This window comes from Carya illinoinensis, chromosome 14, assembly GCF_018687715.1.
Source record: "Carya illinoinensis cultivar Pawnee chromosome 14, C.illinoinensisPawnee_v1, whole genome shotgun sequence".
NCBI classification, from domain to species: domain Eukaryota; kingdom Viridiplantae; phylum Streptophyta; class Magnoliopsida; order Fagales; family Juglandaceae; genus Carya; species Carya illinoinensis.
The window spans coordinates 33,177,082-33,236,131 of record NC_056765.1 but is presented as its reverse complement, the minus strand read 5'-3'; the positions used below and the strand labels follow the sequence as shown (position 1 = coordinate 33,236,131).

General features: G+C 34.9%; 2 protein-coding genes and 1 pseudogene across 3 annotated transcripts; 1 reads left to right on the top strand and 2 right to left on the bottom strand.

Annotated features, from left to right (window-relative positions):
• Positions 1–12,332: 12,332 nt before the first annotated feature.
• Positions 12,333–14,999, top strand: LOC122293870 (annotated as a pseudogene).
• A 7,211-nt stretch (positions 15,000–22,210) lies between these two features.
• On the bottom strand, positions 22,211–24,474 carry LOC122294560 (non-specific lipid transfer protein GPI-anchored 6-like). 2 transcript variants are annotated; one of them, XM_043103406.1, is made up of 4 exons: positions 24,143–24,474; positions 22,732–23,066; positions 22,550–22,645; positions 22,211–22,455 (listed from the first exon to the last, which is right to left on the bottom strand). In XM_043103406.1, exons 2-4 carry the CDS (start codon positions 23,063–23,065, stop codon positions 22,286–22,288), a joined length of 600 nt encoding a protein of 199 aa, XP_042959340.1. In that variant the 5' UTR covers position 23,066; positions 24,143–24,474; the 3' UTR covers positions 22,211–22,285. The 2 variants fall into 2 exon arrangements, with proteins under 2 accessions (XP_042959340.1, XP_042959339.1); XM_043103405.1 differs by having other exon boundaries at positions 22,732–23,247; positions 24,143–24,473.
• A 934-nt stretch (positions 24,475–25,408) lies between these two features.
• On the bottom strand, positions 25,409–26,809 carry LOC122294774 (transmembrane protein 45A-like). Its single transcript, XM_043103714.1, has one exon. It carries the CDS (start codon positions 26,587–26,589, stop codon positions 25,657–25,659), a length of 933 nt encoding a protein of 310 aa, XP_042959648.1. The 5' UTR covers positions 26,590–26,809; the 3' UTR covers positions 25,409–25,656.
• Between the last annotated feature and the right edge of the window lie 32,241 nt (positions 26,810–59,050).

Sequence of the window (59,050 nt, the reverse complement as noted above, 5' to 3'; positions counted from 1 at the left end):
TTATCCTAAAAATAAATTTATTTGCCAAGTGTTAACGTTAAATTCTCAATGCTCGATGTTAATTAATTATTTATAAAAAAATAATATTTACATTAGTGGATTGCATAAGTATCGTGATATTTTAAAAAATGAGGAAATATAAAATTCATATAGAAAAAAATAATTTTTTAATAGTGAATTCTACTCTTTTTAAAAATGATTAAGCACTTTTGTACATTCCATAACTATACGTAGCATGATGCTTATTTATACAACTTTTAAATAGTTAATTTTTTTGTGTGCTATTTTTTTATATAAAATATTGGCTCTATAATGAAAAGGTGTAAAAAGAATCTATTCTTTATTAGTGAAGATCTACTTTTTTTACAAAGAATTTGTGTGAGATTTGTATTGTAATTGGTATTACTCTATTATAGTGTTCCATATCTATTCTCTACATACAAAAAGGAGAGTAGTTGCCATTTTTTTGGGATTTGAATGGACATAATTGTCCTCCAATGTGTTGTCTAAGCGAGGCTAATTTGATGACTCTTTTGGTAATTCTGCCCCTGAAATAGGAGAGATTGCCCTCCAGGTGGTGCCTAAGTGCAGCTTATTTGGTGTCTGTTTTGGTAAATCTACACTTGATGAATTTTATTTCCCCTATGTGGTTTAGATCATTTGAATTTTATTTCCCCTATGTGGTTTTTGCATAATTTCACCGAAGCTAAATTCCTCTATGTGGTTTCTGCAAGACTTCACCAAATTCTAGCCCTCTTATCAACTAAACTCGCTTATCAACTCCATTGTCCTACTATTTATCAATGGTATTCGAATTGGCTCGATTCTTCATGCTTTCAACTTGCCTACTATCCAATAGTTTTTCTAAGGGACCAGTTGATGGCTGGGACCGTGGGATGGATGTCTCTTTCCAAGCGGCCAGTCAATGGATGTCGATCTTCATAGGACTCCTTACCTTGTTCTGCTTTCTTGATTTGATCAAACAAAGGCACTACCCACCATGTATTTGGCAGATTGATGAGTTGGGTTTACAACCCTAAAACACAACACTACATCTCTAGGTTCAGCCCAAGGGATGACCCTCCTTTCCTATTCTTCCCGTCATATATTTATCATTGTCGTGTTTTTTGGCTCAAGCATGAGTCTTGCGAATTATCTCTCATGATGCTCGGTTGTTCAAAGGCGTAGTGTCAATTTACATTTGCGTGGGTTGCAGGGTTCATGGCTCTACTTTTGTTTTTCTGTGTACTTCATTTGAGCTTTATTTTTGTTTGTGCTTCCAGCTTTGGACATTTACGGCTGGTGGATCCTGTTCTAGTCTGATTCTGCTCTCGATGGTTCAAGCTTTTGTAGTTCTCTCTTGGGTAGCCCTAAACCCAACTTCTCTATTAGCCATAGGTTTACTTGTCAGATATTGTTTGAATGTGCAAGAGAGGGCAAAGGCTAACTGTTTTGTTGCTTGGGTGTAAAATTCTTTTGTTCTTTAACAAATGGTGCTATGCTTTTGAGGAGTTCCTTTTTGTAAGCATTTAGAATGTTTTGTGATAATGCATCTTCATTTAGTGATAATGCAGAGAAATTTCTATGCTACACAACCACAAAAACTCATGGAATATACCAAATTTACGTGTTTGTTTATGATGTAGCAAGAGCTCTTGCCCCCAGGCAAGCATCGGGGAGAGCACCCCTGTGAGCATCACTGAAAGATAAAGTTCTCGCCCTCAGGCGAGCATTGTGGAAAGCAAAAGCACTTCCCATCTTAGAGAGCATTGTGAAAAAATGATAGCTTGTGAAAAAAAAAAATGAAAAGAAAAAAATGCTCCCCTTCTTGGCAACAAACAAAGTGTTGATTTTCATGAAAATGCATATGCTTATCTATCATGGAAAATGAGAGTGCTCCCCTTATTTTCAGTTAACTTCCTTTGTTCAATTTGGTTTTATTTTGCTCGATTGTTTTTATTTTTTAAGAAAAGAGAATATTAGTCTACCTATTTAAAGCAAAGTGCTTACCACTCAGGCGAGCATCTCGAGAACAAAAGATGGTGCAGCTCAACCCCAAGCAAGCATCATTGAAAGGAACAATGCTCATGTGAGCATCACAAAGAGGAAGAGTGCTCGCCTCTATGGCAAGCATTGTGGACAAACAAAAGTGCTTGTGCCCATGTGAGCATGGTAGAGACCAAGAGTTCTTGCTCTGAGATGAGAATCAGGGATAGCAAAGTGCTCGCACTCAGCAAACATTTCCAAGAGCAAGAATGCTTGTCTAGGTGAGCATCTTGGAAAGCAAAAGCAATCGTTGTCATCTTCATAACAACACTGCTAGAACCCAGGCAAGCATCACAGAAAAGACAAAAGATCATCGCCCCAAGTGAGCAACACTGAAAGAAAAAGCTCTCACTCTTAGGTGAGTACTACGTCGAAGGCAAAAGTGCTCACTCCCTTAGTTAGTATCGTGCAAAGGCAAAGTGCTCGTCATCTATCAATAAATGAGCATTCTAAGTGCATTAATGGGGGAATGAAGCACGCGTGCATGATTTTATATTATTTATTCGTTGATTTGGACTGAAGTTTTACCTTCTCATTTGACATTATTAATGAAAACAGGGAACCAAGCACATGCCTTGCACGTGCACGCTTTACTAGTATATAAAAATAAGGAGTGATGTTTTAATTATTTTATTGCTAAAAAAGTTTTACTAAAGGTGATGCGTTGATATACTAAACTTACAAATAATTTTCTTTTAAAAAACTGTAAAACTCTTTTATAGTTTATATTAGAATCTACTAAAGCAAGTATGTCACGTCACCTCTGTAAAATTAAATTTTAATTTTAATTTATTGTAAGATTATAAAATAATTATAAGAGAGTCATGGGTTAATTATTTTTCTTTTAAAAGACACGTCCATGATTATAAAAAAGAAGCATTTGGGTGTTTGAAATTGATGGTGAATAAACATCAAGGGCGTTTGATGGCATTAGAATTGAATTTGTTTTGGACTAATGGAGTTTTAAAGCATTGTTTATGAAAATTTTTCTTATGTTATTTCTTATCTTTTTGTTAGTTTTTGCTCCTTATTTTAGCTTTTGTTTCCTTCTTTTTGGAGGGTTAGGGTTTGTAAAAGGATGGGGCAACTCTGCCGCCCAATCCTTACTGCTAGGCATGATTACCCAGTGTTAAGTTTTTTTTTTTAATTTTTTTTTACATTTTTTTAATCACTTTCTTAATTATTAAGTTAAAAAAATACACTAATACATTTAAAATCATTTTCTTAATCACTAAGTAACAAAAAATAAAAAATTTACCTGAGCGGTACACTTGGACAGTACCGCTCAGGCGACATGGGAGCATTTCCTTTTGTAAAATGAATGGTTCTGCTTATCATCTTTACACATTAGACAGTACCACACTTATTTTAACAACTAACATATTGAACAAAGATAATTTATGTAACAACTATCATATTTGTTTATCTAGATATTGAACAAAAAGTGACAAAACCATAATATTATTAAAAAAAAATTTACCATTTACAAGCCTGACCTATACCACATTTATTATATTTATATGATTAATTATATTCTTAAAATGTGTCAAATTATTATTACTTTTTTATATAATTTGATGTGACATACTTCTACGTTAGTAGTATGATTGGTGCGTCAATAAAAGAGTTTACAAATAAATTTCTTTATTATAAAGTTCTTTTAAAAAATTTTCCAAGAAGGAGAAGATACCATTTCAAAGCCTCAACAATAGATTCCAGTTTGAGTTGAAATGAACATGCTTATGAGACAAACAAGATGTAGAATTATTCATCTTTTTATATGACTACTTTGAGACATGAGAGTATTATAATATATACACTGTTCACTTATCATGAAATGAACCATCGTGGCCGTAATGTAGCATGCATGTGGGTCTCATGTGTGATGCAGATTCAAATATCTCTCAAAGTTAGCCTAAACTGTAATTCATCCATCTTCACTTTCTATCTTACTACTTTCTTCGTAATCTAATTGTTGGAATACTCTTATATCCAAAAGGTAAAGTGAAAAACTCAAACCCTTGGTGCCCAATGATTACCACAACTTCTTTAGTCCCTCGGCGGTCCACTTTTTTTAATTTTGCCTCTTGCACAAAAATAACATGTATTTCTTTAGAAGAGTATGGAGTTTTGCAACAACATATACTGCGACTGAGTTAGGAGTTTTTATTTGATTTTTTTATTATAAGAGTTGTCTTACTTTGTCATAGGATCTCGAAGAAAAGGAAGTGGATCTCCTCAGCTATCATTTCAGAAAAAAATACAGTCACATCAACCACTATGACCTTTGGCCATAGGTTTACAATTCATTTGTCAGATTGTATAAAAATTGCCAATTTTTGCAGCTCTCCCTTGACAAGGAAGTATATGGCTTCTTGTGTTTTACAATTGGTTGGCTCAAGCACACGCAATTGGACATTTCATGAGTCGTTGATAAAGTAGCACATTCTAATATTCAATTATGCAATTAGGATTTCGGCAAAAGATGTTTTTTGTTATAAATAGTGTCATCTCTAATTATACTTGTTGCTTGATATTTTTAAATATATACTATTTAAACAAATTGCATATAAAATCATTTAAAATATTCCATATCGATAAAAATGCAAAAGGAAAAGTAGTATTATTGTTTTTCTAAACCATATGGTGGATGGCCCTAATAGAATGATAATTCCCTTGAACTTCATGCCTATGTTATGTTGCCTTTAACATTCTTCTACATGGTTATTCAAATATCCTATAATCAAAGGCAGATTTTCATGATTGATTGATGATGCCAACTTGTGAAATTAGAGACATAATCCTCAATGATATTAAAAAGGATATAATAAATTTGTCACATCCATACTAAAAGAAAAGAGACAAAACTTGGTCTAAAATCCAATAACATATTTAACTCGTCTATGTGACGAACAAGGCAAAATACAAAGGGATCTCAAATCACTAAAATAATAATAATAATAATAATAATAATAATAATAATAATAATAATAATAATAATAATAATAATAAATAAATCCTAATTAATAGCTATACACCTTATTTTTTATCATCGGATAATCAAACAATTGATGGGGGAGTGAAGTTGGTGAGGTGATATTGAAAAAAAAGAAAGATATAAACAATTTGAAAATGTCATAGTCATGCTAAAAGAAAGGTTTTAAAAAAAAATTGGTCATGAAATCCTATATCATATTTAATTCATCAATGTGAGGACAAGGACATAACAATTGATCTAGTAGTTGCAAATAAACGTTGATGGTGATTTGAAGGGTCATTTCTTTCCTTGAAGGGTATTGTGGAAGTCTTTGCCGTTAAGCAAAGATATTGTCTCTTAGACTATGTTAGAGAATTTTTTTGTCATCACCATGGCAGAAGAGCTCTCACTTCTATGGGAAAACCTAAAACTTACCGAAGAGGAGAAAGTAGAGATTTTCGAGGAAGCTATGAAAACTCCAATCTTAAGAGGCAGATAGTGCCTTATTGCCCTAATTTTAATGGAAAAAAATAAGTAAACAACGAAACCTACAAGAACACTATGTCCAAAATTTGGAGCCCAGAAAGATGGATAATATTTAAAGAAGTAGGGGATAATATTCTCTTATTAGAATTTTAGCAGGAGACAGACAAGGAAAAATTATTACTTGGAAGACCTTGGACTTTTGATAGGTCCTTGATTTGAATTCAGGAGTTTGAAGACTCCCAAACAACATCTGCTTCATAAATGAACATTTTTTGGTGCAAATTCACCATATGCCATCGGCAGCTATGACAAAAGAAACTGGAGAAATAATAGGCTCTATAATTGATGAAGTACTCCGTGTAGATGTTGATAAGGATAGAATTGGTAGGGAAAATTCTTAAGGATAAGAGTTAATATTGATATTACAAAACCACTGGCAAAAGGGAGATTGTTGAACATGGGAGGAAAGCAACTACGACTTTAGTTTAAGTATGAAAGGTTGGCTGTAATCTATTTTCATTATGGTGTCCTAAAGCATAAAGGGAATGTGTGTTCCATAGAAAAGCGCAAGAACTATCCAACTAACACAAAGAGTCCACAGTATGGTCAATGGCTAAGAGCATCTTCAGCCAACTTGAGTACATAGGGAAGCAAAAAATTTGGGGGTTGCAATGAGCAAACACGATCAAGTTATCCTTATAAAAGCAATATTGAGAAGGGTGAGAGTAGGAAAGTAATAGAAGAGAAGGAGGACCAACCTCACTGAGTGGGAAATGAGGTAATAACTGGAGACTCTGTAGTTCACATAAAGAAAGATTAGGATACTAACACTCCAGTTATAAAACAAGAGATATTCTCCTTGTGTGGATCTTATAAATCCTTGATATAATACTAATATAGTTAGCCATCCAAATCTAGCTACTAGAGTAAAGGAGCAACCACATGGATTTGGGGATAAGGAGACTCTTGCCAATAAGACTCCTAAAATGGTTAAATATCAGATTCCAACCTCTCCTCCAAAGCAAGCTAGCTTGAACACTGATCTAGTAAGTCATATTGACATTTCTTTAATGGAATTCTTTGTTAATGCAGCTAAGGTTCCTAAGGAAATTGGGTGGAAAGGGAGAGCAAGGGAGGTTCATTCTTTAAATAGAATAGAGATTGATTGTAAGAACCCGCCAAGTGGGGAAACAATAGTGAACAAGAGGAGGAGTGAAGTCTGGTCCTTTGTTAGCCCAAAAAAGTCACCAAAAATATAAAAAAACAAAGTTCAGTCTTGAAAGGAGCATAAATCAGGAAATAATCGTGGAGCTTGCTGGTCAATCCTACCAACAACAATGAATTGCTTAAGTTGGAACCGTCGAAAGTTTAGAAACCCTCGAACAATCAGAGAACTTCACTATCTAGTAAAATCAAAATGTCCCAACATAGTATTTCTCATGGAAACAAAAAACGGTAGGGGGAAAAATGGAAAACGTTATAAATCAGATTGGTTTTAACAAAAGTTTCGTGGTTGATAATGATGGATGGAGTGGTGGTTTAGCAATGTTTTGGAAATCTAACATGAAGATTGATTTGGACTCTTTTACCAAAAGGCATAACTCTATAAAAGTTAAGCAAGAAGACAAGGGGGTTGGGGGGGGGGGGGGGAGTAAGGGAGTAGCTACTCACACGTTTCTATGGAAACCCTCAGCTTAAATGACTTGGCTATATATAGGGAATTTTAATGAGATTCTTCATATACATGAGAAGTGTGGAGCCTCGATTAGACCTTATGCTCAGATGGAATCCTTCAAAGAAGTTATGGAGGACAATGACTTAATTGATTTGGGCTACAAGGGGGACAAATTTACTTGGAGCAACAATAGAGAAGGGAATAATTTCACTAAAAAAAGACTTGACAGAGCATTGGATAATTCTGATATGATCAACTTGTTTTCTACCATTAGTGTTGGCAACCTAACAGTCCCTAGCTCAGATCATAACTCAATCTTTATCTCTCTAACTAAAGGAAAAGAACCTTTTTCTAGAAAGATAAGAGACCTTTTAGATATGAAGTAAGCTGAGATAAGAGAGGAGAATGTAGTGATCTAATTAAGGAGCTTGGTTTTGTTATGCATGTTTCAATAGATCTCTAAAAGCAGCCACTGAAGATTTGACAAGATGTAAAGCTAGATTGATGACATGGATCAAGGAGAGATATAGAGAGCATAAAGGAACCATTGAGACCAAATTAGCACACATAAAATCTCTCCAAGAAATTAACCTTGGATATCACACTGAGGAAGTCAAGCAACTACAGAAGGAAGTAGACCTTATGTTGGAAGTGGATGATTTAAAATGGAAACAAAGAACCAAATAGAAATGTCTAAAGGAGGGTGACAAAAATACAAAATTCTTTCACAAGTATTCATCTTAGAAAAGGCAGATAAATACAGTTAAAAGCATCATTGATGGGCATGGGGTAACAACTACCTCCTTATAGGAGATAAGTAAGATGTTCCTGATTATTTCCAAGACCTTTTTACTAAATCAAATCCTAAAAAAATTGAAGATTGCCTACAACCTATGAAGATTATAGTTACTGAGGAAATGAATGAAATGTTGCTAAGAGCGTTTACTACGACAAAGATAAAAAAAGTTGTTTTTCAATGAATCCTCTAGGCTCTCCTGGACTAGATGGCATTCCTATAATCTTTTTCTAAGATCATTGGAATATAATTGGACAAGACGTTACCATGTAATCCTGGCAACCTTAAATTTAAATAGATGGACAAATGATATTAATGAGACATTCATAGTACTGATTCCTAAGATTAAAACCCTTACAAAAGTCATTGAGTACAAGTCAATCAGTCTATGCAATGTAGTGTGCATGGTCATTGCAAAAGTCTTGGCTAATAGAATGAAAAATATACTGCCAGTGATCATTTCTCCCACTCGTGTTTGTTCCTATGAGATTAATATAAGATGGTATGATGGTTGCATATGAATTGATGCACATAGTGCAAAGTAGAATGAAGGGAAATACTGGGTACATGATACTAAAGTTAGACATGAATAAAACATACAATTGAATTGAGTGGAAGTTCCTTAAGTAGAGCCCACCGTTGAAGTGTGGGTTTTTTCATGTGGGTCCTAGATTTGCTTTTTTTAAGGAGTGTGTGGAGCTTGCAATCTAGCATTACTCTTTGTGGTAAAGTTGTTACGGCACCAATCTTTAATGATTATAAATGGACTATAGGATTAGTCCAGGTTGTAGTTTGGCCGGTTTCTTGTTTTTACATTCATTCCAGTTAAAATTTATTAGGAGATAGGCAGAGAGGGTAGTTCATGAAAGCATCAAATAATTAGGAGTCTCCAACTCAATATTTGATTTTTTGTATGAAATTATGTATTTCAAATAAATGGTGCCATGATTATCGATCGTTTAGGTGTTAAAAGTTTTGCTTTGAAATTCCTTGATTATCTGAATTTATTTATTTATTTTGATAGATAATAAGTAAGTTTTATTCATATGAATGAAATCGGCTCTCCCTTGACTCCTCCGAGGTTTTTAATTCAATGACAACAACGTTCATTATCTTCCCAACCAAATAAACTCAAAGAATAAAAACAATCACGAACACCATCGAGAAGAAAATTCGTGAGAAAAAGTTATATCTTAATCATTATCTCAATATATGGGTGGATGTTACTGTATTCAGTTATAAGTTTCCCCAATTTATTTCCTTTTTCCTTTTAGAAGTATCCAGAGTCAAATTTTTTTTTTTCCTGGGTATCTATCTAATTACGAAATTCTTTTCATCCATTGCATAGATGGTCCTCCTTTTGCAAGGCTTCCAAGAAATTTTGTTGTTTTCTTTGTTAGTTTTATTATCAATAATTGCAAAAAGTTTGAATCATTGTGAAATTTTCATTATTACAATCCTAATGAGTAAGGTTTAACTTAATTAGTATCTAGCTTCCAGTAGTTCTAGGGCTTTTGAATCAATGGTCTAACACTTGGTCATGGAGAAATTGCCGTGTTATGGGTGCAAGTTATGGCTGGTGATCTATAGGCTGTATTAAAATGTCTTCATATATGGGCATAGTATTAAAAGTACTTGATATTGATAGATGACTTGTATAAAAAAAAATTAGTATTGATAGGCGAGTGGAGCCACCACAAGAGAAAGGCTACCTTTGGGTCAATGTTGATCGAGTGGGCCACAATGAACGTTGATTCAAAAGCATGGTGTAATCAATATTAGGCCATGTTATGGCTTTGAATCAAAAGCTTGACATTTAAGTACCTTAGGAAAGTAGTAGCCAACCTAACAAAAAGAAATTCCTAGCCGCATCTACTGTATCCTTCAAAATGACTAGTCATAGTTACTATTGGAGCTTCTTGGAATTATCATAAAGCCTAGTTCCATCTAGTACTGAATCATTGTGGGATTTGTCACCTTTAAGATCGTAACATTCCATCACACTTCCAAATTCAACATTGAAGGCGGCCCACTCTATCGACATTGATTAAATGTAACATTTTATCTTTTGGCAACTCTGCTCACTTATCAGTACTTAATCATTTTTAATAGTATGTCCATACATAATACCGAGGCATTTCAATCTAGTCGGGTCACTGCCCCAATGATTTGAATTCAAGATGTGGTGCCAGCTGTGATACCTAATCTTAAAAACTCAAGAAAAGTATTAGTCAGATCTTTGCTTATACTTCAACAAGACTAGTCAAAGTTACTATTAGAGTTCATTGGAATCATTATAAAACCATTTTCATCTAGTAAGGAGACAATATGGGACTCGGTACCTTTAGGATCATAACATTAGCAATTACTACAAGCCGAACTTTCTTTATTTCAAAAAACATATGACTGCTAGCTAGTGACTAGTTAAACCATAAATCCCTAGGATCATGACATTCATGTTGTCTTTATTTTTTCTTGATTCACTTTTTTCTGTGTGTGTCACTATTTTCAACTAATTGCCTATGTATCTGTCTGTTGATATACTTTGAAGATGACCAATTCCCTCATCTGTGTCTATAATTATTTCTTCAATATCATGGTTGGGCACAGTCCAAGTAGTTTGCTTCCTAGCTTTAGGAAATAATGTTTGGGTGGGGTTCACCTTTGTTGTAGGTGTTTAGTATTTTGTTGGTAAGGCTTAGTGGTTTATAGTTTTTTTTATTAGGTTTTCTTCTGCCATAACTGAGGGCTGTTTTTAATAAAGTTTTGGAGGTGCCGTCCTCCTTTAAAAAAAAAAAAAAAGCTAGTCTGCTTCATAGGCATGTTTAGTGCACATCCTGACTGAGGATGGCTAATGACTTAAGATTTCTTTCTTTTTTACACCACTTAAGAATAACTTATAAATGGCTGAGGAAGACCATATATTTCCAAAGTGTGGCTTTTGCTATCTTTTGGATAAATTATTTATGAGGAGGAATGAACATGGGGTATGCCTATCATTATTCATCAATAAAATTCATCGTTACTTATTAAAAACAAAAAGAACAAGATGCACGTCTTGACCTAGGATACAGCTTCTAGCACTCTGACTTAATAAAGAAGATAAGAAACTTTGACTGCAAGAGGAGCATCCAAAGCCTCAATACCTTTTTGGTTCATTGTCATGCACTCGTCGATCAAATCTCCTGAAGCCTCTGCCCCCTTCTAAATAGACCCAACTTTGAAACTCCAAGTTCCGATCAATTGTCCTGGGGATAGTTTTCTAATGGGCCTGGGTGATTGGCTATTCCTGACTCGTGATTTGCTTTAGAAAATGAAAAGGAAAAGAAACGCTGCTACATGTATCAAATTCTCTTATTTAATTTCTTAAAATGTGGTTGGCAGTGGTTATGATGCCTTTTGGGTTGCCTCATGAGATTTCATGATGCTTATTGATTTCCAGATGCTTAATTGCCCATCCTTTTCTGCAGATACTATGTATTGGCACATCATTGTATTTCCTTGTTTAACAGGCATAAAGTAATATCAGATGTGCCATCATCTGAGTGCCATCATCTGAGTGTCCGCTGCTCCCTGTTTTTCTAAGCTTCACTTGTTTCTACTCTTGTTTTTTGGCACATCAGTATATTGCCTTGTTTAACAGATATAAAGTAATATCAGACGTGCTATCATTTGAGTGCCTGGCACTCCATAATTTTCCAAGCTTAATCTGTGTATACTCTTGTTTGTTTGAATTATTGTATTTTCCTGCAAACATGCTCATAGAAGTAAGGTTGTGATCCAAATCGTTGCAAAAGGTGGTTATACTCAAAAGCATCTTTAACATGGCCTTTTTGTATTCAAGCTTGAAAACTGTTGCCAGTGCAAGAAAATTTGTTCCGGGGTCAAAGATTTGCATTCAGCCTGATATCAATCCTAAAGCACACAAGAGAAAAAACTTGCGATGTGAAAGAACATGAGTGCAGCTACCTCTCCTGCCTGGCCTTCGTGATGATCTCGCCATTGCTTGTTTGATCCGAGTCCCTTGTGTTGAACATAGAAAGCTCCGCCTAGTTTGCAAGAGATGGTATTGTCTTCTCGCCGGAAACTTCTTTTATTCTCTTAGGAAAAGTCTTGGAATGGCATAAGAGTGGGTTTATGTCATCAAAAGAGACCTTGATGGAAGGATTTCTTGGCATGCTTTTGACCCCACCTTTTTTTATTTTTTTATTTTTTATAGGTAAACGATAGTATTAATACGAATAGGCATAGCCCAAGTAAAACAAGAAGTTATACAAGAGATAAAACTAATCTAAGTTGCTAAAGAGGACATAAGGAAATCGTGCATATTTTGGCCATTAAAATTTACAGCAATGGCCCAAAGGACTAGAGAGGTGAACAAAAGAGAGCGAAGCTCCACTAGTGTGCGCTCCTTGTCTTTGAAAGTACGCTCATTATGCTCTTGCCATATGCACAACATAACACAGATTAGAACCATTTTCTACACGGCTTTGATCCGTGGTAGTCCACCTGGCATGCCCCAACTGGCCAATAACTCAGTCACCGTAGCAGGCATCACCCAGTTTAACCCGATTCTGTTGAACACTTCGCACCACAAGGCTCTAGCTGTCTCACAATGTAACAGCAAATGATCAACGGTCTCTCCAACTTTCTTACACATATAACACCAGTCTGCAATAATTACCCGACGCTTTTGTAGATTATCTGTCGTCAGAATCTTACCCAAGGCCGCTGACCAGACAAAAAAGAGTGCTTTAGGAGGTGCCTTATTCCTCCACGATCTTTTCCAAGGGAACTGACTATTTGGTGTGGTTACAAGAGATTTATAGAAAGAGTGAACCGAAAAGTTCCTTTTACCCCTAGGTGTCCACCACAACTTATCTTCTCACAAGCCGTTTAGCTTCGTGGAGTACACTAAGCTGAAAAAGCCTTAAAACTGTCTACTTCCCAATCTTGAGTTGCTTTACTAAAAGTGACATTCCATTGGACTTGATCCCCTGAACGAACCAAAAAATCTGCCACCGAAGCTTCTGGCTCACATGCCACACGGAACAAGGTAGGAGACACATCTTTCAATGCCTTCTCCCCACACCAGATGTCCCTCCAGAATTTTATACCGGTCCCCTCCCCCACCAAGAATCTAGTGCGGTTAGCAAACACTCCCCATCCTCGTTTGATGTGTTTCCAAATCCCCACCCCGTAAGGGGCATTCCCCTCTCTAGTACACCAACCCCCCATGTGCTCCCATATCTGTAGTCAACGACTAGTTTTGATAATGCTTCTGGTTCCATATTTTTTCTCTAAAGCCATTTACCAAGAAGTGCTTGGTTAAACATCTTCAAGTTCTTTATCCCCAATCCACCTGATGAGAGTGGTCTGCATACCTTGTCCCACTTGACTAAGTGGAACTTAAATTCATTCCCCATCCCGCTCCATAAGAAATCCCGATAAAGTTTTTCAATGTATAAAGCCACAGATGTTGGGATTGGAAATAAGGACAATAAATAAGTTGGTAAATTAGATAGAGTACTTTTGATAAGAGTCACACGACCTCCTTTTGACAAGTACAATCTCTTCCACCCTGCCAGTCTTTTTTCCACTTTCTCAATAACTGAGTCCCAGATTGGTAATGATCGGGAAGTAGTCCCCAACGGTAGCCCCAAGTAAGTCATAGGGAGAGAACCAACCTTACAACCCAAAATGCTAGCCAGTTGCTGAATAGTACTGATTTATCGAAGTTTACCCTCAAGCCCGACGCTGCTTCAAAACATAGGAGAAGGGCATTCAATGCCCTAAGTTGTTATTTGTCTGCTTCATACAAAATTAGTGTGTCGTATGCAAAAAGCAAGTGAGAGATAGAAATTAGTGTGCTTTTGATCCCACCTACCAACTATGGCAGCCACTTTCCCCCGTCCCTGGGAATATTCTGAAGCACTGGGTTTTGGATGTGCTGTTCTTAATGGTTGCCACCTGTACTTATTTGGAGGAAAAGATCCACTCAAGGGATCCATGCGATGGGTCATTTTCTATAGCCCCCAGACAAATAATAGGCATAGGGCACCAGATATGCTGTGGAGACGTTATTATTTTGGTTCATGTGTCATAAATAACTACCTTTATGTGGTCGGTGGGGAATGTGAAGGGCTCCAAAGGACTCCTTGTTCTGCTGAAGTTTATGATCCTAACAAGAATCGGTGGAGCTTTATCTCAGATACGAGAATGGCTATGGTGCCATGTAATGGAGTTGTGTACAATGGAATATGGTTTCTAAAAGGTGTTGGGTCTGACCTTGAGATCAGGAGCTATGCGTATTCTCCTGAAACAAATGCCTGGACCTCTATTAGTAGTGGCATGGCATCAGGTTTGTAGAGCCGTAGTACCTCGTTAAATGGTAAACTCTATGCCTTGGATTGCCCAGATGGATGCAGGCTTAGATTTTATGATACAACAACAGATTCGTGGAACCAATTTATAGATAGCAAGCTCCATCTAGGGAGCTCTAGTGCTCTTTTCATTGCTGCTCTTGTTTCCCTCAATGGGAAGCTTTGCATAATCCGTAACAACATGAGCATCAGCCTTGTTGATGTTTCAAGTTCGGATAAGCAGGTGCAGAGCAACCCTCACCTTTGGGAAAATATTCCTGGGAAAGACCAGTTCAGTACTCCTATCACAAATTTGGGGTCAAGTATAGCTGGTCAAAGTGGTTTGAAGAGTCACATTGTGCACTGTCAGGTGCTTCAAGCATGATGATCGCAGTCCATATCTCCAGCTTTGCTTAGGGAAAAGACTTCCATGGGACTGAAGAATAAGATTTTTTTTTCTCTATTGAAAAGTCTAGAGTAGAAAACATTGAGCAAGTGGAGTCTCCATGCGCATTCTTGTGAGAGATTCAAAATTAGACATGCCTGCCCAAGTTTTTCATGTAGTTACTTGGCAAGTAGCAGAGGAGATTCTTATTGGTTTCGGCAATAGAATCGAGGTCATTTCTTTGAGAGAATGCTTGTAAATTTTGTTATTTGGGTTAAGGTTGTCGTGTCTTTTGTCATGGGATCTTATATAGATGGCATGCAATCTTGAAGATGCTATGTGAGTATATATATATAGCTTATGTGGTTTTTTTTTTTTTAAATGTTAAACCGTGCTGTGTTTAGACTCATTTCGAAATCAATTTTCCAAATCCCTGGCGTACGTTGTCCCACCGTTCTCACCCCCCCTCCCCCCAGTTCAACATTTAGCGTCGTTCTTCCCCCATCGTGCACCTCATCGTCACAGTAGGCCCAGCTGGTTGCTCTTGCTGCCGATACCCACCGCTCATTTGTTTTGTTTTTCTGCCCAGCATCGCCTATACCCACCGAGTAATACATTAAAATATCACTTTGACACAAAAAAATGGCAAAAAATTCAATATACAACAGGAGCTAATATGAAGATCTTCAAGGCTCCATGAGTCTCCATGAGTAGATTGCCTTCTGGAAAAATAGAAAATGCACGGACCAAATGAAAATACTTCAAACATTAAACAGTTGAAGTCCACAAATCTTTTTCACTTGCATTTACTTGTGAGGAGTTTCTGTAAATGCAAGTCACTCTAATCTAGTCAGTCACAGAGAAATCTATCCATGAATTCATTGTCAAGGTAACATTTTTACCTCAGTTCATTTACAAAACCCATCACCTTCTTGGTCTTTTCTCCCTCTCCAACATGATCTTTCTCTGAAAATTACTTTGTGGGAATTGGGCAGGACGCGAAGGGTAAGGATGTTGAACTCAGCATATACAAAGGGAAGGTTCTTCTTGTGGTTAGCGTTGAATCCAAATGTGGGTTTACAGATTCAAATTACACCCAGTTGACTGAGCTTTACAGCAGATAGAAGGACAAAGGTTTGGAGATCTTGGCATTTCCATGTTGAAAATCACCCTAAGTGTGTGTGAAACCAGTCCACTTGCTAACCACCATCTCACACAGCACTGTTTTCTCTTTTGTTGTATTAGGCGCCACCCAAATCTCTGCAGCAAATTACTACACCGAATTCCTTTAGTCCGAAATCGTAGGTGCTCTCTCCTATAAAAGGGAGAGCTCAGTTGTGTAAAGAGTGGGGAAAAAATAGAGAGAAAGAGAGGACGTGAGAGAGAATTTGTAGAGTTTTGTAATCTCGTACAAATTCAGTAAAAGAGGCTCTAGTGGACATAGGCAATTTGCTGAACAACTTAAATATCGTCTTGTGTGATTTTAGATAGGCCAGAGGCACAACAATTGGTATCAGAGCTTTAGTTCGCGCTGTCCAGAAATCAAGTTGATCGAAATCAACTTTTGATAACTCCAGGTTGTTTCTCGTGTCGAGACGAATTTGTTGCCACAAACGGAATCGAAAACGGAGGTCGGACGAGCCTGCATGCACCGGTAGAAGATCGGAGCGTGCATCCACACGCATTTAGAGGTTGAAGTTGACTGAACCTCATGCTCCACGCGCCCCCATGTGCAGACATACACCTAGAGGTTGAAGACGCGTGACTCACACACACATCACGCTCCCCCACATGCCTTAGAGGCCTTTTAGCGCGTGTAACTCACTCTCCCACGCGCCTACGCGCCTACCAGCAGTAGCGCGTGTACTCCAAGCGCCAACGCGCCCAACAGACGCTACTGTAGTGCGTGCATCTCACGCTCTAGGCAATCAGGACCGTTCGTTTTCCAGATCTATTTTGAGCTTGATCTAAGTCATTTGGAGTACGATTTCAACAATCAAATAGTGCTTTCCAACTATTTGGATCATTCCGGACTCATCCGTACGGTTAGAATTTTAAAGTTTTGTCTAAATTTTCTAAATTCAAATAGAAAGATCTGGAAGAGGTAGGAGCTCTGAAAATGCCAGTAGCTCCGGGCGTCAGACCATAGAAGTTCGGTACGTTTCGAATTTGCGGAAGAATCGCATCTCACTAGGATCTCTAGATTCCAAGGGATTCAGAATTACCATTGAAGACGGAACTCTCAAAGTACTAATGGGAGTTCAGGTGGCAATGAAGGGTTTGAGACGAGGAAACTTGTACTTCTTACAAGGAAGTACTGTTGATGGAAGAGCTTCCACATGCTGTGAGAAGCTAGATGAGACTGATGTCGACACCATTAGTCTTTGGCATATGCGTATGGGACACGTAGGAGAAAAAGTTTTGCAAACACTGCTGAAGTAAGGCTTACTCAAAGGTGCCAAGACTGGTAAATTGTCTTTCTATGAGCACTGTGTATTGAGGAAGCAGAGGTGGATCAAGTTTGAAATCGCTGTACATAATACACAGGGGATACTTGACTATGTACACTCCGATATTTGGGGACCTACCCAAAATGCATATTTGGGAGGTAAGTATTGGTTTGTAACTTTTGTGGATGATTATTCTCGTCGTGTGTGGGTATATACGATGAAGAATAAAGATGAAGTGCTGAAAATCTTCCTTGATTGGAAGAAAATGATTGAGACTCAGATCGGCAGAAAGATCAAGTGGCTTAAATCTGATAATGGAGGTAAGTACACTTTAGACCCCTTCATAGAAGTATGCCAGAGAGAGGGAATTGTCAGACACTTCACGGTACGAGGTACACCGCAGCAGAACGGTGTGGCAGAATGGATGAACCGTACTTTACTAGAGAAAGTGCGATGTATGTTACTGGATGCTGGTTTCAGTAAACAATTTTGGACTGAAGCTGTGATATATGCCTGCTACCTCATCAACCGACTACCAGCAGCTGCCAATGCCGGGAAGACACCCACTGAAATGTGGAGAGGTACACATGCTACTGATTATGACTCTTTACATGTTTTCGGATGTCCTGTTTACTATCATGTTAAAGAAAGTAAGTTTGATCCTAGAGCCAAGAAAGTAAAATTCTTAGGCTTTAGTATTGGTGTAAAAGGGTATAGACTCTGGTGCATAGAATCTAAAAAGGTAATCATCAGTAGAGATGTTACATTCAACGAATCTAATATGCTTAAGTCACATAAGTATAAAGATTCCAATGAAGGCAACAATGATGGCGAAACATCAGATGATTTGCAAAATGTGAAGTATTACTTCAAAGAATTCGGGAAAGCATGGACAAGATAAGGTTGATAGTCCAGTCACAGTACCTCCATGTCAACCCGAATTAATAGCAACCAACAGACCAAGACGAGAGAAACGTGTACTGACACGTCTTGCAGACTATGTGACACATGCATTATTAGTTGAAGGGGGTGAGATCCCAACCACTTACAGAGAAGCCAAACAGTCTAGTGAACAAGTTGAATGGACAAAGACGATGAATGAAGAGATGCAGTCTCTTCACCAGAACTAGACTTGGGAGTTTGTGCCGCTTCCAAAAGGAAAGAAGACAATTGGATGTAAGTGGATCTTCAATCAAAAAGATGATCACGCTGCTAAAAATGGAGTGCGATACAAAGCTAGGCTGGTAGCCAAGGGCTACGCTCAGACAGAGGGAATTGACTACAGTGAAGTATTCTTTCCTGTTGTGAAGCATTCATCCATTCAGATATTGCTAGCTTTGGTTGCACAATATGATTTTGAGTTAGCACAGTTTGATGTGAAGACAGCTTTCTTACATGGTGATCTGGAAGATGAGATTTATCTATCTCAACCAAAATGTTTTAAAGAAGCTGGAAAAGAAAATTGGGTATGCAGTCTGAAGAAGTCACTATATGGCTTGAAGCAGTCACATCGGCAATGGTATAAGCAGTTTGACTGCTTTTATGATGGATCTGAAATACACTCATTGCCAATACGATCACTGTGTGTATTTCAAAAAACTTACAAATGGATCTTTCATTTATTTGCTTTTATATATAGATGATATGTTAATTGCATGTAAAAGCAAGGGGGGGATAAATTGTTTAAAAACTCAGTTAAGTCATGAGTTTGAAATGAAAGATCTGGGAGGAGCACAAAGAATATTGAGGATGGAGATTAGCAGAGATAGGGTGAAAGGTACAGTTCACCTTACTCAGAAGCAGTATCTGAAAAGAATACTGCAACGCTTCAACATCGACTCGAAGACGAAGCCGGTGAGTACTCCTATGGCCAAATATTTCGAACTCAGTGCATTGCAGTCTCCTAAAGATAATGAAGAGCGGGACTACATGAGAAATGTCCCATATCCAAGTATTGTTGGAAGCTTAATGTATGCCATGGTGTCGACCTGATATCTCCTAGGCCGTTAGCTTAGTTAGTCGCTATATGCATAATCCTGGAAAGGTTCATTGGCATGTGGCTAAGTGGATTATACGGTATATTTTAGAGATCGTAGATATTGGTTTGAAGTTCGAGAAGAATGAAGATAGTCTAGTAACTGGATATGTTGACTCAGACTATGCAGGTGATCTTGACAAACGTTGATCGACAACTGGATATGTGTTCACTATGGCTGGAGGACCAATTAGTTGGCGATCAACTTTGTAGTCGACAATTGTACTATTATCCACTGAGGCTGAATACATGGCTGTAATAGAAGCAGTGAAAGAAGCTATTTGGTTACAGGGATTGGTAACAGATTTGGATTTTAAGCAGCAAGAGGTTACCATTTACTGTTACAGTCAAAATGCAATTCATTTGGCCAAGAATCAAGTATATCACTCTCGAACAAAACACATAGATGTTTGATTTCACTTTGTACGTGAAATATTAGAAGAAGAGGACATCAAACTTCAGAAGATTGACATTGAAGATAATCCAGCAGATATGTTGACGAAAGTCGTCACAGGGATCAAGTTCCAACACTGTTTGGACTTGATTAGTATTGTACACTGCTGAACACCCTCGGGTGCATTGGAGCGCATTCGATAGCGGAAGTCTCTCATGTCAAAGAATGAGGTGCATTCATTTAAAGAATGAATCAGTTTGTAAGCAGCCTGATATGGTACACTTGGGTGGAGGGGGTGATTGTTGAAAACCACCCTAAGTGTGTGTGAAACCAGTCCACTTGCTAAGCACCATCTCACACAACACCGTTTTCTCTTTTGTTGTATTAGGTGCCACCCAAATCTCTGCAGCAAATTGCTGCACCGAATTCCTTTAGTCTGAAATCGTAGGTGCTCTCTCCTATAAAAGGGAGAGCTCAGTTGTGTAAAGAGTGGGGAAAAAACAGAGAGAAAGAGAGGACGTGAGAGAGAATTTGTAGAGTTTTGTAATCTCGTACAAATTCAGTAAAAGAGGCTCCAGTAGACATAGATAATTTGCTGAATCACTTAAATATCGTCTTGTGTGATTTTGGACAGGCCAAAGGCACAACATTCCATGCAATCAGTATTTAAAACAAGAGCCTGGGACAAGTGAGGAGATGGAACAATTTGCAAAAACAAGATACAAAGCTGAATATCCAATATTTCAAAAGGTTCGTTGCAATGGGCCAAATACAGTGCCTCTATAGGTTCCTCAAAGCAAGTAAAACTGGATTCATGGGGTCTATGATAAAGTGGAATTTCACCAAGTTCTTGGTGGATTACGAAGAGAGAGGTTCTGAACCGATGGGTTGAAGCTGTGAGGGATCTGTGAGATGGGTTGGAACTCAAACACAACAGGCTCAATGCGAAGAAGAAGAGGATGGGTTATGAACAGAGAGGTTCTGAACAGTGACGTGGGGTCACAATCGGATTTGCGGTGTGTGGTGTGCGATATTAGACCGGTAGTTGAGTAGAGTTTTTCTATATACCCATACATATGTTCTCTACAAAAAAAATAAATCAAACATACAACAATTAGTTTTCATGACCATGAATCAGATTTTTGTTATCTGCTTGACTTGACATGTTTCCTTAAAAATGATTTGCTTTTGAACAAGATAATACATAGTGCTTTTATTAACTAGAGGTGAAAAAGGAAAATCATTGTGTTGAGCTTTGGGCTTTACATCTTAGGAACAGAGAGTAATCTGGTTATATGGCTTCGTGGAGGTTGTTGTCATGTAAAGGCCGAACCCGGGCAGTACCTAGAAAGTTTATCCATGAACATCACTGCAGTGACCCCACAAGGTGTTCTTGCAGACATGCAAGTAATTGCGTGGTCCAGAAATTGCGCACAAGTTCGTTGCTTTAATTAAACACATCGGGTGTCTCCTGATTACCAAAAGAAAAAGGGCAACATACATATTGAGCATGGTATTGGAGTCAATATTTTGGAACGGCATTTTTCATCAGTAAACATTAGACTTGGTGTTGGTGAACCCAAACGAGATCTGAAAACTGACTGCTGAGGAAGCAAGAAAAGTTTGGAGTTTTGACGCATTTAAGTAATCTGTGTTACCAGAAAGACACGCATAGAAGAACACATGATGCTACTTTATGATACTTTTAGGGGAATACAGACGAACTGGGGTACCTTCTACAGCCCGTCTGAATGATGGGAATTAATGTGGGTGGGTATACATACATATATGTTGCTTTGATTACCTTACGATACTAGGCATACATACTGCCAGTGAAGACACATGTTGAACCGTTATTGTTACATAACTTACATGTGTGAAATCTTTAAGGGGACTCTTGTTTTATACATGAGGAACTCTTGTTTTCAACCTCTATTGGGTGGTATCTTGCTTATTTTCCAACGTTTATATTATTTTTCTTTTTATTTATCCATTAATACATTATCCTCATCCCTTTTGCGATTTACTATTGCCCGCTCGCCCACAATCACCATGCACCTCTCTTCTGGTTTGGCCAAGCGGCTAATCCTTCATTGATCTCCACTTGTGTATTAATATTTATATGCGTGTGGGTGATAACATGCCTTCCTCTCTACCAGCTGCTCAACGTTTTCTTTCACATTTGAGGAACAAATGTCCAAGGGTTCCTCCTTTGAGGGACAGTTTATCTATTCTCTCTTTTGCTCAAAGAATCGTCCTTATTTTTTTAAAAACTCCTTCCAAGTACAGTGCATTATTACTTACTGAAAAATTATATTCATTATCAATACATCACACATTATATATAATTTTTATTTTTTCCTTTAGCAAATATGTGATATAGAGATGATGAGTAGAAGAACTCAATTAATTTAACAAGAATAAAAATAAAAATAATTGTGGTGTATGGAATGATGAGTAGCAAAGTTTCCCTTAAAGGAATATAGGCTCTGATCATTTTTTTTTTATTTTAAAATTTCTTCCCTTGTTTTCTAATTATATTAAGTGATAAAGAGTATTTTATCACTGATACTCTTTTATCATCCAACAATATTTCGACCCTAATTTGATATGAATGGGTCTGCGCATACAATTATTTCTGTTTTTCTGAAAAACTACAAGCAATAACAACAATGACCATTACGGAGGGCCGTAAAATATTACAAAATATGAGAAAGTAGGTAAGATGTGAAATGCTATAGTAAAATCCCACGAAACATCTTTGCTCCATCCCAACCTCCACTTTCCCAATCCACCACCAATTTTTTCATCAGCACTACTCGATGCATTGCTGGGGGAGTACCCTTTAACTATCAATATCCAAAAAACAAAACAAAACAAAACAGATCAATCAAAAAGAAAACAAAAAGAATCAAAATTATAGACAAGAACTCAATTGATTACCGCTGCCAACCGTTGTTGTAGTGCTCCCTTCGGTGCTGTTCAAGTGTCCCTCAAATATTTTAGCCTCCGTTGAATTAGGTGCCAAATGCAGAAGAGCTGAGTTACGTCGACAAAATTGTAACCAACTTGGAGGTTTGAGAAAATATGCACATGTACGTGTGTGTGTGTCTATGAATACTTACTAACACACTCAGATATGTTAGCGGGTGCATGACAGGCAGTTGGGAGGGCTAGTGCAAGTGTTGCATTTATCTTGAGGCCAAGATTGGGATCATCTCTGTCCTTGATTAGGATACACAGGCATTTCTTGCTCTTCTCAATGACTTGCTTTAGGCCAGTGCAACAGTCTAGGGTCGGAGCTTTGGCATCACCACCGACAAAAGGTAGACACGTGGCGAGTCCGACTAGCTGATCTGCACATGCTGCCTTGTCTTGGTCCAAGTCTGAGCTTGCAAAGCCAACAAGCAGCAACACCAAGGTGTATGAGATTGCCAAATTTGAGTTTTTGGAGCCCATACTGATGTGAAGAAAGAGGTGGAGACAAGAAGATCAAAGATATGGCTTTTGTGCTTTGGGTGTAGCTTTATTGAATATGGCGATGAAAGCAAGAGTTGGAATGAAAAGTAGTGGGTGGTGCTAATTATTACAGTCCCACTAAGGTGATGACTTGTCCACAAACTTCCATGCCTTGTCTTTATCTGAAATTTTTAAGTTGGGATAACTATAAAAGATGAAGTGGGTCTTATAATATTTATTAAATATTTAATGCAGTTTAAAATTTACAGAGATAAATATACATATTGTAAAATCGAACATCTAGGAAATAGTGGCTCCAAATATCTTTCCTACACTAAAGGCAAAATCTGTGTACTTGGTAGTAGAATAATCAGTATTATTAAATTGCAATCATCCTGTATATGGCACATTGCAATATACATAATAGGCTTATATCATTAATGCCTGAGTTTCTTGTTGGATCTCAGATTGAGCTAGCGTTACTTTGATACTGATTGAGTTGATGGGACAAAATAAACTTACTCACAATAGGGATGCGTGTAGACTCATGATTTGGCATACTAATACCACCTATGAATTCTTCCCTAGTGATTAAAGGAGAATCTATAACATCACAAACTTGACACGAAATCTTTTAATTAATTGAGTTCATATGTATGGAATTTTTTTTTTTTTGGTTTACGTATGTCCATGAAGAACTGCTAAACATGGAGGTGTTTTTTTTCCCCTGTTCATTACTCCTTAGCTCTTCACAATACTCCACTTTGGTCATGTAGATCCAAAATTACGCTGGATATATGGTTAGAATCATGTCTACTTCTTCAAAGGTGGAGTTGTGGGCCAGTCTAATATTACAATGAAATTATTGGACACATCTAAAACTATCCACATACGATGCATCTTCCGTTCATTTTGGGGTAAGGAGAGCTGTCAGGCAACTCCTAGAGACGTGGTCACAGGGAAACCAGATATTAAAGAGGGCGTAGAATAAATGAAAAGAACATCATATCAAAGAACCAAGATGGAAACCAAAATAAACAAATCCCATCACTGTAGCAACAGATCTAAGAAGTCGACCTGAGGCAAACGGAGATGGAGCCGAAGCTAGCCAGGTATTCAAGAGGGCGTAGAATATGCAAAAGCACACCAGCCCGTAAAACAGGAGCCTCAGGCAAAGAAGCAGGTAGAGCAGCAGCAACAGCAGCAGCGAGTGTGGAGTACTTGTGGCATCTGTTGTGTGGTGTGATCTATCTTTTGCTCGGAGAAAATAATGTTCTGAGGGCTCTGGTGGGATCGGTTAATTTTGGAAATCAGGACACAGGGGTGGTCTTGGGCAGCAATATGGACACGGGTTTTGATTGCAAGGGTGATGATGCCAAGTTGGTGCCTCACTTATTTTGAACTTGTTTATAAGATGAGAAATAATAGATGTAGTCGTGAGTGTGTAAATGCTATGTAATTATTTTAGAAAAGATGAATAAATATGGAATTTACATAAAAATAAATTAATTTTTAATAAAAAATCAGACTCTTTTTCAAAACTACATGTCATTTATATACTTTACGATTATATATAATAATCAATATTACTCTTATACGAGTAATTTCCTATTTCTCCAAACTTTGAAATTAATTATTTAATACTTTATTATAAATAAAAATCTCAAATAATAGTCTCTCCAGTCCCTAATTGAGTTATTTATTTTTAAAAATTATTTCCTATAGTTTTAAAATACTCTTAACCCTTCAAAATCTTGCAAAAATCCAAAAATCTCTTCCCTATCCCCAAAAAGGGTTCTATTTTTTTTTTTTTTTTGCTTAAGGCCTGTTTGGAAGTTGGACTAACTCTAATTTTAAGCTGAGTTTAATATTTAAATACTTAACTCTCAAATCACTAAACTCAAAACCTTTTTATACGTGGGATCTACAGTATTTTTAAGCTCAACACTTCTTTACATGCAGGACCTACAATATTTTTCAACTTCTTATAAATACATCTAAATTCATCTTAACATTCAAATATATCTAAACTTATCTTAGGTGGATCTCATAAAACTTACTCTACCATCTCAATTCATTACTATTAATAAAGAATTCAATTTATCTCAACTCAATTCAACATCTAAACTAGGCTTAAGAGTTTAATGGAGTTCAAAACAATCTCCTAGCCCTAATAAGTTAGGGTTCAGGGCCTGCATGAAGTTATTATTGGGCTAAGTTATTGGGTTTGATTTTTGGGCTTAGTTTGTTCAACAAAATGTTGAGCTCAAAGACAGGCCCGCTCGTTGACCAGTGCAGATTGCTTTTATCAATTAGATGGTTATTAAAGAATATAACTAAGGATACATAAAAGCAGAGTCGAGTTAGCATTATTATTATTATTTAAATTGCTTCAAAGTCTAGTAAATTTCACTTGAGAAAGTACAGAAGCCATGAAATACATCGCACCTAGTTTCTATATACAAGGGTGGTAATCCCACGTGGTGTACGGATCTTATCTCTTACAAAAGAAACTGCATGCTAAATCCTAATTTATCATAGCAAATTAATATCATAGCTTCCTTCGGCGCAACAATTAATCCCTTTCCATGTCATAGGGTGAAAAGGGTTCTTTCCATTTGTATAAAGCTCTTTGAATAGTCAAGTTTGCCTTTCTTTTGGGATTCAAGTTCAACATCGTCAGAATCTTCTCCATGCTCTTCTTCCCTTTTCAACGAACCATACGCCACCTTCTCGCCGTAAGCTTTAACCAAAAACAAATAGAAGCTCACTATAAAAATGGTGATTGCAATCAAGAGCCAGCTAAATAGGATGTTAACCAATGACTTAGCGCGATGACGAGCCTCATCCCCAGAGCACCTGACCACTTTGCGACCGTCTTCGAGGTGGATGGAGCAACCTTTAGGAATCAATTCTGGTGTCCAAAGCATGACTCCCATCACCATAAGCCAAATACCTTGGAATAGTATGCTGGCTGATCTTACAAAGCTGACCAGGAAACTCTTTGGAAGACCGATTCCCATAAGAGAGGTGGCTAAAGAAACAAAAATTGGAAATTGCAGAAGCAAATGGTATTGGCCTTCCGGGCCAATGTGGTCGGTTGAGTGAAGGTGAAAAAGAAGAAGTTCTTGAGCAAAGGCTGTGGCTGCAAGGAAAAGGGTTAGTCCATATTGAGCTTGGGTGCCAATCCGATCAAGAAGTATAGCAAATGCGGCGTAGACCAAGAGGGTCATTGAGATGGAGGAGTGCTCGAAGTTATGGAGATGGTTGGAGGGAATGGTTCCATCAGGGTCCAATGGTTGGTGTCGAACTGGGCCGATGAAGAGCTCCATGGCTATGGAAGCACATGAGCCTCCAATGATGAAGAAGTGCTCCAAGTACTTAAATCTTGAGGTGGGGAACCATGGGGTAGAGATGTAAGAAATTGGATACTGAGCATGGAGCTTGATGTGGTTAAAGAGGTGCCATAAGCCAATGACAAAGAAGCCAATGCCTGGTAAAACATGCCCTACTAAACCGCTCATTTCTTTCTGACAAAGTTCTCCTTTTTGGTTGTTGTACTCCTGGAGAGAGCGAGAGAGACAGGTAGCGGGGGTGATCAGAGAGGTGAGAAGAAAGATGTAGGGAGAGGGGAGGTTTTTAAGGGTGGTATTGGGTTTGAAACTCCGAAGACGTACCTTACCTCAAGTATTCAACCTTGATTAATAATTTTTATTGTATTGATTACACAGCCTTTGTTTTTAGTAGATGTAGTTCAAGCTGTATCAGTATAGACTGTCTCATTTAGATCTGTAATTCATAAAAAGGCCAAGCTAACGGTAGCTTCACTAAGAATAGATTATAGACTGCTGCTTCAAGATTACTTGTGAAATTTTGCAAGTTAAGCTTACAGAACCTACCGTTTGATTGGATTCAAACTTGGTTGTCACTTGACTCACCTTTTCATAAGATTAACTAGAGATTATAGCCATATCCTATACGCTAGAAACAAATGGAAATTATTTTCTTATGTCTGATATAAATTTTGTTGAGGCTTATATATTGTATTAGAATGAATCATGGTATTAATTAACTTGAAAGTCAATATTAATATTATATCCAGTAATGTCGATCCTTACCTTTTGATGCAGTTACTTGAGTCAAGAGTATTAGGACTCATTACTTGGTTTTTCTGAAGCCCGGTTAGCTTATATCTATACTGAATTTCAATCCCCCTGTTTTTAACTTCTCTAGATCTGGGCCTGCTCCTTCCCATTTCCATCTTCCTCTTGCTCTTTCTTCTTATAAGTGTTGTTCATTTTTCATAGGTACTTGGAGGATAGAGCCAAAAGCGCTCGGGCTGAGTGGCACCATGGTCCTTGGAAACCATGGGGTCCATGGTTGGGGCCGGGGTTCAATTCCCGCCAACTCCTAGGGCATTAGCCCCTCAAAAAATTGCCTACAAAATAAAAAAATGGAGGATATATCTATGGCTGTCCTTAGAGTCATTAGAATCATTATCCTTTTCTCTACCATCATTAACCTTTTGCTACTCCAACCATTGGCGTGTAGCTAATGTGGAATCATCGGTGCACACGGCCGCCATGTGCAGCCTTCAAGTTGTGGCTTCCAGTCCTCATTTAACTGACTTCTTGTTATCAACCTCTGTTGTGGGGTTTGTTTATTTTTCAACCTTTTTATCATTATTTTTGATCTGTTTTCCTCATCAATTTTCTCTAAAAGTTAAAACATATGATCTCCAATGCCCCCTTGCCCCCAACCACCACATGCACACCTCTCTTTTGGCCTGGCCACCCCGCTCATCTGATTGGTGTGGGTAGTCCATACGCATTCCTCTTTACGAGCTGTTCAATGTTTTCTTTCTCCTTTGAGAGACAATTCTCTGTTCTTTCTTTTGCCAAAAGCATGCATTCATTGTTTCTTTTTCAAGTATACGAAGGATGAGGGTGTGTAAAAACTCCATTGGATTTTCAAAACGTAGTCAAGTACAGTGCTTTTAATTTATTACTTACTGCGGTTTTTTGCCTTAGTATTACAATCATGATCATGTAGTGAGAGTGCATCAAAAGTCACATTATTTTATTTCTTCGACCTTAAGGAATGCCTTGATCATATGTATATTTATATGCTATACATGTTTTTAATTATATTTCTAGACACTACATTTTTTGAAATAGAGTATTTATTGGAATCCCCCCAACCCTCATTATGTTATTTGCCTTTTTAGTTTAATGAAATGTTGCTCACTAAAAAAAGAAAAAAAAAAAGAAAAAAAGAAGAAGAAAATAAACTAAGAACTAATTAAGGTTCTTTGACAAGAGTGATCGAGTGGCATCATGAGACTTATTATTATTATTATTATTATTATTTTTCTGATAATGTTACAACTAAAAAATAATTTAATCAATAACGAAAGTAAATTTTGGAGAAGGGGATTAATGAGTCACATTGCTAACATTTTCTTGTTGATGATCATTTGCTGCTTCGTATCTTAAGTCTCATTTTCTTAACATAAACAAAATGCAATCCTACACTTATATATAAATTGTTCCTTGCAAGTTTGGATGGAAGTTGATTGCGATGATCCATAGATAATTTTAAGTTGAATTTTACCACATACAAGTAAAGTCGTGTATTAATCTGTGTATCAATACTGATTCCTTCATATTCAAAATTTAAATTAGTACTGTTTTTAATAAAATCTACTATTTGATCAATCACATTAGATTTGTGCATATATTAGTACGTAGTTATACTTGCAACTAATTTTTTTTTTTTTAAAGTTTGGATGGAAGTTGATTGCAATGATCAATAGGTCATTTTTTTAGGAAATCTCATAGATGTTGCATCATGATCAAGATGAGCACGCGAAAGGGTTTCTCGGTGGTTTGGTTGATCTCAACTTAATTATTAATTAACCTCGCGAATAATTGTTGTTCAACTTTCGTTAGTACTTTGTATAGCAATTCAGATCATGAAATGATCTCCCTACGTACCAATTCATACACACACATGCCCACCCAAGTCCTCCACGGACCATTAATAATGCTTTTCTTCATGGAAATTAAAATTTTGTTAGAAAGTGATCATATTGCAACTTCTGGAAAGGATCTTAGAAATCGTCCTCTATATATACTTCTGATTATAAGGTACGTTAATGGAGCTCTTATACATTACTACTTACATCTCAATAATTTGTTTCATCCATATATCATCCAGTACTGCTACTAGGAAAACCCATATATAATTTGGGTTATGATTCTAGCAGCTTGACATTGTTCCTTTTTTTTTTTTTTTTTTTTCATGTCGAGTTACAATATTAAACAAAACAACAAAAGAAAAAATTAATAGAAAAGCAAGGACGGACCACCGAATAAAAATATAACAAAATAGGAAAACCCAAGATCCTATAGAGCTTTTCTTGTATTAGTTGTACACGCGTGCACTAACTTCGTTTACATGAAGTGAAATACCAATGCTTTTTTTATTTTATTTTATTTTTATTTTTTATAATATGTATGAGCTGATATATATGGCAAGTCTCCACATGCAACATCAATGTGTTTAGTGTGCCATAAACATTTATTTTTTTATATATAGATTTATTCTTTAAATCTTGTACCATCAATCTTTCATAAGCTCGTTGTTAGCATAACATTAACACTCAGGTCGTACAGCTCTTTTCTTCCAAAGGCACTTGAGTTCTCAAAGTATAGCCAAGAATACAATCAAAGTTTATCTCTTCATTTTTTTTTTTTTGATAAATAAAGTTTATCTCTTCATTTTGTTAGCTTGAAGGCTAATTATCATGACATCTAAAGCGATCAAGTGCATTCTTTATCAACGGTTCTTTGGGCAGGCATCTTAATGAATGTTGGGTCTTCTATAAACTGATTCCAAGAGTGAAAAACTATTAGAAACCGGATTAAATCCTTCATATGAAGTCATAGAAAGAATGTCACAAGTATTTCTTGTAGGAGTTCCCCACCTTCTCACTCGACATGTCACCTCTACGCCTCTAGTCGAGATAAAATCAAAATCCAAAACTAACATGGAACAAGTAGTGTTATTTCAATATAAGTTTTGGCGTCTTCCATCTTCTCTTCCCATCTTTGGTTGATGGACCATCACCATCTTTTTGAGGAGTCATCTCTTTAATGAAAGGCCTGCAAAATGGAAATGACATCAGTCATATTAGAGAGATAAGAAAATAGTGATGCTTTGAGAGAATGAATGGCATTGCTAGAAAAAAGAAAAAGAAAAAGATTCATAAAACCTATATTCGAGACTGATATCCTTAATACAGCTAGTGCCAAGTTTTCGAGGCTGTGGAATACACATATAGGCATCGAAAGTGAACCCAAACACATAAAAATATCCATTGACAGGGAGAAGAGTGAATTGGGGGAAAGAAAACCCAAAAGAAAAAAGACAACCATATAGAGTAATTAATGTTGAATAAAGAAAATGTAAAATAAAATTGGATTGGAAGATTGAATTTAATGATTTTGGGATCCGGAATCACAGTAATTTCTTCAAAATTAAAAAAAAAAAATGAATATATAAATAAAGAAAAAAAAACAACACAATTGACACCTCATGAGTATCGTGTTCTCTTTCTTTCTATTCATGGAAGAATAATTACACAATGCTTAGGTGAGAAATTACACTTGGAACCCAATAAGCATACATAAGTTAGAATCTACATATATAAACACTCTTTTTGTTTAGTAAATCTAGGAAAGAAGACAATAAAAGGAGAGAAGAAGAAGAGAAAGATTGAAGAGTATTAACCAAGAACTCCGTGCTCCCAAAATATGGAAGAGTTACTAGTTTCAGAAATCTGCTTTCTCAATATATAGATGCATTGAACCCAAAGTTTGAAGCATCATATAATTTTATGCATGATTATGGATTTTAATGATAACACACAAGTTTAAGTATAAATTAGTCTCAAGTTGTCGACATAATAAAGTCTTCAATGTCAAAGACATCAATAAATCAAGCACAATAAAAAAAGGAAAACAAGTTTACAAATAAAACTCTAAAAGTATTTATTTTTTGTACATCTCTCTCAAATTAGAAAAAGTTAAAAGACTCAAAATATCTATTTTTTTAAAAGTAATTGGGTTTGAAAAATCAATTTGCCTGTTTCACACGTACGTATATCATATGGTTGAAAGTTCAACAATTTGTTGACTGTCCTTTCCACATGTATCCGATATGTTTGTTGAACGTTTATTGATTGTCATTATGAAATGTGTATTATATGCTTGAAAATTTAAAAAGTTAATGATTAATTATCCTCCATACAAAGATAGTTAAGTTCTCAAAAAATCGCCAAGTATACTATCAAAGTTGATTTCTTTATTTTGGTAATTTGTTGACTGATCTTGATATCTAAAACTGTCAAGTGTATTCCTTATCCACGGCAAAATCCACGGCTCTTTTGCCGTGCATCTTAATGAATATTGGGTTTTCTATAAACTACTTCTAGGAAAGAGAAACTACTAGAAACTAGACTACATCCTTCACACAAAGTTTAGAAAGAATGTTACAAGTATTTCTTGCGGGAGTTCCTATCTTCTTGTTCGACATGCAACATCTCTACACCTTTGGCTAAGGAAAAATTGAAATCCAAAACTAACATAAAACAAGTGTTGTTTCAATATAAGTTTTGGCATCTTCCGTCTTCTCTTCCAATCTTCCAACTTTTGCTCAACAAACCACTAGAATCTTTTTTAGAAGTCATTTCTTCAATGAAAGGTCTGAAAAATGAAAATGGCATCGGTCACATTAGAGGGATAAGAAAATAGTGATGCTTCAAGCGAAATGAATGGCATTGCCAAAAAAAAGAATAAGAAAATGTTGCCCACATTTGAGACATATATCTTTAATACGGTCAGTGCTAGATCGTTGATGTTATGGAATACACATATAGGCATTGCAAACGAATCCAAACACAAGAAAAAATCTATTGAATGATAGAAGAGTAACTCGGGGGGAAAGGATACCTAAAAGAAAATAAACAAGTTCAAATAATGTGTATTTTTAAATATGTTCTTAAAAACCCAATGTTTCTTTAGAAAAAAGAGACAACCATATAGAGTAATGCTAAATAAAGAAAATGCACAATAAGATTGAATAGGAAGTTTGAATCTAATGATTCTAGGATCCCGAAACATGGTAATTTCTTCAAAATTGAAAAAAAAAAGGATAAACAAAAGTCAACATAATTGATAACTCATGAAGATTGTGTTCCAACTCTTTCTTTCTAATCATGGAAAAATAATCACACGATGATCAGGTGAGAAACAACACCTTAGAACTCAATAGGTTTACATAAGGTTGAATCCACATATATAAACACTCATTTCATTGAGTAAATATAGGAATGAAAACAAGAAAATTGGTAGAAGACAAAGCGAAAGATGAGAAAGATTGAAGAGTAATAACCAAGAACTCCAGGCTTATCACAAAACCCAGCGCAGAACTGAAAAATCTTGGGGCTAGCAAGTGAAGACAATATAAAAGATTTACTAATTCTCGATATTTGCTTTGTCAATATATATATATATATGCGTTGAACCCAACGTTTGAAATATCATACAATTTTATAGCTGATTATGGAAAATCTTTTTAGGAAGAAAGTTGTATTTTTAAAATATGCATTCTTTACTCAGGGTAGCTTTACTGAAAATTTACACTACACATGAAGTGAAATAGCATAATCAAGAAAATGAGGTTAGAGTTTTCCCCACTAAATCAAAATATGCTAAACAATCAAACAATTTAAGATTCTTCTCTAAACTCTCTAACTCATTGCCAGTAAATTTATACTCTTAAGCCTTGACCAAACTCACCAAAAAGCCTTATTTTTTTCAAATCCATTACACTTATTTGAACAATTGTAATTATGTTTTTTTTTATGCTGCTTCTTTTTTGTCTTATTTTACATGTTCAAGTATTGTCACCAATATATGTTGCATTACATATAAAATTGGAAGATTTATTCTTCCCGTCGATATAAGCAATTAATTGTGTGCTTGTGTATGCCTCATTTAGAAAGTGAAATAAAATTCATTGATTAGATAATCTAAAATGTACCCTAGCATGACACATTTCTTCAATCTAGCATATGTTTAAGAAAACTTGATTTCTCGTCCTAGGAATCTATATAATGAAGCAAGGTTAGAAAATCCCAACTACAATCCACATAAGAATCTTGATGGCAACCTTGTGTCGCACATTACAATCACTAGTTAGACACATAGAATAAATATGTACCGACATATTTAGGAGGAGGGAAATAAAGAAAAGCAAAAGAAAACAATAAAATAAAAACATATCGCAAACCATTGGTTTTTTGTTAATAAATCAAAAGGGATAAATGTTGTTGTGAACATGAAAAACATATTACAATTTTCTTGCTCTCACTAAGGCCCTGTTTGGATGTTGAACAAAGTTGAGATGAGTTAAGTTCTTTATGAATAATAGTGAGTTGAAATGGTAGAGTGAGTTTTATTAGACCTACCTAAGATGAGTTTAGATATGTTTAGATGTTAAGATGAATTTAGATGTATTTATAAGAAGTTGAAAAAGGTTATAGGTTCTACATGTAAAGAGGTGTTAAGTTGAAAATGGTTGTGGGTCCCACATATAGAGAGGTTTTGAGTTGAAATGATTTTACTGATTTGAGAATTAGGTGTTAGGAAGTTAAACTTAGTTTAAAATTAGACTAAACTGACTTGATCTCAGTTCAGTCCATAAAACTCTTGCTTGCATAGATACATAGGATTTAGTATTTAAATGTCCAAATTGATTGGCAAAAAACAACAAACAAGGCTAGTAACATATATTAAAGTAGAAGCTAGATAATATATACATCAAAATTTGTAGGAAGTAAAAAATCAAAAGTATGCTTTACCTAAATCTACTCCCAACCCTAGAATAGAAAGACAAAAGAATTCACATTTATCGCCACTGATGGATGCAATAGGGGAAGTCCATATAATAATCTTCGTCCTCCTCGTAAGCTTCACATTTATCGCCATCAAGTAGAGCTAGTGTTCCTAGAACTACAAGAGAATAGCCAGTAGATAGTGAATAATGAATCTTCTAACTTCAAAAATTGTCCCATTCCTTGTCAAACTAATGTTAATGGAAATGGTCTATCTTAAGCAACACCCACCGCACATCCTTGTAAAACAAAAGAGGTATACAACAACCAAATTTTTGTAACTCAAACCTATAAAATGGAGTGTAAGATTTGGACTCATCCATTATACAATATTAGTTTTGAAATCCTATCCACACTTTTCCTTGAACCTTAAAACAAATATATTGGTTTTCATCTATTTAGGTATGGTTGAAAGTTATTTGATTTGGAAGTCTGTAGATTTCAAAATTTTTGGTTTTTATATTGAAAGACAAGAGTAACACTAAATCCTTGGGATGACTAGTCAATTGAAAAACAGCCAATACAAACAATCCTTTGAGGACACTGCCTTATGCGATCAACACATCTCGTACTGCATTGGCCATTGCTCTTCAATATTCTTCCAACATTAAGCTTTTAGATTGTATGACTTTCAATTAAAGACTGCATACCCCTTTTGCAACCAAGATCAAATAATCCATGCTAAATGGTTTGTTACTGAGCGCAAATTTGGACACCTATTGTTTTAGAGGGCTTAGGCACAATACTTTATTGTACTTTGGGAGGAGAGGATTCCAAAGTACAATTAACCCCTCATTCCCGACCAAAAGGAGTCCATTACTGTAACCACTAGTTCGAGTAGCACACTAACAACTAATTGGGGTAGTACAGCTTGGGTAGCACACCAGTAAAGACAATTTATATTCTAAAAGCATTACCAAATGTACCATAAACTTGATTTCTACAGCATAGTAGTTTGTTGGCAGAGCATCATCGTGCGAATGGATATGAATATTGTGGTCGCATAAATGAGAGTGCATTCTCTATCCATGACTCTTTGGGCATGTATTGTAATGGATGTGGAATCTTCTAACAACTACTTCTAAGTTCGAAGACCGAGAAACTAATAGAAACTATATCAAATCTTTTACATGAAGTCTAGAAAGGATGTTGCGTAATATTTCTTGTGGCAGTTCCTAACATCACATTTGAAGACCTTTGTTTGACAAACTGCCGCCATTTCTTTTAGGAGTCATCTTTTTAAAGAAAGTTTGAAAACTAGAAATGACTTCACACATTAGACAAATGAAAAAATAATAAATTGAATGAAAAAAAGGTCATTGTTAGAAAAACAAAAAAGAGAGAAAGTGATTCGACTAAAATCTACATTCGAGACTGATATCAGCACCAAGTCGTCCAAGTAATGAAATACACATATAGCTGTAGAAAGATAACACAAATATAGAAAAATATCAATTGAAATAGAAAAGAGTAATTAAAGATAAAAGAAAATCTAAAATAAAAAGAACAACCTTGAATAATCTATATTCTCCAAATTTGGATCCTAATTCAGGCCCAAACAACTAGGCTGAACTAAAGAAAAAGGCCAACGAGATTAAATCTATCTTATTTGTTATTTTGTATCTTGTACAAAAATAATTTTTTTCCCAAATTTTTAACTTCTGGCATTATTTGCTCAAATTGGCCTTTAATTTGAGCTCTCTCTTTCCAGCTTCTGTACTCGTGATTGAAGGTCATGAGTATACTGGTTCGGTAATTTTTCAACCACCTATTTATAAATTCTAAATTTCTATTCTTCCTATCTTTATCAATGAGAATTCGATGCAATAAAGAAATTTGAATGTTAAGTTGACCAACCTCAATTACTCCTTATCGTAATATTTGAGACATGGTTGTAACAAAGGTTGTATATTGAGCATTGAGTTCCTTGATTTTACAATGATATTAAAATCAGTCCTGCAATCCAAATGTCATTATATTCCTAACATAATCTTAATTGCCTTGGTGGAGAGAAAAAGAAAAAGAAGAGAAATATTCAAGAGTAATAATAAAGAACTCCGCACTTATCACAAAACTTGGCCTGGAACCTAAAAATCTTAGGGATATCAAATGAAGAGAATATGGAAGATTTACTGTTTTCTGCGATGTTCTTTGTCAATATATATATATGCATTGAACCCAAGGTTTGAAGCGTCATACAATTTTATACTTGATTATAGATTTTGATGATAACAAAAAAGTGCGAACATAAACGAGTTTAGAGTTGTCCACATAATAGAATCCTCAAGGTCGAGGATTCCAGTAAATCAAACATGGTAAAAGAAGGAAACAAGTTTACAAACGTAGTTATAATTGTATTTATTTTTGTATATCTCTCTCAAATTAGAAAAACTTAAAAGACTCAAAAAATATATATTTTTTAAAGTAGCTACTTATGAAAAATCAGTTTAGATTTTTCATATGTGCATGATATGATTGAAAATTTGAAAATTTTTTGATTGTCTATTTCAACATGCACTCGATATATTTGTTGAAAGATGATTGATTATCTTTTCTAGCGTGTACATGTTATACTTGAAAATTTAAAATTTTAAAAACGGAAAGGTGAATGATTGTCTTCCTCGAATGTAAATGAGATGTTTGAAAACTTGAAAAGTGTGACGCCCCCAAATTCCCCCGCCCGAACACGGGAAAATCGGGACGTCCGGATGGTGACAACCCGGGTCACCATCCCATCGTCGGGTGCCAAGTGTGTGCAAGGGCAGCAAATGTGCACAAGAAACACGCAGCGGATAACGAAAGCATAACTAAGTACCAGAATTTTTTTTTAACGTAATACAAGCTGTTTAAAACATACTTAAATAAAATATTACAAACTCAAATACAGTTTTAAAAACATAAAGAAAAGCATAACATCAGCAACCCGGCGGAGCCGCATCCACAGGCTCAGCCTCCTCCTCCTCATCCTCATCTCCTGCACCAAAAGCTACGGAACCAAAAATGGTTCCGCAGGTAAGTAAAACCCAAACGCTACCAGATAAAAACACATAGAACTCAAACAATATGCATGAAACATGCCCAATGCACAAAGCCCATAAAACATAGTTTTCCACACACGCCAAAAATCCCATTTGGCCCAAAAACATATCCTTTCCGAAAAAAACACGCCAAAAGTCACATTTGGCCGCCAAAAGTCCATTTGGCCCAATATCTCGCCAGAAGTCCATCTGGCCCAAAACCACGCCAAAAGTCCCATTTGGCATCTCAAACCATTATCCAATTTTAACCGCATGCACCATGACCTCCCCTAGGGGTCATCCGCACACCCTGGCTCCAGTGCCACACCGCAGAGTACCACTACGCATGTGACACCTAACGAGCGATGCCCAGTTCCGTGCCCCGCGCGTTCGTAGCCAAGCACCCTCTAGCCCTCGCCAGCGAAGGGCCACGGAGTCGGTGAGTAGGGCGATGCCCGGTTCCACGCCCGGCGCGTTCGTAGCCAAGCATCCCCTAGTCCCGCTCCCGTCGTCTAGCGACAACTCAGGGGACATCACTCAGTTTATTCCGCTCCCGAGTGACCAGAGGAGCTCCACCGAGATAATAACCCATCCCGGCTTGGGCTCGTGATACACACGCACCCGTAAGTCCACTTACGCCAAAACACAGGCTTTTCACACTATTTCACAAACACACGTGCATGCACCATGTAATGCCATATCAATGCATAAAAACAATCCAACAACATAAATCAAATAAACAAGCAACTCCGTCCTCCATCCATCCGACCCCCGAAACTCCTCGGACTCAGTCCGGAATCAACCAACCAGCATCAATAAATAAATTGAATGAGCGATATATATTTAAATCTGAAAATAGGGTTTGGAAAATACTTACAGCGCTATATGGCAATTTTAGAAAACACCCGGCGTTGCAAACGACGGCGAAAAAGCAACGTCACAGTGAAAATTCACTGTGTCCGTGGGTTGTGAAAAACCCACTTTTGAACGGGGACAAACTAGGACTAGGGATTGATAGGGAATGGTCTAGGGATGATTGTGAAGCTATTGGAAGTGGTGGTTGGCCGTGGGTGGCGGCGAAAACGCCGGAAAGAGGCCGGATTTCCCAAAAAGGAAAGCTAGCTCGTGGGAGCTGTTCCGGTGGTCGTTGGAGGCCGAAAATAGGTGGGTTAGGACGGCAAGGGACCGGTGATGAAGTGGTGAAGAAATGGTGGCCGGAGGTGGAGCGACGGCGGCGGATCGAGGCAAAATCCGTGGGGCTTTGATGGTGTTTTCCGGCCAAACGGCTGGCCGGATGGGGCTGGGATTTGGTGGGGTGGTGCGCCGGAGGGAGGGGAAGAAAACTGGGTGGGTGGTGTAGGCCACGCCGCCGGCGAGCGGCGGTTCTGGGCTTCGAAAGCAACCGGCGACAGGGGCAAAAACAGAGCAGGTGCAGCGAATTCCGGCGGCTCTCGAAAGCTAACGGCTGGTCCGATGGCTCTGAAAATTGGTGGGGATGATCTATGGTGGAAGGGGAAGAGAATGGTGGTGACGGTGCACCAAACGGTGGCCGGACGGCGGAGAACCGGCCGGTCAAAGGGGCGGCGACGAAAGGAGAGAAAAGGGGCTGATGAGCGTACGCGGGAGAGGAGGAAGAAGAAAGAAGAAGAAAAGAAAGAAAAAGAAAGAAAAAGAAGGAAAAGGAAAAAGAAAAAGGAAAAAGAGAAAAGATGGGGGAAAAGAAATGAGGTCCAGTCCTCACTCCGGAAACCAAAACTGATCCGCCGAAAACGATTTTAAAAACCGTAAAACGACTAAATAAAATAAACACAACATCAAATAAATTAAAAACCAATTTAAAACACATTAATTTAAAATAAATAAACTAATATATTAATTAAATAAAAAAAAAACAACCCTTCAGTGAAAATACACGCAAAAGCGGGTCATCACAAAAAGTGAAGAAAAAAAAAACATAAAAGAAATGTCGACACAATTGACAACTCACGAGAATCGTGTTTCAACTCTTTCTTTCTAGTCATGGAAGAATAATCACACGATGATCAGGTGAGAAACAACACCTGGAACCCAATATGTTTACATAAGGTTGAATCCATATATATATAAACACATTTTTCGTCTAGTAAGAATAGGAAAAAAAACTAGAAAATTGGTCGAATAGTAATAACCAAGAACTCTGCTTTTATCGTAAAATCAAGCTCGGAACTAAAAAATCTTGGAGCTAGCAAATGAAGATAATATGAAAGATTTACTAATTCTCAAGATTTGCTTTGTCAATATATAAATAGTGAATAATGAATCTCGATACCTAAAAAATTGTCATCTTTACTGCCAAAACAGTAGTGATGGAAATTGTCTATCTTAAGCAACACCCACCATGCACCTAGTACGACAATAGATGTATACAACAACCAAATTTCAGTAACTCAAACTTGTAAAATGGAGTCCAAAATTTGGATTTGTCTATTATCTAATATTGATTTTGACATCCTGTCCACACTTTTCCCTGAACCTTAAAACAAATGTATTAGTTTCATCTATTTAGGTGTAGTTGAAAGTTATTTGATTTGGAAGTAAATAGGTCTCAAAATTCTCAATTTTTTATTGAAAGACAAGAGTTCCACTAAATCCTTGGGATGACTAGCCAATCGAAAAACAACCAATACAAACAACCATTTGATGACACTTCTTTACACGGTCTACACATCCCATACTGCATTGGCCATTACTCAGTATTCTTCCAACATTTAGCTTTTAGACTGTATGACTTTCAATTAAAGACCAAATACTTGTTTTGCAATCAAGATTACATATTTCATACTAAATGGTTCGTAACTGAGTGTAAATCTGGTCACCCATCCTTTTGGAGGGCTTGTGCTCAATACTTTCTTGTGCTTTTGGAGGAGTGGATTCCAACGTATAAGTAACCTCTCATTCTCAACCAAACAGAGTCCACTACTGTAACTACTTATTCGGATAGCACACTAAAAACTGATTGGGATTGTACAATTTGGGCAGCGCACTAGCAAAGACAATTATATTCTAAAAGCATTATCAAATGTACCATTACACTTGATTTCTACAGTATAGTAGCTTGTTGGCAGATCATCATCGTGCAAATGGAGATGACTATTGTGGTCGTCATAAAGGAGAGTGCATTCTCTATCCACGGCTCTTTGGACATGTATCTTAATGAATGCAGGATATTCTATTAACTGCTTCTAAAAGTGAGAAACTATAAAAAAAAATTAGACGGAATCTTTCACCCGAACTCTAGAAAGGATGTTGTGTAGTATTTGTTGCGGTAGTTCCCACCTTTTTGCTCGACGACCTTTGTTTGACGAACTGTGTAATTTCTTTTAGGAGTCATATCTTTAATGAGAGTTTGAAAAATGGAAATGATGTTACACATTAGACAAATGAAAAAAGAGAAAAAAACTCATTGTTAGAAAAAAAAAATAAGAAAGAGATTTGCCTGAAATCTACATTCAAGACTGATATTAGCACCTAGTCATCGAAGTAGTCGAATACACATGTCGGTGTAGAAAGGTAACCTAAACATAGAAAAATATCCATGGAAATAGAAGAGAGTAACTAGAGATGAAAGAAAATAAAAAATAAAACGGACAAACTCGAATAATCTATATTATCCAAATTTGGATTCTAACTCAGGCCCAAAAAACTGGGCTGAACTAAGGAAAAATGATAGTGGGATGAAATCTATCTTATTTACCATTTTTTCTCTTGTACAAAAATAATTTTTCTCCTAAACTTTAAACTTTTGCCATTATCTACTTAAAATGACCTTTAATTTGAGCTCTCTTTCTAGCTCCTTTACTCGTGATTGCAGGTAGTGAGCATACTATTTCATTAACTTTTTCAACTACTTGTTTTTAAGTTATAACTTCTATTTTTTTCTATCTTTATCAGTAAGAATTCAATGCAATAAAGAAATTTGAATGTTAAGTTGACCAACCTCAATTACTCTTATCGTAATATTTGAGACATGGTTGTAACATAGGTTGTATATTGAGCATTGAGTTCCTTGATTTTACAATGATATTAAAATCAGTCCTACAATTCAAATGTCTTTTTATTCCTAACATAATCTTAATAGCCTTGGTGTAGAGAAGAAGAAAAAGAAGAGAAATATTCAAGAGTAATAATAAGGAACTTCGCACTTATCACAAAACTTGGCCCGGAACCTAAAAATCTTAGGGACATCAAGGGAAGAGAATATGGAAGATTTACTGTTTTTCGCGATTTTCTTTGTCAATATATATATATGCGTTGAACCCAAGGTTTGAAGCGTCATACAATTTTATACTTAATTATAGATTTTGATGATAACAAAAAAGTGTGAGCATAAACGAGTTTAGAGTTATCCACATAATAGAATCCTCAAGGTCGAGGATTCCAGTAAATCAAACACGGTAAAAGAAAGAAATAAGTTTACAAACGTAGCTAAAATTGTATTTATTTTTTTATATCTCTCTCAAATTAGAAAAATTTAAAAGACTCAAAAAATATATATTTTTTAAAGTAGCTACTTAGGAAAAATCACTATAGATTTTTCATATGTGCATGATATGATTGAAAATTTGAAAATGTTTTGATTGTCTTTTTCAACATGCACACGATATATTTGTTGAAAGATGATTGAGTATCTTTTCTAGCATGTACAGGTTACACTTGAAAATTTGAAATTTTAAAAATGGAAATTAGGTGAATGATTGTTTTTCTCGAATGTAAATGAGATGTTTGAAAACTTGAAAAGTGAAGAAAAAAAAAGATAAAAGAAATGTCAACACAATTGACAACTCACGAGGATCGTGTTTCAACTCTTTCTTTCTAGTCATGGAAGAATAATCACACGATAATCAGGTGAAAAACAACACCCAGAACCCAATATGTTTACATAGGTTGAATCTATATATATATATAAACACATTTTTCGTCTAGTAAGTATAGGAAAAAAGCTAGAAAATTGGTCGAAGAGTAATAACCAAGAACTTTGCTTTTATCGCAAAATGAAGCTCGGAACTAAAAAATCTTGGAGCTAGCAAATGAAGAGAATATATATGAAAGATTTACTAATTCTCAAGATTTGCTTTGTCAATATATAAATAGTAAATAATGAATCTTGATACCTAAAAAATTGTTCTCTTTACTGCCAAACAGTGGTGATGGATATTGTCTATCTTAAGCAACACCCACCATGCATCCTAGTACGACAATAGAGGTATACAACAACCAAATTTCAGTAACTCAAACTTGTAAAATGGAGTCCAAAATTTGGACTTGTCTATTATCCAATAACGATTTTGACATCGTGTCCACACTTTTCCCTAAACCTTAGAACAAATGTATTGGTTTCATCTATATGGGTGTAGTTGAAAGTTATTTGATTTGGAAGTAAATAGGTCTCAAAATTCTCAATTTTTTATTGAAAGATAAGAGTTCCACTAAATCCTTGGGATGACTAGCCAATCGAGAAATTTGAAAGTTAAATTGACCAACCTCAATTACCCCTTATCGTAATATTTGAGACATGATTGTAACATAGGTTGTACATTGAGCATTGAGTTTCTTGATTTTACAATGATATTAAAATCAGTCCTACAATTCAAATGTCTTTCTATTCCTAAAATAATCTTAATAGCCTTGGTGGAGAGAAGAAGAAAAAGAAGAGAAATATTCAAGAGTAATAATAAGGAACGTCGCGCTTATCACAAAACTATGCCCTGGAACCTAAAAATCTTAGGGACATCAAGTGAAGAGAATATTGAAGATTTACTGTTTTCCGCGATTTTCTTTGTCAATTTATATATATATATATATGTGTGTGTGTGTGTGTTGAACCCATGGTTTGAAGCGTCATACAATTTTATACTTGATTATAGATTTTGATGATAAGAAAAAAGTGCGAGCAAAAACGAGTTTAGAGTTGTCCACATAATAGAATCCTCAAGGTCGAGGATTCCAGAAAATCAAACACGGTAAAAGAAGGAAACAAGTTTTACAAAGGTAGCTATAATTGTATTTATTTTTGTATATCTCTCTCAAATTAGAAAAATTTAAAAGACTCAAAAAATATATATTTTTTAAAGTAACTACTTATGAAAAATCAATTTAGATTTTTCATATGTGCATGATATGATTGAAAATTTGAAAAATTTTTTATTGTCTTTTTAAACATGCACACGATATATTTGTTGAAAGATGAGTGGTTATCTTTTCTAGCATGTACAGGTTACACTTGAAAATTTGAAATTTTAAAAGCGGAAAGGTGAATGATTGTCTTTCTCGAATGTAAATGAGATGTTTGAAACTTGAAAAGTGAAGGAAAAAAAAAAGATAAAAGAAATGTCAACACAATTGACAACTCACGAGGATCGTGTTTCAACTCTTTTTTTCTAGTCATGGAAGAATAATCACACGATGATCAGGTGAGAAACAACACCCGGAACCAAATATGTTTACATAGGTTGAATCCATATATATATATAAACACATTTTTTGTCTAAAAAGTATAGGAAAAAAACCAAAAAATTGGTCGAATAGTAATAACCAAGAACTCTGCTTTTATCGCAAAATCAAGCTCGGATCTAAAAAATCTTGGAGCTAGCAAATGAAGAGAATATGAAAGATTTACTAATTCTCAAGATTTGTTTTGTCAATATATAAATAGTGAATAATGAATCTCGATACCTAAAAAATTGTCCTCTTTACTGCCAAAACAGTGGTGATGGATATTGTCTATCTTAAGCAACACCCACCATGCATCCTAGTACGACAATAGAGATATACAACAACCAAATTTCAGTAACTCAAACTTGTAAAATAGAGTCCAAAATTTGGACTTGTATATTATCCAATATTGATTTTGACATCCTGTCCACACTTTTGCCTAAACCTTAAAACAAATGTATTGGTTTCATCTATTTGGGTGTAGTTGAAAGTTATTTGATTTGTAAGTAAATAGGTCTCAAAATTCTCAAATTCTTATTGAAAGACAAGAGTTCCACTAAATCATTCGGATGACTAGCCAATCGAGAATTCATTACAAACAACATTTGAGGACACTTCTTTACGCGGTTTACACATCCCATACTGCATTGGCCATTTCTCTTCAGTATTCTTTCAACATTTAGCTTTTAGACTGTATGACTTTCAATTAAAGACCAAATACCCCTTTTGCAAACAAGATCACATATTTCATACTAAATGGTTCCTAACTGAGTGCAAATCTAGTCACCCATCATTTTGGAGGGCTTGGGCTCAATACTTTCTTGTACTTTTAGAGGAGTGGATTCCAACGTATAAGTAACCCCTCATTCTCAACCAAAAGGAGTCATTTACTGTAACTACTTATTCGGGTAGCATAGTAAAAACCAATATGGATTGTACAGTTCGGGTAGCGCACCAGCAAAGGCAATTATATTCTAAAAGCATTATCAAATGTAGCATTAAACTTGATTTCTAGAGTATAGTATCTTGTTGGCAGAGCATCATCGTGCAAATGGAGATGACTATTGTGGTCGTCATAAAGGAGAGTGCATTCTCTATCTACGGCTCTTTGGACATGTGTCTTAATAAATGGGGGATATTCTATCAACTGCTTCTAAAAGTGAGAAACTATAAAGAAAACTAAACGAAATCTTGCACATGAACTCTAGAAAGGATGTTGTGTAGTATTTTCTGCGGTAGGTCCCACCTTCTCTTTCGACGACCTTTGTTTGACGAACTGTGTTGTTTCTTTTAGGAGTCATATCTTTAATGAGAGTTTGGAAAATGGAAATGACGTTACACATTAGACAAATGAAAAAAGAGAAAAAAAAATCTCATTGTTGGAAAAAAAGAAAGAAAGAAAGAAAGTGATTTGCCTGAAATCCACATTTAAGACTGTTATTAGCACCTAGTCATCGAAGTAGTGGAATACACATATCGGTGTAGAAAGGTAACCTAAACATAGAAAAATATCCATTGAAATAGAAGAGAGTAAATAGAGACGAAAGAAAATAAAAAATAAAACGGACAAACTCGAATAATCTATATTCTCCAAATTTGGATTCTAATTCAGGTCCAAAAAACTGGGCTGAACTAAGGAAAAATGGTAGTGGGATGAAATCTATCTTATTTACCATTTTTTATGTTGTACAAAAATAATTTTTCGTCTAAACTTTAAACTTTTACCATTATCTACTTAAAATGACCTTTAATTTGAGCTCTCTTTCCAGCTACTTTACACGTGGTTGCAGGTCGTGAGCATACTATTTCGTTAACTTTTTCAACTACTTGTTTTTAAGTAAATTTCAATTTTTTCTATCTTTATGAGTACGAATTCAATGCAATAAAGAAATTTGAATGTTAAATTGACCAACCTCAATTACTCCTTATCGTAATATTTAGGACATGATTGTAACATAGGTTGTATATTGAGCATTGAGTTTCTTGATTTTACAATGATATTAAAATCAGTCCTACAATTCAAATGTCTTTCTATTCCTAACATAATCTTAATAGCCTTTGTGGAGAAAAAAAGAAAACGAAGAGAAATATTGAAGAGTAATAATAAGGAACTTCGCGATTATCACAAAATTATGCCCTGGAACCTAAAAATCTTAGGAACATCAAGTGAAGAGAATATGGAAGATTTAATGTTTTCCGCGATTTTCTTTGTCAATATATATATATATGTGTGTTGAACCCATGGTTTGCAGAGTCATACAATTTTATACTCGATTACAGATTTTGATGATAATAAAAAAGTGCGGGCAAAAACGAGTTTAGAGTTGTCCACATAATAGAATCCTCAAGGTCAAGGATTCCAGTAAATCAAACACGGTAAAAGAACGAAACAAGTTTTACAAAGGTAGCTATAATTGTATTTATTTTTGTATATCTCTCTCAAAATAGAAAAATTTAAAAGACTCAAAAAATATATATTTTTTAAAGTAACTACTTTTGAAAAATCAATTTAGATTTTTCATATGTGCATGATAGGATTGAAAATTTTTTTATTGTCTTTTTCAACATGCACACGATATATTTGTTGAAAGATGATTGATATAACATGCCAAAACAGTGGTGATGGATATTGTCTATCTTAAACAACACCAACCATGCATCCTAGTACGACAATAGAGGTATAATACAACCAAATTTCAGTAACTCAAACTTGTAAAATGGAGTCCAAAATTTGGACTTGTCTATTATCCAATATTGATTTTGACATCCTGTCCACACTTTTCCCTGAACCTTAAAACAAATGTATTGGTTGCATCTATTTGGGTGTAGTTGAAAGTTATTTGATTTGGAAGTAAATAGGTCTCAAAATTCTCAATTTTTTATAGAAAGATAAGAGTTCCACTAAATCCTTGGGATGACTAGCCAATCGAGAAACAACCAATACAAACAACATTTGAGGACACTTCTTTACGCGGTTTACACATCCCATACTGCATTGGCCATTTCTCTTCAGTATTCTTTCAACATTTAGCTTTTAGACTGTATGACTTTCAATTAAAGACCAAATACCCCTTTTGCAAAAAAGATCACATATTTCATACTAAATGGTTCCTAACTGAGTGCAAATCTAGTCACCCATCATTTTGGAGGGCTTGGGCTCAATACTTTCTTGTACTTTTAGAAGAGTGGATTCCAACGTATAAGTAACCCCTCATTCTCAACCAAAAGGAGTCCTTTACTGTAAGTACTTATTCGGGTAGCATACTAAAAACCAATATGGATTGTACAGTTCGGGTAGCGCACTAGCAAAGGCAATTATATTCTAAAAGCATTATCAAATGTACCATTAAACTTGATTTCTAGAGTATAGTATCTTGTTGGCAGAGCATCATCGTGCAAATGGAGATGACTATTGTGGTCGTCATAAAGGAGAGTGCATTCTCTATCTACGGCTCTTTGGACATGTGTCTTAATAAATGAGGGATATTCTATCAACTGCTTCTAAAAGTGAGAAACTATAAAGAAAACTAAACGAAATCTTGCACATGAACTCTAGAAAGGATGTTGTGTAGTATTTGCTGCGGTAGGTCCCACCTTCTCGTTCGACGACCTTTGTTTGACGAACTGTGTTGTTTCTTTTAGGAGTCATATCTTTAATGAGAGTTTGAAAAATGGAAATGACGTTACACATTAGACAAATGAAAAAAGAGAAAAAAAAACCTCATTGATGGAAAAAAAAAATAAAAAGAAAGAAAGTGATTTGCCTGAAATCTACATTTAAGACTGATATTAGCACCTAGTCATCAAAGTAGTGGAATACACATATCGGTGTAGAAAGGTAACCTAAACATAGAAAAATATCCATTGAAATAGAAGAGAGTAAATAAAGACGAAAGAAAATAAAAAATAAAACGGACAAACTCGAATAATCTGTATTCTCCAAATTTGGATTCTAATTCAGGCCCAAAAAACTGGGCTGAACTAAGGAAAAATTGTAGTGGGATGAAATCTATCTTATTTAACATTTTTTATCTTGTACAAAAATAATTTTTCGCCTAAACTTTAAACTTTTGCCATTATCTACTTAAAATGACCTTTAATTTGAGCTCTCTTTCCAGCTCCTTTACACGTGGTTGCAGGTCGTGAGCATACTATTTCGTTAGCTTTTTCAACTACTTGTTTTTAAGTAAATTTCAATTTTTTCTATCTTTATAGGTACGAATTCAATGCAATAAAGAAATTTGAATGTTAAATTGACCAACCTCAATTACTCCTTATCGTAATATTTAAGACATGATTGTAACATAGGTTGTATATTGAGCATTGAGTTTCTTGATTTTACAATGATATTAAAATCAGTTCTACAATTCAAATGTCTTTGTATTCCTAACATAATCTTAATAGCCTTGGTGGAGAAAAGAAGAAAACGAAGAGAAATATTGAAGAGTAATAATAAGGAACTTCGCGATTATCACAAAATTATGCCCTGGAACCTAAAAATCTTAGGAACATCAAGTGAAGAGAATATGGAAGATTTACTGTTTTCCGCGATTTTCTTTGTCAATATATATATGTGTGTTGAACCCATGGTTTGAAGCGTCATATAATTTTATACTCGATTATAGATTTTGATGATAATAAAAAAGTGCGAGCAAAAACGAGTTTATAGTTGTCCACTTAATAGAATCCTCAAGGTCGAGGATTCCAGAAAATCAAACACGGTAAAAGAAGGAAACAAGTTTTACAAATGTAGCTATAATTGTATTTATTTTTGTATATCTCTCTCAAATTAGAAAAATTTAAAAGACTCAAAAAATATATATTTTTTAAAGTAACTACTTATGAAAAATCAATTTAGATTTTTCATAAGTGCATGATATGATTGAAAATTTGAAAAATTTTTTATTGTCTTTTTAAACATGCACACGATATATTTGTTGAAAGATGAATGGTTATCTTTTCTAGCATGTACAGGTTACACTTGAAAATTTGAAATTTTAAAAGCGGAAAGGTGAATGATTGTCTTTCTCGAATGTAAATGAGATGTTTGAAACTTGAAAAGTGAAGGAAAAAAAAAGATAAAAGAAATGTCAACACAATTGACAACTCACGAGGATCGTGTTTCAACTCTTCTTTTCTATTTATGGAAGAATAATCACACGATGATCAGGTGAGAAACAACACCCGGAACCAAATATCTTTACATAGGTTGAATCCATATATATATAAACACATTTTTTGTCTAAAAAGTATAGGTAAACAACCAGAAAATTGGTCGAATAGTAATAACCAAGAACTCTGCTTTTATCGCAAAATCAAGCTCGGATCTAAAAAATCTTGGAGCTAGCAAATGAAGAGAATATGAAAGATTTACTAATTCTCAAGATTTGTTTTGTCAATATATAAATAGTGAATAATGAATCTCGATACCTAAAAAATTGTCCTCTTTACTGCCAAAACAGTGGTGATGGATATTGTCTATCTTAAGCAACACCCACCATGCATCCTAGTACGACAATAGAGGTATACAACAACCAAATTTCAGTAACTCAAACTTGTAAAATGGAGTCCAAAATTTGGACTTGTCTATTATCCAATATTGATTTTGACATCCTGTCCACACTTTTCCCTGAACCATAAAACAAATGTATTGGTTTAATCTATTTGGGTGTAGTTGAAAGTTATTTAATTTGGAAGTAAATAGGTCTCAAAATTCTCAATTTTTTATTGAAAGACAAGAGTTCCACTAAATCCTTGGGATGACTAGCCAATCGAGAAACAACCAATACAAACAACATTTGAGGACACTTCTTTACGCGGTTTACACATCCCATACTGCATTGGCCATTTCTCTTCAGTATTCTTTTAACATTTAGCTTTTAGACTGTATGACTTTCAATTAAAGACCAAATGGCCCTTTTGTAACCAAGATCACATATTTCATACTAAATGGTTCGTAACTGAGTGCAAATCTAGTCACCCATCATTTTGGAGGGCTTGGGCTCAATACTTTCTTGTACTTTTGGAGGAGTGGATTCCAACGTATAAGTAACCCCTCATTCTCAACCAAAAGGAGTCCTTTACTGTAACTACTTATTCGGGTAGTATACTAAAAACTAATATGGATTGTACAGTTCGGGTAGCGCACCAGCAAAGGCAATTATATTCTAAAAGAATTATCAAATGTACCATTAAACTTGATTTCTAGAGTATAGTATCTTGTTGGCAGAGCATCATCGTGCAAATGGAGATGCCTATTGTGATCGTCATAAAGGAGAGTGCATTCTCTATCTACAGCTCTTTGGACATGTGTCTTAATAAATGGGGGATATTCTATCAACTGCTTTTGAAAGTGAGAAACTATAAAGAAAACTGGGCGAAATCTTTCACACGAACTCTAGAAAGGATGTTGTGTAGTATTTGCTGCGGTAGGTCCCACATTCTCGTTCGACGACCTTTGTTTGACGAACTGTGTCGTTTCTTTTAGAAGTCATATCTTTAATGAGAGTTTGAAAAATGGAAATGACGATACACATTAGACAAATGAAAAGAGGGAAAAAAACCTCATTGTTGGAAAAGAAAGAAAGAAAGAAAGAAAGTGATTTGCCTGAAATCTACATTTAAGACTAATATTAGCACCTAGTCATCGAAGTAGTGGAATACACATATCGGTGTAGAAAGGTAACCTAAACATAGAAAAATATCCATTGAAATAGAAGAGAGTAAATAGAGACGAAAGAAAATAAAAAATAAAACGGAAAAACTCGAATAATCTATATTCTCCAAATTTGGATTCTAATTCAGGCCCAAAAAACTGGGCTGAACTAAGGAAAAATGGTAGTGGGATGAAATCTATCTTATGTACCATTATTTATCTTGTACAAAAATAATTTTTCGCCTAAACTTTGAACTTTTGCCATTATCTACTTAAAATGACCTTTAATTTGAGCTCTCTTTCCAGCTCCTTTACTCATGGTTGCAGGTCGTGAGCATACTATTTCGTTAACTTTTTCAACCACTTGTTTTTAAGTAAATTTCAATTTTTTCTATCTTTATCAGTACGAATTCAATGCAATAAAGTAATTTGAATGTTAAATTGACCAACCTCAATTACTCCTTATCGTAATATTTGAGACATGATTGTAACATAGGTTGTATATTGAGCATTGAGTTTCTTGATTTTACAATGATATTAAAATCAGTCCTACAATTCAAATGTCTTTCTATTCCTAACATAATCTTAATAGCCTTGGTGGAAAGAAGAAGAAAAAGAAGAGAAATATTCACGAGTAATAATAAGGAACTTTGCGCTTATCACAAAACTATGCCCTGGAATCTAAAAATCTTAGGGACATCAAGTGAAGAGAATATGGAAGATTTACTGTTTTATGCAATTTTCTTTGTCAATATATATATATATATATATTTATATGTGTGTTGAACCCACGGTTTCAAGCGTCATACAATTTTATACTTGATTATAGATTTTGATGATAACAAACAAATGCGAGCATAAACGAGTTTAGAGTTGTCGACATAATAGAATCCTCACGGTCGAGGATTCCAGTAAATCAAACACTGTAAAAGAAGGAAACAAGTTTTACTAAGGTAGCTATAATTGTATTTATTTTTGTATATCTCTCTCAAATTAGAAAAATTTCAAAGACTCAAAAAATATATATTTTTTAAAGTAACTACTTATGAAAAATCAATTTAGATTTTTCATATGAGCATGATATGATTGAAAATTTGAAAATTTTTTTATTGTCTTTTTAAACATGCACACGATATATTTGTTGAAAGATAATTGATTATCTTTTCTAGCATGTATAGTTATAGTTGAAAATTTGAAATTTTAAAAACGGAAAGGTGCATGATTGTCTTTCTTGAATGTAAATGAGATGTTTGAAAACTTGAAAAGTGAAGAAAAAAAAAAGATAAAAGAAATGTCAACACAATTGACAACTCACAAGGATCGTGTTTCAACTCTTTCTTTTTAGTCATGGAAGAATAATCACACGATGATCAGGTGAGAAACAACACCCGGAACCAAATATGTTTACATAGGTTGAATCCATATATATATAAACACATTTTTTGTCTAGTAAGTATAGGAAAAAAACTAAAAAATTAGTCGAATAGTAATAACCAAAAACTCTGCTTTTATCGCAAAATCAAGCTCGGATCTAAAAAATCTTGGAGCTAGCAAATCAAGAGAATATGAAAGATTTACTAATTCTCAAGATTTGCTTTGTCAATATATAAATAGTGAATAATGAATCTCGATACGTAAAAAATTGTCCTCTTTACTGCCAAAACAATGGTGATGGAAATTGTCTATTTTAAGCAACACCCACCATACATCCTAGCACGACAATAGAGGTATACAACAACCAAATTTTTATAACTCAAACTTGTAAAATGGAGTCCAAAATTTAGACTTGTCCATTATCCAATATTGATTTTGACATTCTGTCCACACTTTTCCCTGAATCTTAAACCAAATGTATTGGTTTCATCTATTTGGGTGTAGTTGAAAGTTATTTCATTTGGAAGTAAATAGGTTTCAAAATTCTCAATTTTTTATTGAAAGACAAGAGTTCCACTAAATCCTTGGGATGACTAGACAATCGATAAACAACCAATACAAACAACCATTTGTGGACACTTCTTTACGCGGTTTACACATCCCATACTGCATTGGCCATTGCTCTTCAGTATTCTTCCAATCTTTAGCTTTTAGACTGTATGACTTTCAATTAAAGACCAAATACCCATTTTGCAACCAAGATCACATATTTCATACTAAATGGTTCGTAACTGAGTGCAAATCTGGTCACCTATCCTTTTGGAGGGCTTGGGTTCAATACTTTCTTGTACTTTTGGAGGAGTGGATTCCAATCTATAAGTAACCCCTCATTCTCGACTAAAAGGAGTCCGTTACTGTAACTACTTATTCGGGTAGCATACTAAAAACTAATTGGGATTGTACAGTTTGGGTAACGCACCAGCAAAGGCAATTATATCCTAAAAACATTATCAAATGTACCATTAAACTTGATTTCTATAGTATAGTATCTTGTTGGCAGAGCATCATTGTGCAAATGGAGATGACTATTGTGATCGTCATATAGGAGAGTTCATTCTTTATCCATGGCTCTTTGGACATGTATCTTAATAAATGAGGGATATTCTATCAACTGCTTCTAAAAGTGAGAAACTATAAAGAAAACTAGACCAAATCTTTCACATGAACTCTAGAAAGGATGTTGTGTAATATTTGCTGCGGTAGGTCCCACCTTCTTGTTCGACGACTTTTGTTTGACGAACTGTGTCGTTGCTTTTAGGAGTCATATTTTTAATGAGAGTTTGAAAAATGGAAATGACGTTACACATTAGACAAACGAAAAAAGGGAAAAAAAACCTCATTTTTAGAGAAAAAAAAAATAAGAAAGTGATTTGCCTGAAATCTACATTTAAGGCTGATATTAGCACCTTGTCATCAAAGTAGTGGAATACACATATCTGTTTAGAAAGGTAACCTAAACATAGAAAAATATCCATTGAAATAGAAGCGAGTAACTAGAGACTAAAGAAAATAAAAACTCGAATAATCTATATTCTCCAAATTTGGATTCTAATTCAGGCCCAAACAACTGGGTTGAACTAAGGAAAAAGTTAGTGGGAGGAAATCTATCTTATTTTCCAGTCTTTATCTTGTACAAAAATAATTTTTGTCTAAAACTTTGAACTGTTTCCATTATCTGCTTAAAATAGCCTTGAATTTGAGCTCTCTTTCTAGCTCCTTTACTCGTGGTTGCATGTCGTGAGCATACTATTTCGTTTACTTTTTCAACTACCTTTTTTTAAGTTCTAACTTCTATTCTTTCTATCTTTATCAGTAAGAATTCAATGCATTAAAGAAATTTCAATGTTAAGTTGACCAACCTCAATTAGTACTCCTTATTGTAATATTTGAGACATGGTGGTAACAAGGGTCGTATATTGAGCATTGAGTTCCTTGATTTTACAATGATATTAAAATCAGTCCTGCAATTTAAATGTTTTTCTATTCCTAACATAATCTTAATAGCCTTGGTGGAGAGAAAAAGAAAAATAAGAGAAATATTCAAGAGTAATAATAAGGAACTCTGCGCTTATCACAAAACTTGGCCCGGATCCTAAATATCTTACGGATATCAAGTGAAGAGAATATGGAAGATTTACTTTTTTTGCGATTTTCTTTGTCAATATATATATGCTTTGAACCCAAGGTATGAAGCGTTATACAATTTTATAGTTGATTATAGATTTTGATAATAACAAAAAAGTATAAGTATAAATGAGTTTTGTGTTTTTCATATAATAGGGTCCTGAAGGTCGAGGACTCTAGTAAATCTGACGTGGTAAAAGAAGGAAACAAGTTTATAAACGTAGCTATAATTGGATTTTTCCTATGTGAATAATATGATTGAAAGTTTGAAAATTTGTTGATTGTCTTTTTCAACATGCACATGATATGTTTGTTGAAAGATGATTGATTGTTTTTTTCAGTATGTACATTTTATACTTTAAAATCTAGAATTTCAAAAATGGAAAGGTGAATGATTGTCCTTTTCGAATGTAAATGATATGTTGGAAAAGTAGATATCATATTTGAGTTCCCTTTCAAATAAAGTATAATATTTGAGACATGGTTGTAACAAAGGTTGTATATTGAGCATTGAGTTACTTGATTTTACAATGATATTAAAATTAGTCATGCAATTCAAATGTATTTCTATTCCTAACATAATCTTAATAGCCTTGGTGGAGAGAAGAAGAAAAGGAAGAGAAATATTCAAGAGTAATAATAAGGAACTCCGCGCTTATCACAAAACTTGGCCCGGAAACTAAAAATTTTAGGGATATCAAGTGAAAAAAATATGGAAGATTTACTGTTTTCCGCAATTTTCTTTGTCAATATATATATGCGTTGAACCCAATGTTTGAAGTGTTATACAATTTTATAGTTGATTATAGATTTTGATGATAACCAAAATGAATGAGTATAAACGAGTTTAGTGTTTTTCATATAATAGAGTCCTGAAGGTCGAGGACTCCAGTAAATCCAACATGGTAAAAGAAGGAAACAAGTTTACAATTGAAGTTATAATTGCTTTTATTTTTGTACCTCTCTCAAATTAGAAAAATTTAAAAGGCTCAAAATTATATTTTTTAGAGTAGTTACTTACGAATTTTTTTTGGATTTTTCACATGTGAATAATATGATTGAAAGTTTGAAAATTTGTTGATTGTCTTTTTCAACATGCACATGATATGTTTGTTGAAAGATGATTGATTGTCTTTTTCAATTTGTACATATTATACTTTAAAATCTAAAATTTCAAAACTGGAAAGGTGAATGATTGTCCTTTACGAATGTAAATGATATGTTGGAAAACTAGAAAATTAAATTATTAATTGTCTTTCCTCTGAAGACAACTCAGTTATGCATATTGTACAATTAAAGTTCATTTCTTCATATTGTTAGTTTGTTAATTGATTGTGATATATAAAGTTGTCGATGCATTCTTTATACAAGGGTCTCTAGGTGTGCATCTTAATATATGTTGGATAGGAAGTTTGAGTTTAATGAATCTAGGATCAAGAAACATGATAATTTCTTCAAAATTCAGAAAAGATGATAAAACAAATGTCAACACAATTGACAACTCATGAGGAACATGTTCCAACTCTTTCTTTCTAGTCATGGAAAAATAATCACATGATGATCAGGTGAGAAAAAACACATAAAAAACAATAGGTTTACATAAGGTTGTATACATATATATAAACACTCTTTTCATTTAGTAAATATAGGAAAGAAAATAAAGAACATTAATAGAAGACAGAGAAGAAGAGGCTGCATATTAAGCATTGCGTTCCTTGATTATACAATGACGTCAAAATCAGTTATGCAATTAAAATGTCTTTCTATTCTTAACATAATCTTAATAGCCATGTTGGAGAGAAGAAAAGGAAAAAGTGAAAGATTCAAAAGTAATAATCAGGAACTCTGTGCTTATCAGAAAACCCAACTTTAAACTTAAAAATCTTGGGGATAGCAAGTGAAGAGAATATTGAAGATTTATTGTTTTCTACTATTTTGTTTATCAATATGTATGTGTGTTGAACCCAATGTTTGAAGCATCATACAATTTTATAGTTGATTACAGATTTTGATGATAACAAAAAAGTATGAGTATAAACGAGTTTAGTGTTTTTTACATAATAGAGTCTTGAAGGTCGAGGACTCCAGTAAATCCAACATGGTAAAAGAAGAAAACAAGTTTACAAATGAAGTTATAATTGCTTTTATTTTTGTACCTCTCTCAAATTAGAAAAATTTAAAAGACTCAAAATATATATTTTTGAAAGTAATTACTTATGAAAAATCAATTTGGATTTTTCACATATGTATGATATAATTGACAATTTAAAAATTTGTTGATTGTCTTTTTCAATGTGCACATAATATGTTTGTTGAAAGATGATTGATTGTCTTTTTCAGTATGTACAGATTATAGTTGAAAATCTAAAATTTCAAAAATGAAAAGGTAAATGATTGACCTTCTCGAATATAAATAGTATGTTGGAGAACTAGAAAATTGAATTATTAATTGTCCTTCCTCCGAAGACAATTTAATTCTGCATATTGTACCATTGAAGTTGATTTCTTCATATTGTTAGTTTGTTAAATAATCATGATATATAAAGTTGTCGAGTGCATTTTTTATTCAAGTGTCTCTAGGCGTGCATCTTAATGAATGTTGGATAGGGAGTTTGAGTCTAACAAATCCAGGATAAAGAAACATGGTAATTTCTTCAAAATTCAGAAAAAAGAATAAAACAAATGTCAACTCAATTGACAGCTCATGAGGATCATGTTCCAACTCTTTCTTACTAGTCATGGAAGAATAATCACACAATGATCAAGTGAGAAAAAACACATACAACCCAATAGGTTTACATAAGTTTGAATGCATATATATATAAACACTCTTTTTCGTCTTGTAAATATAGGAAGGAAAACAAAGAAAATTGGTAAAAGACAAAGGGAAGGAAGAGAACGTCCAAAGAGTAATAACTAAGAACTTTGAGCTTATTGCAAAATCCAGCTTAGAATTGAAAAATCTGGGGACTAGTAAGTGATGAGAATATGAAAGATTTACAAATTCTCAATATTTGTTTTGTCAATATATAAATAGTGAATAATGAATCTCTTGGCCTAAAAAATTGTCACCTTCCCAGTTAGACCAACATTGATGAAACTGATCTATATTAAATAACACCCACCACGAATCCTAGTAAGACAATAGAGTTATACAACAGAGAAATTCCTATAATTCAAACTTGTAAAATGGAGTCCAAGATTTGGTCTCGTCCATTATCCAATATTAGTTTTGAAATCCTATCCACACTTTTCCCTAAACTTCAAAACAAATGTATTGGTTTTCATCTATTTGGATATGGTTGAAAGTTATTTGATTTGGGAGTCATTAGATCTCAAAATTCTCAGGTTTTTATGGAAAGACAAGAGTTCCATTAAATCCTTGAGATGACTAGTCAACCAAAAAATAGCCTACACAAACGACCCTTCAAGGACACTACCTTATGTGGTCCACACATCTTTTACTGTATTGGCTATTGCTTTTCTGTATTTTTCCAACATTCGGCTTTTAGATTGTATGAAATTTTAAAGACCGCATACCCCTTTCAAAACCAAGATCACATAATCTGTGTTAAATGGTTCGTAACTGAGAGCAAATATGGTCACCCATCCTTTTAGAGGGCTTAGGCTTAATAATTTATTGTACTTTTGGAGTAGTGAATTCCAAACTACAATTGACTCCCAATTCTCGACCAAAAGGAGTCCATTACTATAATCACTGATTTGAGTAGCACACTAACAATTAATTGGGATAGTACAACTTGGATAGCCCATGGGTAAAGACAATTCTATTCTAAAACCATTAACAAATGTATAATTAAACTTGAGATGAAAATGAATAGTAGTTTGTTGGCAGAGCATCATCGTGCAGATGGAGATGAATATTGTGGTCTTTGTAAACGACATTGCATTCTCTATCCTCGGCTCTTTGGGCATGTATCTTAATGAATACAGAATGTTCTATGAACTGCTTCTAAAAGTGAGAAGTTATAAGAAACTGGACCAAATCTTTATACAAAATCAAGAAAGGATGTTGCATAGTATTTCTTGCAACAGTTCCCACATTCTCGTTCGACAACCTTTGCTTGACGAACTGCAGCCAATTTTTTTTTAAAATTCATCTCTTTAATGAAATTTTTAAAAATGGAAATGACGTCACACATTAGGCAGATGAATAAATTAGTGATACATCGAGAGAAAAAATGTCATTATTAGAAAGAAAGAAATAAGAAAATGATTCGTTTGAAATCTACATTTGAACTTCTATCAATACCATGTCATCAAAGTAGTGGAATACATATATAGGTATAGAAAGGTAACCCAAATACAAAAATATCCATTGAAAGAGAGAAGAGTAACTCAAGATGAAAGAAAATCCAAAATAAAAAGGACAAATTCAAATAATCTATATTCTCTAAATTTGAATCCTACTTCAGGCCCAAACAACTGGGTCAAATAGGGAAATAGGCCAACATGACTAAATCTTGCTAGTTTGCCATTTTTTATCTTCTACAAAAATAATTTTTCTTCTAAACTTTGAGCTTCTGCCATTAGTTGCTCATGTTGGCTTTTCAGTTGAGCTCTCTCTTTCCAACTCCTCTACTTGTGGTAATTGAAGGTTGTGGACATACTAGTTTGTTAACTTTTGTAATTGCTTGTTTTTAAGTTCTAATTTCTATTATTTCCATCTTTATCGGTAACAATTCGATGCAATAAAGAAATTTGAATGTTAAGTTGACTAACCTCAGCTACTCCTTAGCGTAATCTTTGAGATATGTTTGTAATAGAGGCTGAATATTGGGCATTGAGTTTCTTGATTCTACAATGACATCAAAATTAGTATTACAATTTAAATGCCTCTCTATTACTAACATAATCTTAATAGCCTTGGTGGAGAGAAGAAAAGAAGGAAGTGAAAGTTTCAAAAGTAATAATCAGAAACTTCGTGCTTATCACATAATCCGGCTCTGAATCTAAGAACCTTTGGGATAGTAAGTGAAAAGAATATGGAAGATTTACTGTTTTCTGATATTTTGTTTGCCAATATATGTATGCGTTGAACTCAAGGTTTAAATCATCATACAATTTTTTAACTGATTATAGACTTTGATGCTAACAAAAATGTGTGAGCATAAATGAACTTAAAGTTGTCCACATAATAGAGTCTTGAACATCCAGGACTCCAGTAAATAAAACACGATAAAAGAAGGAAACAAGTTTACATACGAAACTATTAGAATATTTATTTTTGTACATTTCTATCAAATTAGAAAAAGTTAAAAAAATCAAAAAATATTTTTTTTAAAGAAATTACTTATGAAAAA

What these genes read in the sequence shown, in the direction of transcription:
- LOC122294560 (XM_043103406.1), bottom strand. Translation starts at nt 23,065, where the DNA reads ATGGGCTCCAAAAACTCAAATTTGGCAATCTCATACACCTTGGTGTTG. An exon ending in TAACATATCTGAGTGTGTTA is followed by an intron (nt 22,646 to 22,731) that starts GTAAGTATTCAT and finishes GACGTAACTCAG; the next exon opens with CTCTTCTGCATTTGGCACCT. An exon ending in TACAACAACGGTTGGCAGCG is followed by an intron (nt 22,456 to 22,549) that starts GTAATCAATTGA and finishes GGATATTGATAG; the next exon opens with TTAAAGGGTACTCCCCCAGC.
- LOC122294774 (XM_043103714.1), bottom strand. Translation starts at nt 26,589, where the DNA reads ATGAGCGGTTTAGTAGGGCATGTTTTACCAGGCATTGGCTTCTTTGTC.